The following is a 70,270-nucleotide window of genomic DNA, read 5'->3' as shown; positions in this document are numbered from 1 at the left end:
GCTACGAGCTACATATTTTAAAATACCAGAATATTTTATCCCCAGCAGCTGCATGGTAATGCGCCCTGACGCGAGACTTTCAAAGTACTGCGTGGAAAATCATGACGTCTGATGCGGTTATCTGCGGGATCTCACCGTTTAAATGGCTAAATAATTTATTAAATTGTAAAGCCAGGCCCTCCGCGGGGACTGTGTATCTTAAAAGAACGTTTAAAGGCAGAAGGAGTTAAACGCCTCTGGCGAGCAGCGCTCCCACTGACTCCCGGCTAATTGACGACGACGGCTTTTATCTCCGCCTCTGCTACACTCAACCTGAGGGCGAGGATTTCACCATCAGGTCTGCTCCAACCTGTGATTTCTGCGCATACGTCTTTTCAAACGCGCCACACGGGCCTGGATGTTTGACCCTTGATTGATAGACCTGAAAAAGGAACAGAGGATAATAAATGTGCGGCGCGCGCGTCTGTCTGCTCTAAAAAAATATTAAATTTAGTTTTTTTTTGAATAAAATAAAATAAGTAAAATCACAGCAGACTGAGAATTTAAACATCGTCTAGACAAAATAAAATGCATGATGTTGGTGAGTAGCTGCTTATTTACTACATATATGCGGATCTTTAAATCTCCAGGCAGCTTTCCTCTCCTCTCATCTGCCTCTCCTCTTCCTTGTTTGATATTCGCTTGGCTGAATCTGAGGAATGTGTTGGTGGAATTCATTCTGAGCTCAGAAAAGAGCCAGGAAAAAGGATAAAATCCAATAAAGCCAACTCATATAGAAATGCTGATAATCTGTAATGTAAAGAAACGCTTCTCCTCCTGCTCGGAGACTTTCATTTACACCAGCTTCTGCTTGTTGCCCTGTGCAACAAAACACTCCAACTTACTTCAGGGAGCTTCTTCTCATCCTGTTTTACTTTTGTCAACTTTGTTTTGAGTTCTTTTTCTTGTCTTGAAGACACAGTTTATCAGTAATCTGTAGCCCGAGAACCACTTTACTTCTGTCACCGCTTTTAATAATGTCTGTTTGCAACATTTCCAAATAGAATGTCTGTGACAAACTTTAGGGAAATTAAAATTAAAATGGTTCAGTGTGAGGAGCACAGCATCAACTGATGCTGATAAATTTACAGACCGCACATGCTGTGTTTGGTTGAGTGAGTGAGAGAGAGAGAGAGAGAGAGAGAGGGAGATGAGCTGAAATAGGATAATCATAAGCTGCATTTTAATTAGCCTGGCAGGTTTGATGGATACGTTGCCACCGTTGCTGCTTTGCACAAAAAAAATGCAGGACGTAGTGAGCAAGATGTCTAAACAAAAGGCTTCCTCACACTGGTTCCTTATCACAAAGGAGCTAAACCCTTTGTGTAATGTAACATGTAACTGACCCCAGAGGTCATCAAAACACATTCAGGGATTAACAGGAGAGGAAACCCGTCCAGTGTCCGATGGGCAGCGTTTACTGACTGCAGCCACAAAGATCCACCTCCACAGTTCACTGTACTTTACTTTAAACACCAGTAAAATCATCCCATGATGTGGAGTCTGAATCCGTGTTTCAGGTTCCACCCTACAGTCGACCTCAGCGCGGATGCCGTGAACGTGTGTTTGCCAATTTGCTGTTTCCATTAATATGACATGGCTCCATTTGTGCTGTAATTGTTTGCGTTGTGTTTGCACAGGAGTTTGCCAACAAGACAAACGGGCGCCATTAAACACTCGCTCGCCTTCAGATCGTCGGTGACGAAGCAAAGTCGAGGCTGGTGGAGTTGACAAGGACGGAGATGCGGCGGCCGCTTCAAGGTTAACGCACACTGGAGGGAGTGTGTGGAGTGTGAACAGTGGAGGAAGCGTCGCGACCTGTGTCACGTGTTTGTGTATCAACACTTTTAACATGCACCACATTTTGTATCAGCACCAAAAGATGAAACCAATCTTATAAAATCATTAAATTACATCTTTCCCGTTGTCTTGAAATTTTAATTTGCAAATGAAGTGCTCTTGATCATCCTCTCTGCGAAGCCTGGTCCCCCTCCCTCCCTCCCCCCTCTCCCCCTTCAACCTTCTCCTGGCTGAGGTGTCTGCGTGGCGTGGTAAAACCTGCCCCGCAGAACGGACCTCTCAAGTCTTCAAAGGAGGAAGAACTCAATGTGAGGGATTTGTTCAGGCTTATTTGGTAACCTAGGATTTGAATTGGATTCTGGGAGGCATTCATAACACATTTGAAAACGTTACATTGTGTGATTTTGTGTGTAATCCCCATAATAAATTTTAGAAATGGTCACAGCACTTGCACAACTGTGACTATTCATGATTTATCAAATGGTTTTCTTGTCTTGCCTCTCGGGGCCGAGGTGTGTGCGTCCGTCTGTGCGTTGGCAGAGCTGCACACAGACGACTCGGCCGCTTTAACCTGGGTCTCAGCTCTGCTTTGTTTATCTGACCTTAATGTGTGATGGGGTCAGATCCACTTAGACCCAACAGCACCACCGCGTCAGCGCCTCTGCTGGATGATGCGTCCAATGAAGGAGTCAGTGTGTCACACACTTATTTGATTAATAGTGTTTTCATTTCTGCATAGCTTCTATTAATGTGTAGCAAAAACCCGGTGTTTTATATATACATTTACATTTAACAATTTAATTTCCTCAGTTGGTGGTTTCCTTCAAATTAACTTCACCCATAAACAGAAATATTGTTACTTTCACTTCTTATTCTTTGCTCAGTGAAGGTTTCACATCATGTTTGCGTCACAGACCTTCTGTTTGTATCTGAGACGAGCGCATGAAGCTGAAAACCCTCTAGTGTCGAATCTGCAACGTGAGGCAGAACCGTTTGACTGAAAGAACTGCAGCCATGACTTATTTGAACTAATGTGGACTTTAAACGGAAAAGGAGTTGGTGCCGCCACAAAGTTAGTCAGTGATGAACACACGCCTCAGCAACTGTGTGTGTGTGTGTGTGTGTGTGTGTGTGTGTGTGTGTGTGTGTGTGTGTGTGTATTTGCCCCCTGTCCAAACTCCACTTTGCTTTGAATGACACTTTGGCCGTGCCCCCAGCTTCCCACTCCCACTTCTCCAGTGAACCCCCTGTCAGCGCCAACTCTGCCAGTCCCTCTCATGTCTGTAATATCTCTCTTTCGAGCCCTTCGCCAGCGCCCCCCCCCCCCCCTCCCCCCGGTGACACTTGGACATCGCCGTCGCCTTCGGGCGTTCCCAGCCCCGGGTCTGTGGGGACTCTGTGATGGCTCGCCTGTCAGCCGGCCCCTCCCCTGTAATTAGGAGAGTAAACAGCGCGCCTGGCTCGGCGTGGGGGGAGGCGGGGGAGGAGGGAGCGGCCCGTCCGCGTCCTGTCCTGCTGCTGCTGCTGCTTGAGCCGTGCAGGAGATGAGCAGCCAATCCCATCATACATGAGCGTCGCGTGGTAACATGACATCCATGTGGCCCTGATCACTGAGCTGAGCTCTATGGAATAAAACACCAGCACTCACGCTGATATGAGTTAAGAGTCTGAACTTCTTCTCCACCCCCCCCCCCCCCCCCCCCCCCCCCCCCCCCTACCTCTCTCCTGGTTGCTGGGGGGACTGGTCAGCGGCCGGAGGAATGCGCTGGGCTGGAGCTGCAGCGGTGGCCGGGACCAGGCTTGGAGCGGCGCCGTCCCACCCGGTCCCGCGCGGCCTCGCGCGGCCCAAGCAGCGAATGCCGGGACCGGGAGGGGAGGAATGTGACGACCTGCCAGAGAAATGCCATGCGGGGAGCGATGAAGAGAGAAACCTAGATGGAGGCAGGGGAGCAGCGCTCGGCCAATTGAAACGCAGCCTGTCAGTGTCACTGGGGTCCGCAGGATGCCCACTGATGATGGGCCAGTTGCTGAATGAGCCGGTCGCCACCCAGACACAGTGGCACCGCATCGGACTCGCATCGCTCAGATGGAGCCGGGCTCACGAGTAGCCGAGTCCCGGCCTCTCCCTCACTTCCAGTCGGAACCATCCATCTGTATTAACCACCATCTGTCTCCTCAGACGCCGCCGCGATCGCACGCACTCGTTTTTGCGGAAGTCCATTTTAAATCAGATGGTGCGCATCGGTGTGTGCATGTGGCCGACGGGGGGGCGAGGGGGGTGAGGGGTGGGAAGGCGAGGGGGGGGGGGGGGGGGGGGGGTGCACTGTGGCCCAGCGTTTTTGCCAGAGTCTCTACGGCGCCCAGAGATCCATGCTGCAGCATCATGGTCCACAGCATGGTAAGACATGGGGCAGATGGGTGCAGTGTAGCAGCACAACCCCCCCCCCCCCCCCACACACACACACACACCCCCACACACCCCCACCCGCCTTCTCCTCCCGAACGCCAGGCAGCAGTGGTGGGAATGGCACAGTGTGAGAGGGAGCCTGGGTTCATGGCCGAAACAGAAAAGCGGTTGGAGGGGCATTTGGGGGCTGGGAGTGAGCGGGGGCTGAAAGCGGTTTGAGGGGGGGGGGTTCCCTGCAATGGAGAGGGAACGCCAGTCCCCCCCGTCGCATCCCTTTGAAATCCAAGTGCAGGGGCACGAGCCCAGGGAGGAGTAGCAGCGTGGCCCAGCGCCGGCGCAGACAGGCAGTCACCGCACTGGGCCGGCGTCCAGCTCGCTCGCCCGCCCGCTTGCTCGCTTGGACGGGCCGGAGCCCCGCGCCCGGTCCCCTCCAACGGCCTCCGCCGGGCCGGAACCCGGGGGGGCCCGGGGCCGAGCCGAGGGGGACCTCCGCTGCACCGGCTGCTGGACGCCGGCCCAGCGGCGCCTGCTGCTGACGATAACCCCCGCCTCGGCCCGGAGGCAGCGCCCGCGCGGGTCCGCACGTCCCCATGGCAACGGCGGCCGGGCCGTCCGCTCCACGTGAGCGGGCAGCGCGCCAAGTGCTGCCAAATTGGGACGAGGGAGCGACATTTTGGGGGAACGCTGTACGTGGAGTTTTTCCACCTTTGTTTTGCTTCTGGCTGCGGACGTCTAATATCACACACTTGGACGCTGTCGCTGTTTGCTCGCTGGTCAGCAGCACCTCAGAGACCCGCTCCTCTCTGTGAGGCGCTCCCACCCAGTTCCTCCCGGTTTCTTTAGGCTGGAAAATGTTAATTCCCAGGTTCCTAAGAGCAACGCCGGGCGCTTCTAAAACTGACCCGCTGCATTCAGCAGCAACGCGTGTGTGTTTAAGGAGACCATGTCACGGCAACATTAAGCCGCGTAAACACAAGTAGTTCAATGACATTCACAGCAGCCACGTGAAGTTGATTTCCCACCCACTCTAAGCCACTGGGAAGATACCGTTTAAGTGGCTGGGTGGTGTTTACTGAAAGTAGATATCTGCTGTTTGTTTTGTTGTTCTGCTTTCCGACCGTAAACACTGCACACATTTCCTTGAGTGCTGTTTGAAACGTGTGTGTGTGTGTGTGTGTGTGTGTGTGTGTGTGTGTGTGTGTGTGTGTGTGTGTGTGTGTGTGCCATGTGTTATATTTGCTGATAACAGGATTTACTCAAATTGCAACTCACCAGTTGAGAAAGGTTAATTGTCAGTGCAACTGGTAGAATGGGTACAAGCAATAATTATTAGTCTAAGTTGCTTTATTATTTAGCGATGCTAATTAGGCATTAACTGGAGTCCCCTTTTTGGATCACAACTTCAAATGCATGTCAAATTGCATTAAGTTCACTTTGACGTCCTTTTATCAAACTGAATAAATGCTGTTTTGTAGATGTCCTTAGTGTGTTTATTATTATGAAAGTGATCTGTTCTCGAGGTATTGATCAGTAAATGAGTGGAGGGATTTTCAGAACTTGCTCATTGGAGCGCATCCTCATTTGAATCGCCATGAGGACGGTGCAGTTGCTGGCGGCTGTGTGGGGTTTCTGGGCGGTTGCTGCTGGTTTTAGTGGTTTGTTCACGTCAGCACGCATCAAGCGGGATTTTTGATCCAAGCGCTGGAGCCGGTGTTGGTCAGGCGCTGCAGCTATGAGTTTGTGAGCCACCCATGTGGACATGAAAGGTGAGGTGGGGAGTGACAGGGAGAGAAAGCAGGAGATCAATGCGCGGGTGCCAGTGCATGTCATTGCCCTACACTCCCATCAAATAGCCCCGTGCTGCGTCTGTTGCTGCCCAGACGCAAATTAATTTGGACGCCTGCAAAGACGGCAGAGCCCAGGACTCATCTCTGCCCTTTAAAGACAGAAAAGACACCGGTGGAGAGCACTCTTTCAGCGGGAGGGGGAGGGGGTGCAGGGGGTGCAGGGGCCCAGAGAGGGGTTCTGATGGATTTCAGCAGAGGGCAATACAGTGTGTGGAATAAGATGGGAGGGTACACAGGACACGGTTGAATGTGCTTGTCCTGCTATGATGACAAGATGGCTCAGCCACCACTGTGCGAGCGGCCTCCCCTCGCTGTCTTCCTCCCCAGCCTCCCTTGGTTCTCCCCCTCAGGACACCAGTGAAGTAGCAGGGACAGGGAGGCGGGGGCAGAGGAGGACTGACGGTCAGCTGCCATTTAATCTGCTTCCTGGCTCGCTGCAGATTCTTTGACTACATGCCCCACTCTCTCTTCTCCCTAAATCTGTACCTGCTCATCCCTGGGCCTGCTTTATGGGGGGGGGGGGGGGGCTCTTGATCAGTGAGGTGATGGAGAATGGCCCTCGTCACACACTGCAAATAGGATCGGATTGCCTGGGAGTAAAAGGTGAGAGCTCCATGGAGTCTGGTAAAAATAGAGGAGTTAGTAGCGGTGGTTCTGAGGAGCTCCAGCAGCCGGTCCCCACGAGCAACGAGCGCTGTTCAGAATGCACCTTCTGGGGCTTTAGCGGCGCTGGCGCTGGTGCGGAGCCGCCACAAAACCCCAGCGAGTGTGCGGGTTGGGGGGTGGGCCGAGACAGAGGCCTTGTTCTCCGCTAGCATGTCGTTAACCTCCCAGGGCTCAGGAGAAAAGGCCCAGGCCTCCGTGTGCTTAAAGCTCAGGGTGTTTGTGAGGAGGGACGGACACCGGAGTAAAGGGTTAAATAAAAACACATGCTGGGTCACAGAGCAGCCCCGGCTCCGTATTATACAGTTAAGTGGCTCAGATGGAGTGAAGGCTCCACCATCTACTGCCCCTGTCCTTTAGAGGTGATTCAGGTATAGTTACAATGTTGCCAGTAAATGAATTGGCTGTAAGTCCGACCGGAGGAGTGAACGCGATCCAAGCATTTGGATCTTTGTTCTGACGTCTGACGGCTGCAGCTCCAGGGCTGAAAGGAGGAAAACGGGCAGCGAGAGTCAGAACAAGAAGTTGGTAACTTCTGCTTAGTCTTGTGATCAAACACCGGTGGTGACACTACAAACCTCTATCCCCTCTTTTCAGCACCCCCCCCCCCCCCCCCCCCCCACCTTCCTTTCTACAGTAGTAATGCCCCTCACTATTTTTCTACATCTTATCCCTTTTAATTAGAAAGCAAATTCTGCAGCCTGCAGAGACCTAATCCCCTACAACCCAACAATGCACAGAGTGGCTTTGAACAGCCGACCTGCAGCCCTCAACCCCGGCGACAGCCCCCCCCCACACACACACATACACACACACACAGTGCCGGACCTTCAGCAGTGGGGGCTTCATTTCCCAGAACGTTATTACTAATGGATACATGTGCTGCTGTGTTTGCAGAACCACATATTTGCATTTTAGGAATGTTAACAGTAATTAACAACTAAGTGACACGTGTGACAGAAATGATACAAGTGTGTGCCAACTCGGTCTATCTCCCCTGCAAGAAATGTAGTCTCAGCTGATTTGCATATATATTAATGCCGCTCATTGTATAGATTAGATCCCATTAGTTGTGGTGATTCTGGTAGAAGGTGCAGTCACTAAACTGCTAAAAGTCTTGTTATTATGTTAAAATCATGTTTAAATTGTTGGGGGGTTGTGGCACTGATGCAAGGTTAAGAGTGATTAGACGCCCTGACCATCCGGACAATGGGCCCAGATTAGATTCTGAAAAGCCCAAAAGGAAGAGGCTCCCTCTAAAATGGAACTCCATTAGCAGCCTGTGAACTTACACTGCGAGTATCTGAAATGACCAGCTTTCATTTCTAAATAAAAGTGCACCCGGATGGAGCGTGCGGCGCTGAAATTAAATTCTGGCTTCGTTCCTGGGCCCGAGCGCTTCACACCCAGTCTGGCAATTAGCACAGGGGCAAAGTGATCGTTCACTGAGCTGTTTGTCAGGAGAATTATGGAGCTGTCAGCGGCGGCGAGGTCATCTGATAGCGGCGGCGATGAGAGCGGGGAGGAGAATATCACACGCACACAGATGATGACAATGGCAACAGTTTAATCTACTGATTACTGCTCTGGATTCACGAGGCAACAGAAAACACTGGAAAGCTCAATTTGGAGCCTTTAAACCCCGTTTTAACCACGCGAGGAAGAGGAAGAGGAAGCTTCAATAAGAAGCAGAGCAAAGAGTGTGATTTAAGAGCGGTTGGTGTCACGCGACATCATCCAGGTAAACAGCAGTCATCAGCTGTGACGAAGGACTTCAATTTATCAAAGGTCATTTACAGACACATGAGGAACGCGGTGGAGTTAGAAGAAGGTTGACTTTGTCTCCATAATCGGTAGCTGCTTGTTCTCCGCTCTCACTGCAGCATTGTTGTCTTAGAGGAATTCAAGCCGAGTGTTATTGACACAATGAATGAACTTTCACAGGAAACACAGATTACATGAAATAACCTCATTTAGCCTCCATTTTCATCATTGCTCGGCTAATTAACGTTGATAGAGATGCCCTAAGCAGGGATAGTGTGTGTGTGCGTTTGTGTGTGTGTGTGTGTGTGTGTGTGTGTGTGTGTGTGTGTGTGTGTGTGTGTGTGTGTTTGCAGCATTCTCCCACTTCCATTGACTTAAGAGGCCGTCTCCTGCGTCCTGTCGGAGCCCGTTACTCGCGCTGTCACTCCGTCTGTCACGTCCCGGTGTGTCACGTCCCGTTGTGTCGCGCTGGAGCCGCGTGCGGCACCGCCAGGATGAACAAACAAGTCTTAGCGCGAGCAGTCGCAGCAGCGCGTGGGTCACACTCTCGCCCGAGGCCAACGTATTCCTTTCCTACTCAGGAGTTCAATTTTCAGAAAGCTACTTAGCTATTATTCTAATCCCTCCCCACTTCCTCCCTAGGCCACAAACTCAGGTTACCATTTAGACCCTTGATCAGGCGCAGCGCTGGAGTTTAAAGCTGCACTTCATGCTTTTTGTTTGTTCTGACACTCCAAGGGTCTGGAGGAGCCCACGACGGCTGATGGGAGGCGTCTATGTCTAGAGTAGGAGAATGTGCCTGATCCGTCACGTCACGGCGCCGAGTCTGCCTCTAGACTGGCGTCGGCACCGGCCTCTCGCCCGGTGACAGCTGGACCGGCTCCACATCGCAGCCCTGAGCGGCGGAGGTTATGAATGGATGGCTGTTTAGCAGAGGGCCGCGCTGCCAGCCTCGGGCACCGCCTTATTAATAAAAGATCATCTCTTAATTTGCTATAACAACACATTAGCATGACAAAATCAGCATCAGCGGCTTTGAAGGGGCATTTCTGCATTTCTGCGAGCATGTTTGCTGCTCTCTGGGGCCCCGGCTCGCTCTGAGGTGGTGTTTCCCGAGCGGGGGGGCTGTGACTGCGGCTGGGAGGTGTGGGGACGTGCGTCTCTATGGGATGCGTTTCCCTTGTACAGTTTTGTTGTCTAAATGTTTTACAAACTTAATTGGCATCCCCGGGGGACGGCTGCCAGCTGTCTGCCTGATGGCCGACTTTCTAATTTGGTGCATGGCGTAGAGCTAGCTGCTGGGGTAGCTAGCGGAGCGGAGCTAGCGTAGCGGAGCTAGCGTAGCGGAGCTAGCGTAGCGTAGCGGGCGCAGCACGCCGCGCGCTGCTCACGCTCTCATCAGCCCGCGCTCTGTTTGTTTCCCCCTTGTTTGCTCAACTGCAATGAGGCTAGCAGCTGCTATCTAACAAGCAGCGCTGGGCTGAGCTTTAGTAAATCATGGCCTGACGCCTTACTTGTACCAGCATGTACATTTTCCTTTATGAAGCGTTTTGTCTCCTTTCACTGTTGGTGTGGGATTAAAGGTTTACTGACTTGAAGTTCCTCTGAGGTCTTTGCTCCTTTACTCACACATACTGTACTGTATCGCAGCTGATTTTACCTTGAGCTCCGTGATCTTCTTTAACAATCTGATGCTACCGAGGGATTTCAAAGGTCAAGATACCAATTTAAAAAGTCGATTTGAGCTTGGGTTCTACTTTAAGCACTGATTCATATAACAGACTGGAATAAAGAGATTGGAGTATTTAAAGGTTTAGCCGGCGACTGAAGGTGGATAAGAAAGTGCTGATGCTGGATTGTGCTTTAAACAGACTTTTATTTACAGTGTTGATGATGTCATCTGTTTTCCGTAGAGTTCATTGTGCCGTGATTGTTTTAAAGGCCTGGCCTCAGCTCCAGCCTCCTCTGTGGTGTGCTGGGTGGCCCGGGCCAACCCGTGGCAGCAGGCTCCATCTGTAGGACGTGTTGACTCTGAAATGCATGACGCTGCATAGCCGCACAGGATAATTGGCCTGCGCTCGGCGCGAGCAGCTGGAAACGTACAAGTTGCTGGTTTTTCAAGAGTAAACAGGATTCGGCTCGCTTACAAGGGATGTGCACACATGTTCAGGAGGAGAAGGTGGACGTTGGTGACGGGACGTCCACACTCAAAGCGCTGCCTTTGCATTGACTTACACTATATGTTTCTAATGTTTCTAATGGTTCTAATGGTTCTAATGGGCGTTCACCACAAGAGGAATGTTGCATTAGTGGCTTTAAAGGTGCTCCTGCGTTGGGAAAGTGCACCTTGGATTCCCTGCTGTGCTCGTCTGTGTGCGTATTCAGTTGCTGCAGGTAAGCAGGCCAGCTTTCACTGGTGCTTCATGAGGAGACGGCAAACAGCTGCAGCCTCTCCACATACAGTCGATGGGCTGCTCCACGAGGATTCTGACTTCTTTTCTTTTTCAACAAGTGGCCGGATGTGGAGGATACAGAGGATCAGGGGATCTAAAGCTTAGTGGAAGTGCTGCATTCATGATGCGAGTGGCTGGCGCTGGGTCTGTGGGGAGCATATGCTAAAGCCTTTATTGGCCTTCTAGAGCAAAACGAAGGGGAAATCAATTAACGACCAAGGTGTTGCTCCCCGGGGGCGTTTAGTGGCCATACACACCATGAGGCTAATTGACTGGGCCCAGTGTTTATAACTGCTGCACTGACGGTTCATGGACTGGGTGAAGTGTATTTAAGGTCAGGTGGTCCACCAGAACCTGCCCTCAGTGCAATAGTCTAATTGATAAGTGTGTGGAGCCGGACAGGGAGAGGGCAGGAGGTTGCGGTGCAGCTCCAGCTGTGGTGAGACTTGGGAGGAACATGCGGGGGCACTCCTGATTATTCAACATGTTTCTCTAATCCCAGCCCTTGTGCTAGGAACCTGTGAAAGAGCCTGGTCTTTGTGCTGGGGGGCTAATCGTGTTTTGGAAATGCCGATGGAGGCTAATCTTCTGGCCTGCCTCTAATGTGGAGCCGCTGATATCCTCTGCTGAGATAAATTAAGCTACTTATTAATCTAATTATGGTACATTCATCCCCACAAACTTTCATGTGACTTGGAAAGCCCCCTTCACCATTAACGCCCCCCCTTTCTCTAAACCCAGATCTTGAGACTGACTCCCCTCTCTCTCTCTTGCTCGGCCCTGGTTTACCCAATTAGGAGGCTCGTACCACTAACGACCCTCCGGGTTCCAGGCCTCTTCAGACTGGGGTCCAGCTCACTTGCTGCTTATTTCCCCTCTATCACCTCCCCACCTCCAACTGTACTGTACGTCCAGTTTTGCATCACGTTTTGCCCTGATTTTGCTCCTGCTGCGCTGCTCAGCTCCTCTGCGTTTGTTGGGTGGGAACTTTGAACAGCTGGGGAGGTGAGAGCAGGATGACAGGACCCTTCGCTCCACGGTCGCTGACCCTGAAGGGAGATGAAAGTACTTCACGTCTGCACTTTAGCATCCAAACTTGAGCAGCAGTCATTCGTGAAGGCCCTCCTTCCCCTCCACCCCTGCTGTGTCTCCACCATACAAGTGCACCCGCTTTAGTTCCTATTCCTAGCAGCTTCCACAGGTAAAATCTGTGCAACGCTCACCTTCTAGTGTTCTTACTCTCAAACGATGATGCAGATGTGTTGATTCCTCAAAGACAAGTGGACGGGCGAGATGCTCGCTGTCATTTGTTGTCAGAAACAAAGGTTCTGCTGCTATCAAACTCCCATTAGATACGGAGAATTGAGTGCTCGGTCTGCACCGCGTAGCAAACAGCGAGGTGATAACACAACGCAGAGGCAGGCCAGGATGCTAATTGCATGCCGAATATTTATAGTCCAGACAATTAGCCGTTGCCTTTTATATGCAAAATAACAACAGCAGCAGTGGCAACAGAGAGATGGATGGGGGGGTGGGGGGTAAGCAATTAAGATGCTCAAAACAGGACAGGGACATGCAGTCTGTTGTGCTCTGATTTGTTGCTAACAAACACAATAATTACCCTGTTGTTGTGGGATAATGAAGTTGCGAGCGTCCTTTTCCCTTTGCCAACTGCCGTCCTGAGCGAGCGCGTTCCCGGCCGTGCTGCCGTCGCGGCGGCGCCGAGGCAGCGGGGGTCAGGCAGGATGTGAGGTCCAGGTGCAAACGGCGGGCGCTCAGGACGCGAGCGCCGCGGCTTTGGCTAATGGAAGCTAACCGGCCCGCCGCCACCTGGGTGGACGGCCGCGCGTCTCTGGCTGCAGGTTCGGGGAATCAACAATGAATCAACGTCTGGCAGGATTAGGTGCAGCTTGAGCTGATTTGATATTTGTGGCTGATAGTGCTTGTAAGCGCACCTTTGTTCTGTCCCATTGTGGCCCAGATTAAGCCAAGCCTCCTCTTCATCATTCTACCTCGGTGCAGTAATAACCCAGATAAAGCGACTCTTTGATTGAATCATTGCTGCCCGGGTTCAAGACCTGTCAGCTGTCACTCATGCATCAGCCACTTCATCTCTATTCTGTCTATACCGTCACCTTCTCTTTTCCCATTTATTTCTAATACCTGAGTCACAATCAGATACTAATGAGAATGTTTGCCTGTCTGTTTCTACTAATGATGACTTGATAAGTTTGAATCTTAATCTTACTTTTTATTTCTTGGTTCAAACAAAAACTGGAGCTAGAATAGAACTTTGAAGAGTCTAATCGTTGCATCAGACTCGAACAGATTTCAGCAGCTCCGCTCCAGAATCAGCACATGCAGCATAATGGAGTTGCTGGGCGCTGAGTGTAGGTGCGCTGTCGTGAGGAGGCGTTAGCCGTGTTTATTGTCGCGTGGGATTCTAGCGATGATTCTGTTGGGGTGCTGTGGGTTCACAGCGGCGGTTGTATTGATAGGTGCCAACCACATAAATGACATATCCACTCTCACACACTCATATTCAAATCAGACAGCCAGGACATTGTGATCACAGTCTTTTAGATTTCGGGGCTTTTGACATCTGTATTGGACTCAAGTATGAATACTAATTTGAAATTTCATTACATCATTTCATGTAAATGCCATGTTTTGAAGAAGAAATGAATTCAAGCAGCCGATAAAACATTAACAATCCTTCCCCATGGAAGGAAAGAAGAGCTTCATTATGCGTGATTGAACAAACTCCTGATAAATCTGTTTGAGACCAACTTAAAACACTTAGAATATTAATATTTAGACTTAAAACACTTTGAATATCAGTCAAAATGATTGAAGCACCCATTGAACTCTTACTGTGGCTCTCACCTGACCAGGTGCAGCTGCAGACCGTATATAACGTGTGTGCGCTGTATTCCCAAACACAGCCTTCGTGTTTGCGTCCCTGTCGAGGGTCATCACGCGACAAAAGGCGTCCAGCGTCACCTCTGTGGATGTGCATCCTCCCTCCCTCCCTCCCTTCCTCCCTCTCTCCCTCTCACATCACACTAATCTCTACAGGTATTTCTCCTCGGCTGCTGCTATTAGAATGCATCAAATGCTCTCTATTGATGCATGTCAGAGCGTTCTTCTTTCATCTCCAACATTTAATTTACCGTCCTGTTGTGCCGCTAATCCTGTGTCGTGCCATTTCCTCCGCTCCTCAGATTGCTCTCTCAAAGCCCCCCTCTCCCCCAGATAAAGAGGAAGGTAATCACCATTGTCTGCCACCGATACACCAGCGCTGACCCCCCTTCTCACGGCAGCCCCAAATTAAAGGGCTGTCCTGCCCTCACGCCCCCTTAATCACTGGCCTCGTCTCTCTGTGCGAGTGGACCCCAGGGCTGCTGCACTTTCATCCACAAATAGGCTTTCAGTGAAAGCACCCAGGGCTGGCGTCCTCGCAGGCGAGCCGCTCAGCGCCGCTCTGCGCCGGCTTCCCTGCAGCGGGCCGACTTCCAGCCTCACGCACTTGCTCTTCCTCAGGCCCCCTCTGGTGATTAGGCATGAAGAGTATTCGACTTTCACTCCTATTGCACCCCGATGAATTGAGTCTTTCTCTCTCCTCAGGAGGTCTGACCCACAAGTCTGTAAAGAAACTTCAAAGTGGGGGAGCGCAGTCATTTGCGCTGTTTCAACTCTGTGGAGCCTGTACCAGCATCCGCCACCAGCGCCACAGACACTGGAGGACCATCATTGATATAAAGCGTGTGCTCAGGGTGACGTGTGATAAGGCATAAGCAAACTAACACAGATTATCATCAGCTATTCACATAATTCACTAAATGATTTGTAATTGATTGGCAGCGGTGGAGAGTCGTCAGGGTCAACACTCTGCCTTAAAACACGCAGAACCACTCAATAGAGTTTAGCTAATTTCTGTTAATTGCGGCTCTTACTTCCCTCCACTGAATTGACATAACGCCGGAGGGCTCAGCCAAATCATCACCATTATGACATTAGCAAGGGCTTATCCAGCGCTAAGAGCTTGAGCTGATACTAACACTAAGGAGTTTAGGATGCTAAGATGAGACCAAGCAATTGCAGAGGCTGCCGTAAGACTGACGGACAACAATGAAAGTTTACAATAAGGATCAAAGATGCTCGCAGGGTTAAGGGAGCGATCCAATTAAGAAAGCCCGCTCTCAATGCATCCGCACAAAGTAGGTGCCACAGCCGGTGGAGCCCGAGCTAATGCAGGAGGACGACACCCCCATCTACTGATATGGGAGCGTTTAGCATGACGGTCGGCCTCTCTGCCCTGCACTTATTAACGCTCCTGTTAGAGCGAATCTTCTCTTTGACTTGGGTGAAGAGGCTGGTTAAAGCACACGCAGCAAATTAGTGGGGAAACAGCATTGTGCCTTTCATGAAACACGCATGGGGGGGGCGGGCAAAGGTTTTAAGGCTGTGGGGGACCATGATTGCTTGTGATGTGTCCCAGGTTGTAATCCTCGGACAAGAGACTGCGGCTTCCCTTTTAGCCAGCAGAGGGGCTCAGGCTGGGCGAGCGCCGGCCTTAATTACACTTGTCTGGGGACGAGATGGGCTTTAGGTGTAGCTAATTAAGATCATAGCTCTGGCTGAAATGGCTTAAACTGCAGCGCAATACAAGCGGCGTCCCTGAGGAGCAGAACAATGCCGGCGAGTCCCAGTCTTCCTGCAGCCCATGAATGCTCGTATTGATGATAACTAACCCGTTAGAGGAAGCTGAGGGCATCTGCTTTATGTAGTTCTTTACATTTAGGAAGTAACCTGCTCCAAACGAATCACTGTTACTTTTTCATTTATACAGCTTCGCACCACAGTGGGTAAATCTCCAGATCTGCCTGCCTGCTAGTGGCTGCGCCTGTTACTGCCAGAGATACTTGACAATAAGAGTGGAACTGAATCAAACCTCAGCCCTCTTGTGTCTTCTGGCCGGCGAAATGGTGAGAGGCCAAACAGCCGGTCCCATAATCCTCACTATTGACAGGGCCGCCTCTGTTTTCTGCCTGATCTGTTTGGTCTGTCAAGTTAAGGGAGCCCCTCCAGTGCTCCTGGGAACCAAATCTATAAACAAACCCTCAGCTCGTCTCCAAGCTCTTCCTATGCACTGTCCTTGGCCTACAGTTCCATCATCCATGCCCCATCAAAGGGAATCATTATTTAATTAGCTGCCACAATAAAATGCTCACGCTCAATGCCCATGTTTTTTGTTTCATGTTGAAGTGGAGAGATTTGGGCGCTTGCAGATTTAAGGCGGTAGCGCTGTAATGAAGTCTGAGGCTCCTGCCACGTTATGAGAATGGGATTCAGACTAGAATACGGCTGTGAATGAACAAAGCATTAGAGAAATACATTCGATATTTCCCTGGAGCTTCTCTTGCCTTTCATGGTTTCATTCATCTTTGTTAGGACCAGACCTTTCTCGCTGTGACTTTGTTAAATTTCAACATTTCCTCTCTGGTTGGTTTCAGCGCGGGGTGAAGAGGGGAGGGAGCTTTCGAAATGCAGCCGCATAGCGGTGATATCCAGGGCCTCTCCCTCCGTCCCCCTCTGACCAGCCGTCACCTTTAAATCTGCCTTTTCATATTCTTCTCAAAGCGCCTTGTCCTTAGAAAAGGCGCCTGCCAAACCGGATCTCTGGACAAACAAGCGATGTGGAGAAAGACAGACATGAGAAACCTACTGGAGGCAAATTATTTAACCACTGGTGAAGAAGGAAAAAATCTTTCTTTGTGCGTTTAATGAGAAAAAAATAAAACAGCTTAGAGTAATTCTGACAAACTTAAATATTATAAGCCTGGTGTCAAAAAGCTGTCATTGATCAATACCTACTTTGACCAAATGCTCATTTTAAATTCTTAAGCATCCATCACACCGAGAATTTAAATCTCTGGGAAACGGCCACTGATGCACGTTTAACAGTTTGTCCTGACGCCTGGAGCTTCAATAGCGTGTGAGTGACAGACCCACAGCAGCAGTGGTGCAAAGAGAGCGGCCGCCCCACCTGGGTGGTGGTCCGGGGATGGGGGGACACCGGTGCCTTGACCGACAGGCCTGCGACGGGCGACGACAGCCCGGCCTCGCGATGCCTGAAAGGCTTCAGCCACGTCTGCCAGGACCCTTAAAAGGGGAAATATTCACATGGTAATCGGAAGGCCATGAATCATAAGCCCAAGGTAAGCTATGTAATGCTGGTAAGACAGTGAGTCGCGCTTTATGGGTGGAGAGGGAAATCCTTTTTGCCATTCAGGCGAAGAATCGCAACCGTAATACCATTAACTTCCAGCCTGAATCGCCAAATGCCATTTAATTGCCAGAAGCAGCCCATTGTTTGCAGTGGGTGAATTTAGGCTTCAGTGTGGCTCTGTTTATACACATGAGCGTGAGAGGGGGTCGAGATGGAAGGGTTTGTGTTCCGGGGGGGGGGGGGGGGGGGTGCAGGGTGTCATAGTGTAAGATGCCTGAAGAATGATGGTCCCTCACACATACACAATCACACACAAGCGACCGACGCCCAACCAAAGCTCCGCAGTAACTAGCTTAACTAAAGTCTTTAGGGAAAGTAAATTCGGACAAACTCCTCTCTCCTTAATACCTGATTTGTTCAACAACATGATTTGGGGCACGTCTATTGAAGGCCCTTTTGGGCCAAGCTGAGGTCTTAAGGCTCAAGGCTTGTACCTCGTGGTTATTGTGGGCTGTTTAGGGTTTGTCTCAAATCTCCTTGTGCGGGTGTGTGGACGCTCCTAATGCTGGCTAATGGGCTTCGGCAGAGTAACAGTCTCCCAGCTCCCATTGAGGACCCCATGGAAAGCAGCATAAGCTCCATTCAATTGAGGCTCTGGCCAGACCTTTCTTTGGGAGTTTTTTATTATTGGGTAGAGGCCACCCTCCATCACCCCCATTTTCACCCCAAATCTCCTGTCTATTCTCCTTGGATCTTCTGTCCCTGCTGACCTCCCTCCAACCTGACCAACACCAGCGCCCCTTCTCTGGACTGCGGGCCCGGACCCGTCAGCATTGTCATCGCACCCCTCCCTCGCCCGAAACCTGCCACAGTGCACCACGTTGGCCTCCACCCCCAGCCCGGTCTCATGCAGCTGATGCTGACCCTGACAGCCATGTCCCAGGGAGGGCTAAATTGAATGTGAAATGCATAGTGGGCCTTCGCAGACTGCTTTGTGCAGAGGGGGAGTCTGGGAGGCGAGTAGCGTCACTGCTCCTCAGCGCTGATCGAGTTTGACAGCACGACGGGAGGAGGCAAGAAAAACGTTCTCTTGCTCTCATTCAGAGCTGAAAGAGGGCCTTTTCAGTCCCCCCCCCCCACCCCCCCAGCACCACCAGCACCAGCACCAGCACCAGCACCAACCAGCTCTGTCTTTCCTCTGTTTCCCTCCATCATCTCACCTCTTCTTATTTCCACCATGCAATGGAACCGGCAGTGGGTTTTTGGACCGGCAGTTTCCCTGAGACCACACTATTGTGTGTGTTTATCCATCACAACTGAGCAGTTGGGGTCCAAACCTTCACCGACCTCCGCTTATGATTTAACACATTGTTTTACAAAGTCGTTTTCATTGCATTTAACCCGTTTCATGCGCCTTGTCCGACATCATTAGCGGTTTTGTGGTACATCAAAGCCAGGGTGCATGCTCACATGTTTGTGTGTGCACTTACGCCTGAAGGTGTGTGTTGCCCCCTGTGCATTATGGGAAGCACTGTTCAGTCTCTTCCGCTCGGTCAAGCAGCCCCTCTCCCCTGGATGCGGCAAACCCCTTATTTAATGCAAATGACAGTCATCTAGATTCCGATGCAATTCTTATGGCTGCACATTGCCTAATCAATGTGAAGTGCTGTGTAAAAAAATACATTGGCTGCCTATAATAGTTGTTTTTGACCGAGTCAAGTGCAGCTTGTAGAATTAATCCCAACCTGAGATTCAATTATGGGCGCCTGGCTAGGCAGACGAGGGACGGCTGGTGAACAGGCGTGAGGGGACTTTGACTGTATGGCTGAGGTTATTTGTATGTGTGAAGTGTACGTCTGTGTGATCATACATCTCTTGACCTGGGATAAAGAGACCCTGCGATCCCCTCCTCCCGGAGCCTCGTTGTGATTTGAAGGCAGCCCACGTTAGTCTCGCCTGCCGCGTCCTGGGCAGCCGGGGGGAGATGTGCGAAATTGGCTGGTGGAAATTCCGAGTCGCGAAACCTCATTGTCACCTTTTTCTAATGAGTTCCCCCCCGACCGTCGAACGCGCTCCCGGTTCTGACTTTGTGCGTGGAGAGCGAGGAGGTGTGGACGCGCGGCTGGCTGTGGGAGGCGAATGCGAGCTACACAGAGACTTCATCAGTGTGCATGAAAGTCAGGCTTCCGGAAATTCATTTGCGCTGCCTGTGCCAGATAAGCATGTTTCAGGTCAGTGTTTGCACGGAGCCTTTCTGAGGAGACGCAGGGCTCATTACAAGGTGTTAGAGTGGCTCTTGGCATTTTCATTCACATTTACATACTGTTGTTGTTTAGATCCATCAACACCTCAATTGTGTTAATGACCAATTTGAAGATATTACATTTGCCCACACAGCTTCTCCTCACAGAAGACAGGTGGGAAGTTAATTCATAGGCAGAAGGTAAGATTAGGTTTTTTTCTGTGAATCCCTCAATATCTAATGGCAGAAGGTTGAATGTGTGCACACAAGTAAACACACCCCAATAATAAAATTCATGTTACGCAAATATTTATCGTGAAAGCATTTACTGTACAATAAAAGTTGATCTTCCATCCAGCCCAAGGACATTGCTGCTTCTTCCATCCTCCCCCTCCTCTACCCTTCCCAACAGTGGGCCAATGACAACATAGACGCAGAAAAGGCAATTTAGCTCCCTCTTTTAGAACTACTTTGAAAATAAAGGAATTTTAATTATGGACACAATGAAAAAGAAAAAAGGACTAAAAAGGGAGAAAACATTCACGCACAGTAAACAAAGCTGAAACAATTATCTTCTGGTGACCAGTCGGTGTTTTTAGAACAGTCATTTTAATCTTTTATTTACTGCAAAGAGAGAGAGGCGGAGCGAGCGAGCAAGAGACAGACAGAAGGGAAGAGTGAGGGAGGGAGAGAGAGTAGGAAGGGGGCGAGAGAGGGTGAAAGAGAGAAAGATAATATGCATATAGTTAAAATATCGCTTCCCTCACAATCAAAAGATGCATTTTTTTTTATTAGAGAAACAATTTAGCCACACACCCGCGTGGAGGAGGGGTAGTTTGTTGTTGGAAATTGCTCGCTGTCAACCCCCCAAAGACAACATTGCATTTTTCTATTCATCAGAAAAGAGTACGAAGTGACATTGTGAGTTTGCGCTGGTGGGATAAAGCCAAGCGACGGCAACAATGCAGCGCCACCAAGTCGGAGTTATTTCAGGGCCAGGCCATAATTGAACCTAGAAGTAGCCTTTTGTTGACTTGTGATGGGTTCTAATAGTCAGGTGACTGACATGCAGATGCTTTGTGTGGCTACCTGCTATTCACTATAAATAACATTACATTTAATGGTCCATTTCAGATGACAAGCGCCTCCTCTCCCCCCGTGCACAGAATTACAGCCCTGCAAAGTGAAGTAATGAGGAAGGAATCCAGGCTGCAAAGGAGCAGTGGGGTGAAATATAATTAATCTATCACATCTATGGCAAATGAGCCATTGACACCTTGCCTTTGAAGCCCCGCTGCTGCGTGGATGTAGATGCGTATCGGCTCCGTCTGGCCCCTGGGCGCCTCTGATATAAACATTCACTCCACCGGATGCTGTTATCCTCTATTGAGTGACACTGATGCGTTATGTGGGATTGACCACGATAGCAAGGCAAAAGCTACAAATCTCCATTTGCAATGAGGAGAAAATTCCATAGGATTAATTTTCTGTATAAGACCCCCGCCCAGCCCCCCGGCCCCCACCCCGTCCTCAACTTCAGCTGTGCAGCCCGGTGTTAAAAGACCCAGAGGAATACTGTCTTTGTCATCCTGCCGTTTGGGGCTGAAGAATAAGAGAAGTTTTAATCCCTATTGTCCACGAGTCTGGGGAGGGGGGGGGTCGGCGGCTGTAAGATGATCCAACCGGTCACACTAATCCCTCCATACCACTTTCGCCTTCACATCAAAAACACCCCCACCCTCCCACAAAGCAGCGGTCTTGTGTGTTGGACCTCAATGTGCAAATTCTGAAAAAGAAAATAGAGCAAAGAAAAAGTTGCAACAACGGAGCAGAATAGACTTAAAGACAGTTGCACAGAAGACGGGTGGAGCTGTGGGGTGAGGGCGGGGGCACTCCCTCCGCCGCCGCGCTCCCCTTCAGGTCAGACCCCGGTGCTGCTGCAGTTGCTCTTTTAGAGGTCGCCCTGGCAACCAAACAATTTTCCGAATCCTGTGTATTTTCCGTCTTCTGGGGGACGAGGAGCCGGAGGAGGGGACAGGTGCGCACGGGCCGCTCTTCTGCACAAACACTGCTGTGATGCAGCACGTCGGTCCTCTTCACTGCTGCTGGATTAGCCGGCGGAACACAAACGCAGCCAAATGCGGACAATTTCAAAAAAGTGGGGACTAGTGCTTTGGAGGAGCGTCTTTGCTGCTGGATCAAAAGTTAAAATCCACAAAGGTACTTGAGGAGATTCCTAATTTTTTTCATTCCTTGCATGCTGTTCTGTCAGAATGTGAGATTATGAGACTTAAATGTTAAAAAACAAATAAATGGAAACACCTCAATGACGCGAGCACGTCACCGAGGCAGGAGGAGCGAGAACGTGGAAGAACTGAGGTCTGAGGCTCAAGGCCAACGATGTCATGGAGTGGATGGTGGCGCGGCCTCTGGGGGCACACACACAAACACCAGAGCTGCTCTGATGAAGTTCACTGTAATATAGAGTGTGAGGAGTCAGAGTGGGGGCAGGGAGGTGTGTGTGTGTGTGTGTGTGTGTGTGTGTGTGTGTGTGTGTGTGTGTGTGTGTGTGTGTGTGTGTGTGTGTGTCTGTGTGAGGCAGCCAGGAGACAGCCGTTTAAAATTCTGTTTCCTGCAAGTGAGGAGGCTAATCCTGCCCCCATAATTCCCTGCAGCCAAAGCACCCCTCCTTCCTCAACATCACCACTCCCTTTCTCTCTATCTCGCTCGTTCCCTCTCTCTCTCCCTCTCTTAGTGCACACTCCATGAGTGACAGCACAATGCCCAGGCCCTCGCACGCTTATCTAACTCTAGCAGATGGTCGACTTGGATCAATGCACACACGCCACGATCAATGGCTGCGATAAAGAGCGGCGGGGATGGAACCCTCTCCCTCTCTCCCTCTCTCCTTCTATCTGCCTCCCCTCATGCCCGGCCCGCTGCCCCCTGCCCGATTGTCTCTCCCGTCCGCCCGCGTGGGCGCTGGCGGCGGCGGCTCTTCTGCCGAGGACGGTCCCGCTGGCGGTGGGAGGCCCGGTGGGCCGTCAGCCGCGCCCGTGCAGCCGCCCCCGTGCAGCCGCCTCCCTTGACCTGCTCCCTGGGAACCTCTGAGCCCTCTTTCTATCAGGCTTATCATGAGATCACTGCTTCATCTCCTCCTCCACTTATCTCGCTCTGTCTTTCTCTCTTACACGGGCTCTGGCTGTATCTCCCTTGTTAATCTCCCGTGGATGTACTCATTCTCTCCAGCCGCACAGAGCGCTGTCTGCCTCTGACCTTCTACGCTCCCCTTGAATGCACCGTTTACCGTGCGGCTGCCGTCGTCTGATGATGCAGCCTCCAGGCTCGTCTCTGTTCCCTCGTGGGACATCACTTCAGGACATTTCCACTCATGTCGCCACAGTTCTGTTTTATCCCGTGTCACTATTCTGATGTGTCTCTCGTGGGACTGAGGTGGAATCAAAGTAGGTCAAAGACAGAACAGTGGGAGAAGTGGAGCAGAGGTCTGACTGAGTGGATCCCCAACAGGAACTATGGGTGGAAGTGGGACAGGGTGCACGCTGCTAAACAAATTTCAGCCCCGTAAGCAAAGACTCTATTCAGAAACACACAGGGGTCCGATTTAAAAATCATAAACTCTTTGTGATGGCTGCAATGCTGCACTCGTGGCCTGAACTTTGCCTTGAAACTTGTGAGGTTCTGATCAAGAGGTTCTAGTAAGTGATGCAGATGCTAATTGGTTTCCGCAGTGATTGCAGGGTGCACATCGTTGCAGCCACTGTTCTTAGGTGAACACAACCACCACTTCATCCAAAACATGGGGCCATTTAATTTGTCAGCTGCATAAACTTTGCCCAACTCTCCCTTTCCTCCCCCCTTAAGGAATTTGTAATTGGCCGTTGGTGATGTAATGCGCTTCATAATAAGCCCATTAAAGCCTTTCTCTGTGCTGATGGAAAACGCAGTGGCAATATGGACACCTCTGCTATTTATACCTCTCAAATCCTCATGCATATTCACACCGTGCAGAGATGGGGAGAGAGCAGGCAGACACCCTGACAAATAAGTGCCTGGATCTCATTTCTTTTGGAGCCTAAGCTATTTCAGCACACTCGGGCCTCCTCCACTCCTCACACTATGGCCGCAGCCTCAGCTATTCTCTTGGTCTGCCTGCTTTCATTTGCTCTCAGTTCACATGAGCAGCGGACGTGTGTTTGTGTGTGTGTAGTGGAACTGGAGTTGTAAGAAGCACAACTTGCTTCTTACTGCGTTGTTCTTGGGTTGCACTGACCAGACAAACTGGAGAACCTCTAGAGACAACCAGTCACATGTTACTGGTCTGGTCCTCGGAATCTAGTGAAGCCTTTAATTCTTCAGGCAAAACGTCGACTCTGCACATTGGAGTTTGTAGGTGGTGCGATGGAGGCGGCGCCTTCTCAGACGTCTCTTTGAAAACTACTGAAAAGGGCGACAGTGCTGAAAAGTTGAGTCCACTTCCCGACACGAGGTGCGGTTCCGTGCACTGACGCGGGGCGACTTCCTGCCCCCACGGCCGCCCGCAGCTGGACCGCTGGTCTGGCTGACCACACTCTGCCATTGTCACATGAGCCATAGTCTGAAGAGGCTGGTGCTCTCCCCCCCCCCCCCCCCCCCCCCCCCGTGCCCCCCCTCCCCGTACTCCCTAATCCTGCTTAATTTGAGTGCAAAGAAATTCACATGTGCCAGTAAGAACATTTGCAGAGTACACTGCCTCCATTTTCCTCCCTAAAATAAAATAGAGCTTAAGCACTAAGCTTTATAGATCTTACAACTTGATAGCGCGATTAAGGGGGAAGATGGTGACTCTAAAAAGTGCACACTTTCAAATTACAAGCTACGCTACATCGGTTTTAATTGGGGAGTCATTAGCAGGGATGCAGGACTTTGGATGTCTCTAGATTTCTACGCGGACACCTCACTGTTTGACACTTTACATTACATTTTTATTGTGAGGAGGAGGAAAAGAAAGCTAAAGAGTTGCGTGTCGCTTTGTTTACCCCCTTAAAACAGCTCCTTAAAGGGATAAGCTGGGGCTAACTCGGGCCGCCACCACTGCCACTTTCCAGCCGCCGTATCTTTGTGTGTGAGAGAATGAAGCGGAGCGAGACGGAAAAGAGGGAGAGATGCAGATTTGAACACCTCCATACTGTGGGTGGCATGAGACACGGAGGGACAAAGAGCAGCTAAGGGGCTGCGCGGCCACCCGGGAGGAGAACCCTCGAACCCGGGCGATGCTGCCGCTCGCACACGCTGACAGAGGCAGAGGCTTTAATCACTGAATCACTGGGACTAAAGGCGTGAACGTACCTACCAGTTTCATTTAACCCACTTTCACTAAGTCAAAAAACTCAGCATCGTTTTTTTTTTTTTTTTCTCGCTCAACATCAAAGTGGTTTAAACAGCACATGAATATTTGGTCCAGCGAGTTTGATCTCGTCTGAAAAGGACCCAGTGCCGTCCAATCCAGCGCCTCGCTCTATAAATGTCATCTTGGAGATGAAACTTCACATATTAGATGTTCTGACAAATCAAACAAAAGCAAAAAGGAAAAAAAAAATCTAAAAGTGTTCCATGTTTCCCTCAGATTTTGTACACATTAAGCCAAAAGGTAAGAAACACAAGACGAGAAATCCTCAGCTGACAATGGCACCATCGCATTGTTTGTGCCACTGAATGTAACGTCTCAGATCTCGCTGGCATCTTCCTCTGGCAGCAGAACTCGCTCGCCTTTTTGTGTTTTCATTGTGGATTGTTGTTTACTGGCTTCAGCGTGTTCTATCGCTGCCTCTCTTTCCTCAAAACACCTACTCATTTGAGGACTGATTCATTCTGGGCTAATTCATATTCCCGAGGGATTAGAGACATCTAATTTGGTGATATTTCTGTCATGCACACTTTGGATGTAGTATTCAAACAGTCTTCCCCTCCCCCTTTGCCACAAGCACAAAAACACAAAAAACAAATACACTGCAACACATCATGTAGTTATCTTGCTTGCCAAGCTAAGTATCTTCTCCGTGGCAGGAGGAATCTGTGTGTATGTCTCTATTGGACATCTACATTGTGGCTCGATAGCTAGATAAGAGTTCAACACACGCAGGAGAAAACAGTCTGAGCAACAGAGAGATAAGTGAGTCCAGAAAGCAATCATAGTGTATGTGCAGAGTGAAGCACAAGGGAGAAACAGGAGATCTGGACAGCGCCTCAAGCTGTGTGATAAATAGATTTTCTTCAGATTAGATGAAGTTAGTGAACATGTGAACAGAAGTGAGTTAAAGGTGAAAATCAGGGAACTTAGGTAATGGAATATATAATTTATGTATATTGGAATGTTCGTTGATGCCTCCTGCTGTTTGAGACGTGCAGAAACCTCGGACGTTTTAATTTAAGTGAAAATAAGAAGATCAGAGCAGAATATTTTAAGAAATGAAATGAGGCAAGGTCAAAAATCTAAAGTTCATGTGCTGAAAAGAAGTATTTACATTTATGTTACAGTTACTCGTTTTTTGGGGTGTTCTTAATCTGTGGCTCTAGAATCAGCCATCATGAGTTTACTGGGGTAAAAGCTCCAACTCCACAGCCCCTAGGGTGTAAATGTGTATCAACAAATCCAGTGTTTGTTCCGTCAATGGAGCAGCTCCGGGCGATGCATCAAAGTAACATCACAAATCAGAGCCATATTTCTCTCCCATAATTGTTTATTTTTACAGTTGTGCAGCGCGGTGCCGTTCGCGCGGCGTCCCGGGGTTTAAAGCTCCCAGCCTGCAGACGCGACTCCTTGATTGCTCGACCCGCCAAGTGTTGAGTGGCTCTAAAGAACCAGCGGTTCTCCGTGTGTGCCCTGCTTTCGGAGGGTGGAGTGACAGTGATGGATAGCAGCAAGCTGGGGACCAATAAGAGCCTCCGAGTGGTCGCTTTAGGGCCCTGGGCTCCATCGATGGACCCTCCAGGAGACCCACTCTAAATTAAATCCTGGAGGCGGCCGGGCTGCGCCCCACGCCCGCTCTCCACTGCTGCTTCCAGCCAGCCTCACTTTTGTTCCCAGCAGAACAACTTTTTCCTCCTTAATTAATTCAACAAAAAGTAATTAAACCTTTGCATTTTGCCGACATGCTCCGTCGGCCCCCACCCTCACGAGATACAAAGGAAAGGTAAAATGGAAGGAGGGGGCGCGAGAAATTAAGAGCGCTCGGTGCCAAATGACCGTCGGAAGCAAAACAATATTAGCCCCCTGAGTTAGTGGCCGGGACTGTTAATAAAGGAATAACAGGAGCGGCGTAGAGCTGAGGTGGATGCTGGGCGCTGGAGGTGCAGGCTCATTGTTCTGGGGAGGTGGTGCTGCTCTGTGGACGACCACAGACCCGCTCTTATTTTGGAGGGTGATGCAGGTCCTCGGGGTGCGCGCCGTTCGGCCGTGAGGGGAAATAATGCACTTAGCAACTTTTCCTAATCTCTCTTGCATTCAGCACATGTTTTTCACTACACGTCGTAATTATTCAGAAACATGTTTGACTTGTTCCACCTCCAGTACGACACAAGCTAATGTCGTTAGCTCACAGCTATTCACAGCATAAAACATGTGAATTCATGCAGTAACGAGCTCAGTTTTAACACGTCCCAGTCTGATTGTTTGGAAGTGTTTGGGCTCAGAACGAGACGGGAGCTCTGTTCTCTTCCTGAGCCATGAATGATTCATGGGCCGTGTTCTGGGTGTGGTCTGCCGACGTCGTGGCGGTTTGTCAAGTCAAGAGAAAAGTTGCTTAAAGCCTTGTCTTTGAACTGTGATGTCGGGTCAGGCAGATATTTGCCCAGCAAATATTTTAATCCCCAACTAATCACTTGGTGAGTCCGGGGGGGGGGGGGGGGGGGGGTGAGCGAGGGGGGCCGCCGCGGTGGCCCGCACATTCTTCCTGTCAGGGACACGCCCTCTTTTCCAGGGGGATTGTGGGTAGAGTGGAGCAGGGCGACCTCCGCAGCGAGCCGCTGGACGGCGGGAGGCCGTCGACTCGGGTCCCGGAGACGAGGCCACGTGGGCCACTTCCATCAGACGCCTGCAATGGATCCGGGACGCGACTGGGTCTGTCGGCGGCCTGAATGTGAAGTCGGAGGTGTAAATGAACATTGCGAGCGTGCATCTCTTTCATCTTCGCATAAAGCAGCTGCCCTCCAGAAGCCCCTCGCCTGCTGCAGTTTGGATTACGTCTCTTTGAGGGGAAAGTGCTGCGCACGCACTGCTCGCCCTCAACGCTTTTTCCACTGATGCAGGGGAACGCGCGCCCTCTCTCACGCTGTGGCGCTCCAGATCCCTCCGCCGTTCAGTGACTCTTGGCATTTGCTTATTATCAGAATATTCTTAATCATAGTGGAGACAGTGCCAATGGAGAGAGCGAGCCGAGAGAGACACGTCAAAACATCTTCAACCGTAAAGGACCAGACAGCAAGCGTGATGGGCAAATTAGTCAGAGGCGCTGCCTAAATGGATGGCGAGGGCACAGGGGGAGAGATAGGGAGCATGAGTGTGTGTGGAAATCAGCGAGGGAGCAGAATACAGAGCGAGAGAAAGAGAGGAACCTTCTCCGTTTCACCATTCAGCGGTGCCTCCTATTCCCGAAGCACTTCGCCAGATCACAACCCACTAACTGATAGAAAAATAAATTAAGGAAAGGCTGCTCAAATAGATATGATTCTGAAGGAGATTTAAGGAGTGGAACTGATTGTGCATGTCTGATTCCTGCGCTTCAGAGTCCTCACCCGGGGGGCTTGGCTTTCAAAGCTGAGTGACTTGCACGGAGAAACACTCCATTAACAAAGTTCAGCTCTCCTCTGAGCCCCCCCCCCTCTCCCACCACTGAAGACCTCTCCCAGGCAGCACAGCCCTTTTTCTAATGATGTTTCAGGGTGCCGGGCCTTAATAAATGTACAGAAGACAGCAAAGAGTTGAATGAGCGAGCTCCAGGCCCGGTGGGAGCATTAAAGGATAAATCCACTTTATTACAACTTGGGTTGCATTTTGATGGTTTTAGCCATTATTTTTATCCCTTTCGATAACATTGTACGCAGCGAGTTAATTGCAGAGATCTGGAAACATGCCAACATAATCATAAAACAACGTTTTTAGGGCAAGTAACATGAGCTATCAGATGATTAGAAAGACAGTGGAGAAGCTAATAGTTCAGACAGATTACCTAAACTAGGGGGCACTGATATCATACACTGGAACAGTATGTCTGTAGATACTGACTTGACTGAGTTTAAATGAAATGATGCACGTGGTGGTTTTGCCTTTGTGAGGTTTTCACAGCATCAGTGATGGGACTGATATCCGTGCTGTCGTAACAGTCGCCTCTAAGTGGAGGCAGACTCAAATTGACACCTTCCATGCTGCTCTTTGAAAAGTCAAGGCCCAAACCACAACAACAACTTGTTAAAGTGCGTTGGTGCAGCATGAGGTTGAGCTCGTCTAGTTTTATCGATGCAAAAGCGTGATTTGCATTGTTCCACTGTGCTAAAGGGCTCAGGCCGAGGCGGTTTCACAGAGGAACAGAGGTGTATTGAGCAGCAGCATGGAGGAGAGCAGTAGCTCAGGTCCCGAGTTCCAGGATTAGAGTCATGGGACTGGGCAGAGGCAGGACCATTACCTCTGATTGGAAAGGCTCAAACCCAGTGACTCCTTCAGATCCGATGAAGAAAAGAGTCCGAAAAATGAAAGAGAGTGCGAAGAAGGAGGAAGCGGAGATCGGGAACGCGTCGGGGAGGATTATTGAAGTGCAGAGCAATTAGGTGTGGTGGGATGGGGAAGATCTGTTTTTATGGTCAGAGAGGAGCCGCCTCTGCATAATCTCTGTGGAGGGTTACTGTAGTGAGAGCGATGGTGGTAATGGAGGTCAACTAGTGGATGAGAAGCCTGGAGCCGCAGTTGGCACCAAACTTCACTCTTCTCAGTCCTGAATCCATCTGATAGCAGTCCCCTAAAGCCCACTCATGAATCTCTGTGTTACTGCACCTGTGACTCCATCACTCGGCTCATGTCCACTAAGCCCTCCACCGTTAACCCCTTCCACTCGTCAATACGTCGCTGGAAACATTAGCTTTTATTTCCTTTTGCATGGGTGAGGAGGAGTCGGCGCAAGGTGAGTGTGGATAATTGAGCAGTCTGCAGGCATGCAGCCCGCAGTGGAGTGGAGGAGTAAAAAACTGAGTGTGATGCTGAGGCGAGGGCCGAGCCCTTTATTTGATGGAGAAAAGAGGAAACGCGGAAAAAGGAGAGGAGGATGTCTCTGAGGAGGAGAGATAGACAGCAGCAGAGCGAGGGACTCGGAGACAGAGAAGGGGAAAGATATGGATGGCAGGCAGCAATTACTGAGACTGAGGCACTGTGTGAACACAGCCGTGTGTGTGTGTGTGTGTGTGTGTGTGTGTGTGTGTGTGTGTGTGTGTGTGTGTGTGTGTGTGTGTGTGTGTGTGTGTGAGAGAGAGAGGCAGAGAGCGAGGGTGGGTGGGGTGGGGGGGGGCAGAGGGAGGATTGAGATCTCTGCCTGCTTGGGCCCCTGCTGACTCTCATACAGGCAGATCACAGGCTCATCATGTCAGCTCTGTTTGTGGAAATCCTTCCTCATCAAATGACAAATTTGCTACACGTTTACCTTTATCAGATCTGGGAAGAGAGGCAGAGAAGACGAGGGAGGGTGTGCGTGTGTGTGTGTGTGTGTGTGTGTGTGTCTGCATGTCGCTGCTACCGTCAAGGGGCCAATTACTTGCTCCTCCGAGAGCAATGCTACCATCTCAGGCCTTTCATTCCTCCTCCTCCTCCTCCTCCTCCTCGGAAACATCTGTCTCTGAATATGCAATGAGTGTCAAAGAGAATACACTCACACACAAAGCTAATATTTGCTAACATTCAACCTGTCTGTTGTGGCTCTAGTGCCGCGGTGCTGCTGGGAACCTCTCCCCCTCCTGCTGTAAGATTACTGGCCTTGTTACTGACACCATGCCTCGCTGCCCTCCTCCTCCTCCTCCTTCTCCTTCTCCTTCTCCTCCTTCTCTTCTTCTTCTTTGACTTTCTTCTGCCCATCCATCTCTTATCGCTCGGCCTGGACTCTTCTTCTTAATTAAGACTTAATTAACTGGACTCCGGCCTCATCAGCCTTCAGTCTTCTTAAATAAACATCAATATTGACCATAGTTTGCATGCCAACTTGGCCTGTGAGGAGCTTTATGGATCGCGGAGGATGAGAATTCAACCCGTCTCTACTAGATCTTCTTCTTTCAGTGTTGGTCCATTCTCCATCACAGTTCTTCTACAGGTACCTCTTCTATTCTCCAGCTTTCCTTAGTTCCAAGTGTTCAAACTACACAAAAAATCATTTTCACATAGCCTATAAGTAACACACAACACAAATAAAAAGTGATTTACATTTATAGTAACAATATAACCGCTAACCGCTAATTAGACCTTTATTTGTAAAATCTGTTTGAGTTCCACTTCCGTCTAGTTTCTAGCATCTTTCCAAAACCTCCTCTTTGTGTCTAGGATCCCTCTTCCTGACCATTAATTTTGCATTTGGAGATTTAAGGAACTAGGACTTCCTGAATGAGGAGAATAGCGCGCTGGAGAGAAGCTGTTTTGACAGGAAACACTCTCTGAGCACTGTCTCTGTCTCCGCTGACTGATGAAGATTAAAGAGACAGAGAGAGAGAGAAAGATTATAGGAGAGCAGAGATTGACTGCTAGAGAGAGAAAGGGTGAACATACGGAGGGAGGGAGGGAGGAAGACAGAATGGATAATAGCAGGCAGTGAGAGAGTGAGGGGGAGCATTTGCATAATGTCCTCCACCACAGTAAGTCCCTGAGGCTAACTGTGCTGGATAACAGAGGACCAATACTCTTAATTCAATCTCTTTATTTTTCTAATACTTTACAAATTAATAATTCGTCCCTATTCCACCCCCAGCCACCCTCTCTCGTCCGCAAACCACCCTGAGCGTCGAGCTGAGCTGCCTAAGTTTGTAACTTTAACCCAAGAAATTGATGTTAGCAGGCCTTGAGGCAGACCTGCTAATGAATGGATAGAGAGAGAAAGAAGAAAGTTAAAAGATGGTCTTTTATAAAGTAATTTAAGAAAATCCTGTTAGCTGGATCAAGTACAAGAGTATAATTTCTCAAAATAGGAAGAAGAGGAGCTTCCGCGCCTCTCCCGCACACTTAATAACAAAATTAAGGAGGTAAAAAGATAAAGAGAGGGAATCAATTAGGCCGGGCTGGTAAACAGCGCTGTAGAGCGGGTGGGATGCTGGGTGCCGCGCTGAGGGGCTCGCCCTCAGGTGACCTCATCAGTCCAGACCCGGCTGGGTGAGACCGCAGGGGGCCGGGCTCAGCCCAGGTCGACTCAGGTGTGGGAGCCCAGACGTTCAGTGAACAGACATGAGCGCGTCAACTAGGCGGCCTGTTAACCAGGCACTAAACACACTGAAGATAAGAAGAGATTATCAGACTGCTATTGTTCCAAAAGGGAGTCCCCTGTCACAGAGACCTGGCCAGGCTCAGTCAGTCAGAGAGGATGGAAAGAGGAAAGGATGGTACAGTGAGACTCCTCCTCTCCATATGAGAACACATTTAATCATTTTAATCACATCCAACAACAGACAAGCACCCAATTATAAATTGTATGATGAAAAAATATATAAAAATATATATTTCTCAACAAATTTTTACAGTGTATTTGTAACATTTATAACAACAATTTAACAATTTGGAGAAGTTCCTATTGCTAGTAAATAACTCCCATATACCCCTATATAAGTTGTGTGTGTGTGTGTATATATATATATACATATATATACATATATATGATATATATATATACTATATATAATATATATATATAGTATATATATATATATAATAGTATATAATAATATATATATCACTCTATATCATCTACTAGATCTTACTTCTCTCTATATTATATCTCTAATCTATATCTATATATATATATACTATACTTATAGTTCTATAACTCTATATTATATCGTGTCAAACTGAGTTTGCCTTGTGTTTGGATGTGACCCCTTTGACCCTTATCCAGCGTCTTACTGTTCCACTTCCTCACTAGATAAAAGCTTGGATGAACGGTCTCTATGGACGTAACCAAACACTAAGCATCATTTGATTCTGACTCCCCTGGGTGTTATGACTGGGAAATAATTGTACATATTTGTATTTGTTTCTTTTTCACTGTGCTGTGCTCTGGGTAATTCTTAATACCTTCTAGAGATTATACTGTAACTCCCAAACTCCCATGATTATAATTAAGCCTGACTTGGTTATAAAATGAGCAAATAGCAATTTAGTTTTGCATCGTGTGAGGGAGCATCCCTGCCTTTTCCTCTGAGTTCCCACACGCCTCTACGTTCGTTTCTGAATATTCTTGATTGTGATATTCTGCAGCGATTGTGACTGAGAGTCTAAATATGCACATGCATTGTGTGTATGTGTGACTATGTGTCAGGGGAAAGTGCTGCAGTAGAAAAGCAGATACACAAGTGTGTTTGGAAAGGCATGGAGGCTGCTATCATCTTCCTGCTGGCAAAGAAAGAAGAAAAAAACACAAACATTTCCCCCCATCCATTCTCCTTCCCTTCCTTATTCTCTATCTTGTACTCGCGCTCCTCAGCTTTCTCCCTCCCTCTCTTTCTGTATCACTTACAAAGGCAGCCGTTTCCTCCAAAATGAGGCCACGTACGGAAGGTATGCAAATGAAATCATTGCTCGTGGATTAGAATGGGACACCATATACCCTAAATCATGATTGTCAATCATGACTGGGGATTAAGGGATATGGGCTCACAGACCTAAAAAAGCAACATTTCCCCCTCAGGCAGATCCCCATTGTAAAGAGCTCTGAGGAAGAGAGGCTCCACAGGGGAGGAAGGCAACACTGGAGCACTAGTGCCCCCTTCTGTCTGATGTTCTCTGCCGCGTTTCATCATCAAACAGCAGCCAGAGTGAATAGAAACGCAGGCTGGCACAAACCGGGCTTTGCATTTACATTCATTGTAGCCGCAGGCAAAAGCTTGATTAGACAAATGCACATGCTTTGGTGATGCGGTGTTTCATCTTCAGTGGAGGAGAGAGAGACCTCATTTGTGTCTCTGGCATGTGTGCCTACTTGGTTCAACATCAGTGGGTTAGGAGGGCCATGGGCCTTACAAACGTAACAGATGTTTGTTTGCCCTGTGAGTAAATGCATTTAGCACCGAAGTCCCTTAACCCTCAGAATCAATTTGTTTTTACACTGTCGCTGTTTGGCTCTAATATGTAGTGTGGTCTCTGCATTTTTGTGTGTGTTGTACTATGAGCTGCCAATAATGCTGCATCAACTAGTAATAGTGCAAATATTATTAATAAAACAACACAGTGTTAGCAAATTACCAAACATCATAAAATGTTTGCTTCATATTTCTGAATATGCGCAGCTCCTCACACAGAGACATGTTTAGTGGATTGTGTGTGCAGACCCTGGAGCCCTCAGCTAGAGTGCCAGTCTGTTCCTGTGGTGCAGTCAACCAGACAAACCAAGCCAAGAGAGAGCAAGGCACCGGCACCGGGCCAGGAACGAGCACTGGAAAACACTCCACTGCAGCGGAGAATTAATATTGTTTTTTTACAGGAGAGAAGTCATGGGGGAGGGTGGAATAAAATGGGCAGGGGGGTGGGGGGGTGCAAGCACAGCATCAGCGGGAGGATAGTTGTGTATGATTGCAGGAATCCAGGGAGAGTTCGTTCAAAGCCCCTCAGACTGGATCTTGACGTGAAAAGGAGTGAGCAAAGGAGGAGAGTTGGCAGCGCTCACATCCTGCACAGTGCAGCTCCAGGCTGCCCAAGACTGAAGGTGGCGCCGCACCTGTGCTATTTTGGCCCCGGCATCGTACGGGCAGGAGGTCAAGGCCGGGGCAACATCTGCATCGCATCAGAGAGCCTGGCTGCGCGCCCACACCCCCGAGCCGCGCGCTGAGAAACGCTGAAGAATGGATCTGACAATAATTACAAAGCGCTTTCTGTGCTAGCGACGCTTCAGTCACTTACTAGTATTTCTGCTGCTCTGCGGTTTTGGATTTCTAATTCTGATTGTTTACGGTGATCACAGGTGTTGCATCAGGCAAATGCAGGGTTGTGTTTGTTTTATGTGAAACATTTAAATTCTAAGACCTAACTTCAAATGGGGGGGGGGTGTTTGCTACAGTGAGACCACCTACAGTAGGTCCGTTTCTGACGCTGCGTAAAATAAAGCACAGAAATTGATACGAGCCACTAGCAAACTAAAGAGCAAATCATTATGCATCATTAGGTGAAGATTTAGTTTAAACGTGTTTAGCAGGAATTAAGCAAAGCTGTTGTTGACATGGATTGACTGCTGTAATGCTTTATTGTCAGTGCTCCAGGAGGCAGAGGGAGGGCCGGCCTAGTTGGGAAGCAGCAATGTGCCGAAAGCAAGGATTTATGGGAGGTTGGGAGGAGGTGAAAGCGTCAGGTGAGCGGCTGAGGAGGCGAAGGTTTGGCCGGTAGCAGACGATGGGAGGAGAGGGCGAGGTTTAAAATGGAGCATTCACGTACAGATGGTACAGGGACCATACATATATGTGGTGTAAGATAGGCTGTGGGCTTCTAGATGGATGGGATGAGCAGCATCCTCATCAGGAAGTAGAACCAAAGGTAGAACAAGAACGCGAACAAGAACGAACTGTCCGCAGCCAGTGGAAGCACACGCGGCCTCCGCATCGCGCCCCGACGCCCGTGTTTGCATGTGTCTGAATGTGTGCGCACGAGCTGCTCAAACTGACGCGTAAGAGAGGACAGTCTTATCCAGCTCTCCAGTGTTGACAGTATTACTAATCCCCTCCACCTGCTCAAACACTCACCCCAAAAACACATCCCCGCCCCTCCTCCGTGCGCCGGCGCCGGCGTCCCTGGGGCCGGGCTGCGCCTCTGCCTCCGTCTCCACACCAGTTATCGTCTCTGGCCCGGCTCCGCTCCCCAACCCCTTCCTGCGCCGCACACATTAATCGCCGCAAAAACAAATAGTTTTCAAATGTTTGGAAGAGACCCACTGTTTGCATCAGGGCCTAACAAAATAATTTTTACAAGCTATCCAGTTGTGATTAGGGCTGAGAGAATTGAATTTATGTGGCATTGATAATATTAATATTAGCCTAATTAATTATGTTGTTTGAACTTGCACAGCACCATGTGTACCCTCTACACAACACTAACCAGCCGGAGCTGGAACTGAGCTCTCAGGCGTCTCTATCTCCCAGGCTCTCCCTCAGTCCATGACTACTGCACACAATTCATCAACTCATAGATATCTAATCCCCTCTGCTTCGCTCACTTCCTGAAGTCGAAGAAAGAACTTTACTCTGGTGGCAAGAATTCCCATGAATACTTGATGACTTCTATAGAAAGAAAGGCTGTTTCATCTCACTTTGAAAGTGACATTCGCAGAGAGCAACTTTTGATTCACAGCTCTGTTTATGAACAACATTGAGTGACATCATAAAATGCAGTATCTTTTTAATGAGTCACTAATTAAGGTAAACAGCAGTACAGTGGGAGCAGCTTTGTGTAGAAGACAATGTTTAGGCATCAGGGACATGACCTTTAGTGCAGAAGACACACAATAAGTCCTGTGTTAAGAGCCCTCTAGTTTGTTTCCCTAATCAGCAGAGGTTAACCTTCAATACCTCCTGACCCAGAAACACTTCAGATCCAACCAACAATGTCTTTGGACTGTGCAAACCCCCGGATGAGCAAGTGTTGATCTGTGCAATTACAGTGACACATACTCAGTGACCCATCGCACCCGCCATCTGAGCTTGAGAGCAGACCACCCAAACCTCCAGAGAGATTCTCAGACCTGCTCTTGCTTCTACACGACGCCCCCTCTTCAGGGGTCAAAGAGGTGGTCATGTGTCTCTGTTAACCAGACAGAGTCTGTCTCATGCTTGGTCAGGCTGACTCTGTCACTAGAGTTCATTAAAGAAAGGAGAGGCTCGATGTCTGACCTCACAACGTGACTGGTGACAGTCTCCCTTTACAGCAGTGTTAGAGTTTATTCCTGTGCACAAGTGCAACCACAGATTTATATTTTTGGCACAATGAAAACAATTTTATAATAAGTACAGAAATCTGTGTTCTCTGTGTACTTGTGTCAGGGTTTAAGGGATTGGTGATGAATTAGTATTTAAAAACAAATGAAATCAGAAGTCAATATACACTTAAATTGCTTCAGATTGTGAAATTAACAATGAAAAATAGGTAAAATGCACATTTCCCACATTCAAAGGGCATCTCTACGATGCACGGCGCAGTCCCAGTATAAAGTCTGTATGCAGAGGTCGAGCTGACGCTTTTTCCGAAGCAGGGATGGGTCTCTTCCAGGTGCATCACCCCATCAGAGCACAGGCTGCTGCCTGGAGGGTAGTGAGGTGTCCATTCAGTCATTAACTGAAGTGCCGGCCCAGCCTGGCTGAACGGTAGTCTGCTCTGAGCTGGACGAAGGCGTGCAGCAGGTTCCGGTCCAGATTGGTGAGTTGTTCACCTGAACAGACCTGCTTCAGGTTGTCAGGAGCAACCACCAGCAGGTTACAGAGCGCGTGGAGTGTGTCGAAGAGCTGCAGCACCAGAGGGACCTAGAGGACAGACAGAGAAAATAAACTAATACATAAATAAAGATCTATTATGGCTCGTAAACCGCAACATATGTACTGCTAATCCCTTTATACATGCAAGCGAAAAAAAAATGATGAAACCTAGATTTCTAAGTTACAACTTGAGTTTGTTAAGGATGCAAAACACTGGGATCTAATGTTTTTTTGCATACATCATTTTATCTAAATAAAGCATTCTCAAATGAGATAATTTACCTACACAACCACTATGGTCTAATTACCATAAATAATATAAAATATGCACCTGGACAGTGACGTTTTAGACTAAACATCTAATAATAAAACCCCCAAACAAATTCCTAGCAGGTAGGTCTGTGCTTTGCCCCGTCACCGGTGTCTCCTGGACCTATGCCCCCCCACTCACCCTGAAATCCTTGGCGCAGCGTCGATATTCAGCCACGTCGCAGATGGCCAGCATGCCTCCCATGGAGCTGTAACTGTACTGCTGTAGATGCTCGTGGATGAGTCGGTGGAAACGAACACCCAACTCCGTCAGCACCGTGTCCACATTTTTCCCATCCATGGACTTCCGCACGTGCTCCACCTGCCGACTGACGTAGGCGCATACCTTGGAGCAGGCCTGCCAGGCAGGAGAACACACAGGGAAACAAGGGAAGCATGCTGACAGAACAACTGACTAACCCATGTTCAGAAGCTGTCAATGAGTAGTGAGAACAGGACTAAAGAGCGCTCAGAGGTCGTGTATGTCTTACTGTAGTGTACTGGATCATAACATTGTTCTCATCCTCGGGTCTGAAGTCAGTCTTCTTCTGCTCTGTGGCCAAGATGTGCTTCATTTGTCCCACCATGCAGTTCAGTGTTCTGTGAGCAGCAGAAAGATATCAGAACAAAGTGTATAACAGGACATTTGATGATCTGTTTTAGATTTTAAATACAGCAGTTACTAAAACACTGACCTGTCAATTCCTGTGTCCAGTTTGACTTCCATCTGTTCAATCACCTCTTTCTTCTTGTGCAGACACTCTGCCAACTTAGGAGAGGAGCTGGAGAAGGATTTTAAAGGGTTAATAGCTTTTCATTTCCATATGATAAAATCTAATGTAATAACTTGTGGTCGTCCCATTTAAACCTTTGCTGACCTTATTAATGGCATTAGTTGGTCATTAAACTGCTTGTCAAACAAGTGAAAGATGGAGTTCGCCTGTTGAACCACATCCAGGAAGTACAGGTTGGCATTCTTGGCGTCTGCTGAGGGAATCGCTATAAATCAAAGTGAGAAGGAGAGAATAAGTCCAGGCAGTAAACCAAGAGGTTTGCTTCTCATTTATGGGTTTACTGAAATATATAAACAGAAAGATTCTCATTCACAGTGACGCTTCAACATCACAGAGTGAGGAGGAATAATCAAACCATAGGACCATCAGTGATGCATTTAATGCAGAACGCACCTCGGCCTGAATAGAACACACAATATACATTTGGTTCCACTGTAGCTGCCTGAAAATGATAAGCTGCCTCCTTACAGAAACGCCAAATGCAAGAGCTACTTCAAAATGAGGTAACTTGGATTTTATAGCTTTTTTGTATTTTACAATTATCGTGTAACCTTCATCAATAAACAGAAACATTGTGCATTCATTAATACTTCAGTGAGCACAGTGAGACAGTGTGCCATGATCAGTCTGTTTTCCTCCAATGTACCTGTCACAGATTCAGGTGTGGACAGACTTTGTTTTTAAAAAATGACTGGCCTTAAAATCTGTTAGTTATAGAAATGAATAGTGACCATGGCAACCAGTTTCATCTTGTCGCTGGCAAACTGAAAGTACAAGCTTTTCTTTTCCAGCGTCTTTTCCAAACTAACTGCAACAAGTGATGTGACGGCAGCTGTATCCAAGCCAGTTTTAGCATCCGTAGGCTGGAGTGTATGGAAGCAAGAGAGAATTGAGGTGTTTATGTTGCAACAACATCAGATCAGCACAGAAGTAGAAATAATGAGCACGGTATTAGACGTACCTGAGAGGCCAATCTCCAGAGCGTAGTCAATGTGATCCACGCACAGATGTTCAACCAGCAGCAGGAAGATTGAGAAGGCGTTCTTAGGCAGGTCAGAGGGATCCGAAAGCTGCAAAGTATAGAAAGAAAGAATGATGACATTAGATAAACATGACCCTGTATGAGCATTTCTTTAACTTCCCTCCAGTCATTCCAAGTTCGAGTCTTCTCACTTTGTGGCATCTCTCAAAGGCGTGGCGAGTCTCCTGCAGCAGGTTGACAACCAGCTCTGGGGACAGGAAGGTCTCCCCATGAGTATCAATGCTAGGACCAAGGGGAAGGTTGGTGCGCTGCCTGATACGCTCCTTCAGCTCTTGAATACTATAAAAGAGAAATAATGCAACCAGTTTGAGCCACTTATCTCATGACGTGTGGGGAAAGAAAGAAGCAAAGGTTTACCTGCCGGTGCCAATGGGGCGTTTGTGGTGGTTCTTGGAGTCATAGTAGCGCTGAAGAATCACGGCACCACGGTTGCGAAGGTAATCTCTCTCCATGTCAATGTAACTTTCAAGGTATGTGGAGAAAATGCTCTTTATCAGCTTGGAGAGGAAGGTGTGCTTGTCGGAACCCAGGTTGAATTCTGTCAGCCTAGTGGCTAACGCTGTGGTCCTGGAGTATACGGAAAGAAGAGCGTGAAAAAAGGAGTCGAAAAGTTTAGATCTGTAAACAGGAAGACGATAAAACAATGAACAAAATACCTGGTGTAAAGGTCATAGAGGTTCTTGAGGTACTGTTCCACATCAGAGTGACGAGTCTCATCAAGCTTTTCCTTAACATGTGCCTGTAAAGGCAGTGCCAGTCAGATATAAAGCGCCAGATGAGGCAATGCCACAAAGCAGATCAGATGTAGTAGAAATACCTGCAATTTGTTCTCAAAGATGTTCTGGATGAGTTTGGCCATAACAGTCTCTGGGCTGCTGAACACGTCGCCCACCTGCTTGTTGACCCTCTGGCAGAGCACAGACGTGTCCTCAAACACATCATTTCTTAAGTAAGCACCCTGGGGAGTCAAAAATAGCGTTAACCAGGAGTCTGTGGATAATATTCTCCCACAAAATCACTGGGGAAAAAAAAACCCTCACCTCCTGACACTGCTTGATATAGACGTCCACACAATGTGCATAGCCCTGTAATAAACAGACACGAGTGTTACTTACTCCACAGCAGTGAAAAGTAAAGTCCAAACTACTACTTTATAATGCTCAAAGCATTAACATAGACATACATAGACAAAGGATTTGGGCCACACGTGCATTTCTTTTTTGATACCTTGAAATGTAATAGAACAGCTGCCACCTCCCGCATGCGCCCAATCTCACCCCTGCGCTGGGCAGCGGTAAACTCCTGGATTAACTGTCGCTCCAGGTCATGATATTTACCTTCACGGAAACAAGCAAACATAAGAATACTTTAACACTGTTATTCATTTTAAATGTAAAAATTCTCGCGGTGTGGAATGTAGAAATTCTCATCATTTGCTACAGACATACTTGCAATTTTTGCCTTGACATCAGCAAATCTGTGAGAGAAAACATTTATTAGGGAAACTGTTAATACTTAACTATTAATTAAATGTAAAAGTGTCTAAAAAATTATACAAATTTGAATGCTTAAAAATCTGATATGTTCTGCATTGGGTTTACATTTTGAAAAAAAAAAAAAAAAAATAGTTGACACCATTAATACACCACCTTCCTCTTGTTGGACATGCTACTGTCTTAAGCTGCCTGCAGGATGCCTGACTCACCTGTCGAATGGCAGCTCCTGGGCAATGAGATGCAGCTTCTGAATGATATCAGCAGCCTCCTTAATCTGAAGGAGAGGAACAGGAAGTGTGTGTGTGTGTAAGAGAGAGAGAGAGAGGGGGAGGGGTGTCAGGTGAGGTAAAAGAGAGAGAGCAGACATGACCACGAGAGGTGGACATCCAAATAGAAAGTGGGCAGGCCGCCGGCAGTGTCTCCACTTGGGGGATCATCATCTTTGAGCAGCCCTCCTTCACCTCCCATGTTGAACAAGAGGCTGATAACAGAGTGGTGGCGCTCACCTGGGCATCGACAGCAGCAGTCCTGACTTAGCAGCACATCCAACTCTTTATTGGCATGCCTTTTCTGAATGGGCTGTAATCCCACAGGAGTCTAAATCGCCTTCAATAATCTGTCCGGCCAGGGATATCTGTCTCAAAAAAAGGGGGCCCTGTTGAGAACCCCCTCCCTCCCTGCTCCTCCTGACATACACTCTGGCTGAAAAAGACTCAGACCTACGAAAGGCCCGCCATCCGCAACTCCTCTGTTCCCGCAGATGCCTGCCTCAGCTAACATCATTACTCTGCTCCCGTGAGGAGGATCCAGCCTTTCTGCTCGGCAAAGGTTTTCTAAGTATCTGTCCCCCAGCTAAGATTAGCTAAATCCCATGTAAGTAATGTAGCCGTCTCCCTGCAGTCAGGGTTTAGCAGCACTTGTCTCCGCGCTGGCGGCCCAGCCCTCCCTTTCAGAAGGATTAGCAAAGCCATCCCCCTTCAGCTATTCACTTGCAGCTTTCCTCTTTCCCCCTCGTCTGGAGGTATGCTCAGGAAAAGGAATCTGGCCAGATATTTCTGCATGCCTTTCCAGAAAACTAGCTTCATCTCCAGCTCTCGTCTCTCGGATTGACCCCCAGACTCACCTCCCTGCATCCACTAATGATGTTTCTACTCAAAAGAATTAAATCGAAAGCATCCCGATCTCTGCTGTAATTTACAGAACTGCATGATAAAACTTTCAGGGGTCACCTGTCTATCAACAACTTTTCTTCTGTAGGCAGGAACTGAATTTATATATGGATCCTACTATGCATATTATCACCGCATGTACATATAATGCCACAAGTTTTCTGCTGGTGCAATACAACACAAAGCTGAGGACCAGACAATCTACTGTAAATGCAGTTAGACTTGACATGAACATGTTGGCATCTATGTCCGTCAATCATTCAGCTATTGTCAGCCAGCAAATGACAGTTTATTAATCCAAATTAGACAAGGGATCCAACTAAAGGGATAAACCTGACAAATTAATATGGACGGTTTACGTCATAATCCTGTTCACTCTTACCTCCAGCGGTATCACAGTGGGGGTCCTTGTCAGGGCCCTCACAAACCTCCAGTGATGGTGTAGCATACTCACCTTGTCTGGGTTATTGAAGACATCACTGCGAAGGTCTCCGTCTAGGAACTCGTTGAAGTAGGTCATCAGACGCTGAGCTTCTACAGCCCTCTGTCGAGGTGTGTTCACTCCCTCCAGTTGGTCACCAAGGTGACAAACCTTAGTGGCGACATAGCTGATGTGCTCATCAAGCTCCTGGAAATGCTGAAAGGCCACCTGAATTGACACAGAACAAAAAAAATGTAAATACATTCTCTGTGACATGAAAGCTCCAGAGGTTGTAATTTCAGCACAAATCACCTGATTGCTTCTTTGCAAGTCTTGCACTTTGTGGGCAAATTCTTTGGCCTCACGATGACACTGATGCTCGAGCTTCTCTACGCGTCGCTGAATCTTCTCATCCAGTTGCTTTAGCTCCTCTATGTGATTCTCAAATTCTTCCAATAGCCTGTGACAAAGGAGAGACGGCACATAGGTCCATAAACCTGCAGTGGTCTAATAACACGCTGTAAATGCTCCACCGATAAAAGCTCAACCACAGAAATATCACTCCTCCTAGAGTATTTTAATTGGGGACCACAAAGTTAAAACTGTTCCACTGACCTCATACTTGAAGTTAATAGTTACTGAATAGTGCCAGATACTTAATTCCAGGGTCCCCGGACTTAAGCAGTGAAAACTACCAGCTTCGTCAGCTGCATTTTAAGTGTCATCAGGACTACGGAGCAAATGTTCTAAATCAGCACCACATTTCACAGAGTAGGAAACATCCCAAAATGATGAGTGTATAATCTCTCGACTAATTCCTTCAGCACTGGCTACAGCTTAAAGACATCTCCCATCCCTTCCCAATAGACACCCATTCCCTGGCTGGTGACTCACTGTGGTGGCCTTCACAAATATGTTGTCTCTGACTCCTCGCTAAGAGCTGGTGGTGGAGGAGGTGGTGGCAACAATTTTGTGAAGGAAGTAGATAAGGCAGGATGGATCTACTGCAGAGTTAAAGCGGCATTTTTGCTAACAGGACATAACTTAGTCCCCAAGTGTAAACACAACAGCCAAGAAATGAAAGAAAAATTTAAAAAATTAAAAACACTGAACAAATGTTCAAATGAACAAATAAACCATATCCTGGTTTAAAAGATAAGCATAAAAAATGATTTACAGCAATAAACACAAAGTCGACGTATCTACTAGGCATTATTTACTGGTCAAATTTACTGGTCATGTATCTTGATGTCAGCATCGGATAAATCTTTTAAATTTTATTTTAAAATGTATCATTAGATCACAGATTACATTGGAGAGCTCAAAAGCTGTGTTGCACATTTAAAAAGCGATCTGTGGTTTATCTTTTATGGCTTACACAATATATTATTAGTGTGAAATAGCTCCTTTACAGTATAATTTATATTTAAAAGCACATTTAGAAGGTACATTGTGCCTTGATTGCACATTACAAAACTGACACCAATGCTGCTACTGACTCTCTCTGACATGACATTCAGAGAAATGCAATGGATCCTGTAAATGGGACCGATAGCTGTCGTCAGTACCTTTTTGGGTCAAATGCCTCAGCTCCCCCTTTGGAGCCTCCTCCAGGAGTTCTCCACGCCAACCTTTCAATGTACTCATCTGCATCAAAAGGCTCCTGAGGAAGGTGACGAGTGTTTAGATAAGTCCACACCAACTAAACACAGACTAATAAGACAACGCTACAGGAAATAGCACTTTGGTTTAACTGCAATGCTGGTGTAGCAAAAGACACTTGTGTTGATTTCATAGCAAACAGTGAATAACATAACGTTGGCTATTTCCCGAAGCAATAAAACCACAACGATTGCAGCTATTTTCATATTCATGTCGTGTGATACAACATGAACCCAGTCGTAACTTTAAGCAGCATTTAATTTAATATTGTCTACATGGCAAGAATCTATAAGAACATCACCGTTAGGTCACCGTTAGTTATAGTTAGCAAGCCAGCTAGCCTGCTAGTTTTTTTGATGCAGCAGCGGTTATACCTCGAACAGCTGAGCAGTTGTCGCCATGTTCCAGTTCCAACTGTCGACGCAATGAAATGAAGTTTAGGAAAAGGAACGCGGAATCGCAGATACCGCCAGCCTCCACATTTGCTGATTTAATACAGTTTTGCCCTTTGTTGACAGCTAGCTCGTTGGCAATCCAGCTTCCTGTATGGGAGAAGGGTGGGGATAGCTGCTAGCATCTGCGCATGCGCATATGTCAGCCGGTGTCTGGAAGATGTCACGTGAAGCAACAACGGGAAGTACGTCTCTGTGTTAGTGAAAAATACGAGGAATGGTTGAAATGCGTAAATGAACGTCAAGATGCAAACGTTAATATTGAGTTTGACAAATTTCCTGTAAAGTGCGGACTTCGGTGCAGATGAAAACATGAGTGCCCGTGCTTTGTGGGTTATTTCCCACGATAAGGGAGAAAGAGTGTCAGTACGCTTCTCAAGGTTTGTGATGCATTTCAGATCTAACTTCCTGCTTATGATAATAACGTAACGTCTTACAAACTCTAAATCTCGCCGTTTCTGTGTGCTTTGTAATTCTCCCTTCTTAGAAGGTTCTCCACTGTGGAGCACCGTGCGAAGAGGCTGGCGGGTTCCTCATATGTGGCCATTCCCGATGACAACACTGTGCTGCAGCTTCTGCTCACCGAGCTGGGGATTTCAGAGCCAGACAAACCCTATGCAGCTCTCAGAGACGACTGCCTCGACCGACAGCGATCTCCAGCCCTGGAGCTGCGTGTGGATGCTGGAAACAGAGTGCTGTGGCCGGTGCTGGCCATGTCGCGGGGGCCGCTGATCCTGGCCTGCCTGCCGTTAGTGGACGTCCCTCCGGGGCCGCGGCCGCCTCTGGCCCACCTGCTGTCTGTCTCACAAGGCCTCACGCTCCTGGCAGGTCTGCACGCTTTCCTCCTTGGCTCTGGCAGCAGGCCTGACAGTGAGGGGCTGGCCTCCCGCCTGGCCGCGCTGCCGTCCGTGCTCCTGCAGGCGTGTCCGCTCGGCACGCCGCTGGACGTCCCGGCACTGGGGGCATCTGCACCCACAGCGCACATGCCCGCTGGGAACCAAAAGCAGCCAGCCTGGAAGACGGGGCTCCACCGCGGGCGACCGGTGGTCAATCTTGCCCTGATAGAAACGGTCCGCTCCATGCAGTACGGCAGCCGGGCCAGACAGGACCTCTGGGATGTTTATGGAACAGTGACGTGCAAAGTAAGATGAAAGGTGAACTCTGTGTAACAATTTGCTTCTTTTTTATTACTTAACATGTTCTCCTCTCCGGCCGTTCCATCTACAGTGTGAAGTTGAGGGTGTGCTGCCAAACGTAACTGTGACCCTCACGCTGCCACCAAATGGGTCTCCACTGCAGGACGTCCTGGTCCACCCCTGCGTCACCTCATTGGATTCTAGTATTCTGACTGCAAGTAGTGTGGACAACTGTGATGGCTCTGCTTTCTCTGGTCCATATAAATTCCCCTTCTCCCCACCGCTGGAGCCATTCAGACTATGCAGCTACACCTCTCAGGTAAAGCACAATACTGTACACTTACTTTAAAAATGCACTGTATTAATCCTTAGTGATTGGCACTGACTCCTCGATTTTTCAACAGGTCCCGGTCCCCCCCATCCTCGGATCTTATCAGCTGAAGGAGGAAGAGAAGCAGCTGCATGTATCTGTAAACCTCAAACTTCATGAAAGTGTAAAGAATAGCTTTGAGTACTGTGAAGCACACCTGCCTTTCTTTAACAGGTAAACAACCTGATCTGAGAGCGCCTGCTGCCACGCGATGCAGGTTAACGCGGAGAGTAGCCTGTGATTTTACCAGCTGATTAAGAATAAAGGCCTCTTAAATGAGAGCACTTTTAAAAAGCTTAGTTCTATGAGATCTGAGCAGGTACAGCTATTATTGTGCTGTAGGGCATCATTTCAATCACAATTATAAATCAGTTAAGCAGAAATAAACAAAAGATGCTAGTTTGAAAGCACAGGATTCTTTTTATAATATATATGGTTTAAAGTATACAGATCTCGTCTACATCCTTAAACTTCTCCATTATAAACCCTAAACTCTGACACTGTTAATTAAAGCAGGGTATACCCTTTAAATCATCTCTTATCTTCTGCAGGGGTCAGATTGGTGTTGCTGACGTGAAGGTGAGCTCTGGACAGCTGGATGTTTCAAAGGAGAAGAGCCTGCTGGTCTGGGCCCTTGGTAGGCACGATCCAAAGAAAAGAAATGCATACTGTATGCATGTACTGCTCCTGTATTATATTTCACAATAACCTATTGCCATGCTTTTTCTGATATTAAGGACAAAAGTTCCCAAAATCACGTGAGGTCACAATGGAGGGCAAAATTGTATTTTGGGGGCCGACGGCAGGACCCACTGACCCCCTCTGCACAGACCTTACAGCCTACATCAAAGTAAGTTCCCTTATGATCACCAGAAAGTCAATACATGCATCTGTAACAAGGTGCTTCTAATTGTGATCTACCACCTCTGTCTTCATTTTCACAGCTGTATTTCAAAGTGCCCGATATGACGCTCTCAGGATGCTGTGTGGACCAGCACTCGGTGCAGGTTTATTCCTCTACTAAACCACGGATCACAACATGTAAGCTAACAGTGTTTCTCATCTTACATATGCTCGTTATAGGTTTCCTGTCAGTAACACAAAGTCTGTCTTTATTTTTAGCACGAGAACTTCAGTCCAAAGAGTATTTCATATGGAATTCAACAGGCACCGCTCCGGTTTCCTCTGGACACATGATTCTCTAGCACTGAACCAGAACAATAACTTGCTGTAAAGATGGTTCGTTCTAGAGGGAAAACTGTGCTGAGTGTATTCAAGCGAATGACCTGGGAATTCATTTATTTCCCGTCTACTGGTGCCGTTGCAGGCTGTGGCTGGAACTACAGTAGGTAGAAAACTGAAATAACCACAGAGCAGCTCAACACCAGTGTGAACACCTGTGACTGGCAGAAGTGCTGATCCTGTTCCTCTACTCTACTTTATCATGCTGTCCTCACCCTCCCTCAGATTTATCCCATTTCAGACACAATAGCCCCCCCCTCGCTCTGACAGTCCCACTTCAGTGACTCTCCATCGGCCGGATAATTAGCAGCTGGGGCCTTGTCATCAGCTGTTGTGGACCTGGAGGAGTGGGACTTGTGGGCTGTGAAAGCCGGGCTGCTCTGGGCAGTGTACTGGCGACAAAAGGCTCCTCTTTTGGAGTTGGCAGGGATCCTCGCCCCCACCAGTCCCCCCCATCCCGCCCTGTCAACTAGTGGTTAGCTCAAACACACAACCTCTCCAACTGGACTGTGATTGAGCGCTGACCCCCTGATCCCCGGAGAGTTTTTAAAGCAACCACCCCTTTCATCGGACAGGAGCTGCTTAATTGGTGAAAAAGTCACATGGAGGGTAATACCGTAGCTGGGTTGTCTTTGAGGTTGCAGGGTTAATGGAGAACGTAAATTAATATGATTTTGATCTTATTGTGAAACATTCTAGATGTTTATTTCTACTTTATTTCTGCTGTAACAACTCCACCTCGGCGTGTAAAGTCTAATGAGCGACTACCCAATGAAGGGTTAAATCAGAGGCGATGGTGCCCCCTATTGCACAGCAGCCAGACTCCTCTGAGTGTCAGTATTGTCTGCTGTTGGCCTCCTGTGCCCCTTGCTAGTCCAAATGCTACATTCTCACGTGGATTTCCACTCAGAAGGCTGACCATGACCAATCCTCTGTCAATTGGAACCAATTGCTCACACGGCATCCTTCACCTTCTTTTTATGTGGCAGCGCAGAGTGGCAGACACCAGGACCTCTCGGCATTCCTCCTTCATGATGATTTGGCTTTAAGGTCTAGTGTGTGTGGCTAGTGAAGTGGAAAAGGAGAACCTTTTGACGGGCTGGGCCGCTCTAAATCTCCCCAGTGTCCCAATATGTGGTCAGTCTGGCTCCTGAAGTCTGCAGCCACTGGCCCCTCACTGGCAAGCTTTGCTTTGTTGATTGAATGGCTAAGTAGATGGATTGTTTTAATGTGTGCTTTACTCCGGTGCTTTCAGCCTTCCAGACATACATTTATTCTCCCTTGCTTATTCTGCTTGTGAAGGATTCTGTCTAGCAAAAATCACAGGTGCTGGAATAAAATAAAGCAAAAGTCGTGCTATAAATTTAGAATAACAACTTACATGTTAAAACACTTATTACACTATGATGAACTCTTCTTTCACTGTGTCCCTCAGCCCAATAATGACACCCAGTGGTTAGTTCATGTCACACAGTTCTTCTATTCTTTGTGCATCTCCCTCTGACCACTGCTGCATTGTTTGCTCATTTATTTGCTGTCAACCCCATGTTGAGTCATTTGATCTCAGCCACAATCATCGTGTTTCAGGATCAGGTTGTTGCAGCCTCAGGTGTTTTTGGTTCACTCCAGCTTCTCCCGTCCTCTTTAGCGCCTCTAAGAGCCAGAGACAGGCCACTTGTAGAATGGTGGTCCGTTTATCTGGTTTCCTAATTATTTACAGGTCCAGGTTTGATACTGAAAGGTTCTTCTTTGCTCTTTGTTGGAGCAGATATCAGATAAAAGACTGTAGTTGATTTGATTTTGTCTCTTAGTATCAAATAAATATCATTTGTTTTATTTAAATATGAATGTTGAATGGAAGCCGAAGCAAAGCTCAGACTCACTCTCACCAATAGATGGCACCATAGTCTCAGCTATAAGAGAAGAATATTTGATTGTGGTGAATGTGTGGATGAGTTTTAAAATGCACATATTGATTGGCTGCAGGTGAGGGAGCTATTTTAGTAATTTATTTGTGTTATGTGACCTTTTACATTTTCTGTCCTCCCTCTCTGACCGCTTTGACAGACTCATCCCATGTGTCTGTGTCATACACTCATACTTACAGTACACTGGGACCTTATTCTACATCATCTTGGACCTTGATCATGCTCTGAAGAGGACTTTTCACAAAATAAAGCTTGTCAGTCCAACCACTCACTGTGTAGATGATCTCTCAGTCCTCTCCTCTCTGCCTTGTTGTTGCTGTTGATTGTGTTGACTGAGAACTGTCTGGGCCTCTAGAACCGATCCCTGGAAAGTCCACAGGCACCCAGAAGTGGAGTGAAAACAGTACTGGTTTACTTCTCCCAGTTTACTACCTGAGGTAAATACTTCTACTCTTAACCCTAGTACTAATTACTTTTTCCAATGCTGGAGACAAATTTACACCTTAAAATAGAACCACTTATGACCTGACTGTCAAGATTCTTCTCCTTCTGCTTTTGAGGTTGTATCTACTAGTTGGAGCTTCTCCGTTCTCCCTACTGAGAGGCGGTCATGGCTGTAGACCACCCCACTATCCTCTCCAGAGACACTTTAATCAGATCCAGTGGGACACGCATCTCACGGCTGCCTCTGCTTCTCTGTCTCATCATTTCTATCTTCCCTCTGTCTCACTCTGCAACACTTTAATTTTGCCTCCAGTCAAAAATATATCATCTGAATTATTGATGCCATAAATGCACCAACCTCCGTTGCTTTACCTGGACTGTTCTGCTGGTGCCAGCGTGTCCTTTCCGGCCGTCTGTAGAAAACTGCTGGACAGCCCCATCTCTGCAGCCCTTGGCCTGGAACAAAGATCAACATTATGCAAATTCAAGTGAGTGAAGACAGTCCCATTTCTCTTTATTTAACATTACCATGGCAATGAGACCGGCAGTGCTTGTGTGACCAATGTGAAGTACCTGTGGTTGCAGCACCTGAGGAGAGATAATGATGGGATGTCTGGGTAAACACTCATTAACTGTAATGCTAAATGTTGTGTCCTAGAGTCCCAGCATGGGACTGAACAGATAACTTCTCTTATCAGTCACTGAGACAACGTGATTATCGCCTGCTTGGCAGCGGATTCTGCTGTGCTAACCTCGAGTCTCAGGATGAGTGTGAGTGATATGAATGAAGCTTCCTGGAGAGCACGGTTTGTAGGCACACACGTAAACACATACGCATATATAACAGGAGAGCTGCTAACCTGAGAGGGCTGAGAGACTGAGTTCCTGCTTCAGTGGAGGCAAAGCTGTCGTCTTGTGTCCCTGGGACCCTGACGGCTGCTCCGTGGTGACCGGCAGAGCCGGGAGGCTCCACCGGGGCTTTGGCTCCTTTCCTTCTTCCTGCAGGCTTCTACATGGAGCTACTTTACCCAGCCTGGGTCTGGAGACTGCGGAACCCATTGTCCTGCTCGCTGTCCCAGAGGCAAACCTACTAAGATGCTACTGGTGTAACTACGTTACAGCGGTGTGTAACACAGGTCCATCACGTTGGGCAGCATTCCCAGTCTACATCTCTCCAGAGGAATGTTGTCCCATCCCATAAAAGAACGCTTCACCTACAGGATCGGTTTATTCTTTGCCCCATTTGTTCCATCTGCTCCAGAGCTTCACCTCTCACCTGCTGGAGAACTTAACATTTGTCCTAAAGCAGCTCCGCCTGTTGCCAAAGTACAAACGAATGCGCTAAACACTTGACTGTCATTAAAGGAGCCTGCACATCGTCCCTGCTTTTACTTGACTTTTTCATTATAATGAGCTTTGTTTCTATGGCAACTCTCCCTACAGGTTAATTTGTAACTCGTAGGTTAACGCTTGAGAGAACCTCCACCTTCCTAATAGACGCACGTTCTTTGAAAGACGAGACCCCACAAATGTTTGGATGAGACCAGAAGGCAGAGTCATTTTAATCGTGTTGAAACTAAACCTGGGAAACAAAAGTTGAATTATGTGGCACATGTCAATATGTACAATATACTGTATGTAGTTGACTTTTTGTTTTTACAGTGTTATTGCAGCTGAATCAGTACTTTACATGCTGATCAACGTCCTATATCAGTGAAGCTTGGGCTGTGAATTAAGGCTATTATCGGCTTCTTCTGGATCATTTATTTTATGATGTTAAATGCCACAACAGCTAATTTAGTGAAATCTCAGCAAATGCTTCATTTCAGGCCTCGACTCACTGACTGCACCCTGGGAGCCGAAACCAACCGGGAGGATGTTTGTGAGTGTGTGACAAAAAGCCACACTGAATGATTCTACCTATCTACTATTTTACCAACCTGTTTCAAATCTAGTAAGACGCTGTCACAGTATTTACATGGGTTTTCAATCTTTTATTATTTTTTTTATAAAACCAAAAGGGCCTGTACATCACGCATAGTATAATAGTCATTCTTGTATATAATACTATCCTGTAAGACTTGAAATGAATACTCTGATGATACAGTTCTAAATAAATACCATAAATACATAAGATTGGGCCAAACTGGCCCCGCCCATATTTATATTCACAGAATATGGTTTGCAGAGCAGGTCAGGACAGGTCGGTCGGCTCCTGGCTTGGGTGCGTGCGAGGGACAGACTGGTCTGAGCGTGGCGACTATTTCAAGAAAGTAAATAACACTTTCTAACCAGTCAGTTAGCAAAATCTGTGAATGATGTCTTTCTCCCTCCTGTGGTGAAGAGATGCTTCTTCAGAGCGTCTGTCTTCCTGATGGAGAGCTAGTGTGGCCCGAGCATCCTGCCTCAGCGTCTGAGTGGAGGAACACGAGCAGAAAGGCCTGGAGACGAGCCACGAGCCGACTTCATGCTAAGGGAATGGAGACGGCGCCGTTGGCCCGACTGCGGCTCCGAGTGTGGACGCTGGACTCCGTGAGCTCCTCTCCGTGTTCCTCCGGCTTCTTGTCCGCGATGGTGGCGAGGAAGCGCAGCGTGACCGAGTCCCACTCCTCCGGCAGCAGCAGCAGCAAGAAGCCCAGGCAGATGATGCACGTGGCCGCCAGACGCACCACGCTGAAGATCACCTCGTGCTTCAAAACATCCACGGCTACGGGGGAAAAACAAGGACCAAGTCAGGGGTCCGGTGAGCAAGGCAGTAAACGCAGCTTCCAATTAGCAAACTTCATCCTCTGTCTGTCAGTGCAGGGCACGATGCCGTAACCCGCCGACCTTTGTACAGTCCATTGGCTAAAGAAAAGAACTCGTCTGCAGGCATTCAGTGTCGCCTTTGCAACCTGATCCTCCCTCAGTGAGCGAGGAGGCGCAGGAGGCACATTGATGATTGGGTTTCCAGGATAAGAGACCTGCTGCGTAATCTGTTTGCTCCACTGGCCCCAAGTGCTGACCTCTCAGTACTCAACCATGTCATGTGTGGACACTCATACTATCCATTATGATAAGTAATAAGTAAAGAAATATGCTCTTATTAGTAGTACTACTCAGCCTACCTGCATTTCCTGGCACACTGAGCAGTGTCCCTATAGAGATGAGAATGGGGTAGGTCAGCACCACGCCAACATGGACCAGGATGTTGAACACTAAAAGGTGTTGAAGAAAAGCAAGTTTCATATACTCCAGAAAAGGTTTATAGAAACTGGTGTAAGCATGGTCATGATCTTCCTCTCTCACCCAACCACAGCCCGGCCAGTCCACACAGGTAGCCCCAGGGCAGGGAGGACAGTGAGCCCCAGTGCTCCACCCTGGTGAAGTAGAGGATGAGGGGCACGCAGGAGATGAAGATCAGGTTAAAGAAGCCTATGGTGGAGAGGAAATGCGCCACCTCGCCAAGGTTGGCGCTTCCCAGGAACATCTTGAAAAGCACCTGCGTGATGAGGTTTACAGTGACTATACAGGTGATTCAGACCACACAAGCATGAGGCTGTTAAAGGTGAGGAAGCCTGACCTTGTAGAGAGCGGAAGTTGAGGCTGAACCCACAGCCAATGCCACGCCCACGAAGGAGTCGCCATGGAAACCGTCCGCATACGCCATCATGACAATGCCTGTGATGGCCATTATGGCTGCCACGATCTGTAGGCAGACATCCACAGGTTCAGTGGAACATTACACACGATAACTGCCTTTTCTATCAGAATGTGCTGTTTAAACACAGACCCGGACGCCCATGAACCGATCCTTCAGGACGATCCAGGACAGAAGAAAGACGAAGGCCTTGTGGCAGCAGTAGAGAGCGGAGACGTCAGTGGCGGTCAGTTTCTTCAAGGCCAGGAGGTACAGGTAGTTAGTCAGAGTCCACAGGATGGAGAAGGGCGCCGTCCTCTTAACAAACAGCTTCAGAGTCATCCCGTCCTCTCCAAAGAGCTTGCTGCATTCCCTGGAAGGGAGAGGAAGTTGTGTCATCCGGGCCTTTCCATCGGGACGTTGTTTTTGTTTGGCCCATAGTCTAGATACACTATCAGGAGGCTTTGAGGATGGAAATGTTGGCAGGTTGCTGAGTTGCCAGGTTCCTCAAGGACAGTTAGTAACAGTTAATTGTTTAGAGCAGCGGGACCTCTAGGGACCACTGGAGAAGCGGTTAGCTTCTCTTTGTATCTAATTAGGTAATTTAACAGGCTAAACAGAGAACAGCATATTTCCAAATGTCATTTTCCAGCCGACCGAGTTACCTGAATTTCTGTATGGGCGTCTGCTTCTCCCGTGTGGTGACCACGTGTCCAGAGTAGTAGATGGGGAAGAAGAGGATGTTCCAGTTGCTGCTGAACCAGGAGATGAAGAAGGGGCAGGAGAAGGACTGGTAGGTGAGCTTGACCACCTGAGTGGTGCCCACCCAGGAGGAGGAGACGCACAGCACCATCAGCAGGCCCCCCAGCACCTTGAGAAGCGCGTTGGTGCACGAGTGGTAGGACCGGCTCTCTCTGCTGGTCTCGCTGCCCGGCGTGTCGGTGTGCGACTCGGAGCCATCCTCTCCTTATGGACACAAGCAGAGGCAGAGTCAGTGAGAGGACGCGAGACACAGCCGCGTACGCCAGCTGTGTCCAGGTGTGCAGAGACCTGACGCAATGATGGGAAAAAGCGGCGTCGATCTGACGCCGGTGATGGATTGAGCGGCTCCTGGGCCTTAACTGGGCTGCACTGTCTGAGACTGGGGGTGTGAGCGTTTACAGACTACACTTCCGTTCTAACCTCTCAACGCCGTGATCAATTTACACCAGGGCAGGAATAAAGGATGGCATGTGCCGCTCGCTTGCTCGTTTGCTACCTTTGCAAAGCTCAGCACATGAAGCGCTACAGACACTCGTTCGCTGTCGGTGCAGGAGCTGGTACCAGAAGTGTCCACATCATGCTTTACTGAAAATCTGAAGTTTATAATGTCAGTTTACAACGAAGAAGGAAATGAATAGTTCTAAAAAAAACTTTCTTTGCAGTATTTGAAGTATTCTGATAATCGGACTAAAGTTTCCAGTTAATTAGAAAAACTTATTTCAAACTAATTGAGTTCCATTAAATCATATTTTGAAATGATTACTGGGTTATGTAACTCAACTACAGGTTTGATTCTTGTGAAAAGCTCAAGCGACTGCACTACGACAGATCTTGCACACTGTGACCATCATTTTAATACATTTTAATTCATCTTGGACTAGATCCCAGCTGGAAGCCAATCTTCAATATGTGCTGAAGGCTAAATGACACAGTTTTGTTTCTGCGTGGTCATCAAGGGATTTGGTCTAATTACATTCTGTCACAGCAAGCTCCTTAATCAACCTAGCTGCAAAACTGAGATCTGATAGTGGTGCAAGCAAGAAGCCGCATTTTACTCCCTGTTCAGCGGAGCAGGATGGTTTGTGTTTCACAGCACCGACAGAAGCCACAGCTTTTAAGGCGGGATAAGGTTCTTCTGCCACTACAGGCTGGTCTGGTGCCAAGACGCAGTAATGTAATAACTCCACTATTCCCCCGCCTCATAAAAGCAGCTCTCGCTGCTGAAAAAAAAAGCTGCAACGGACACAATAACACGGGCAAAGCAGCACATCGCTCGGCAGAACAAGCTCTATTTGAGGTTAACTTCAGTCAACAGGAGTGGAGTTGTTTGGAACACACCTCAAACAACAGATTAGTGGCACCGGCTGTCACAGATAATTTGTTGCATAATGACGAGCCTGGGGAAGGCTTTTCCTTTTTTTAAACAACGATGATTGGTTTTGTAGGTAACACTCACATTGCAAAGCGTTTTGTGTTTAAAATGCGATTACGCAAAAGTGCCGGCGAATGGAAAACGTTGCGTAACATCATCCACTAAAGCGCTTCACAGGAACGAGCAGCGGAGTCAGAACATCGGCTCAGAATATGAACTCTGTCACGCTCCCGTTCAACCATCAGATGTGACTCAGTGTATGAACGCGCAGGACGTCTCGACGCCGTTTGAGCCTCACACTTCAATGTGACGGAGCTCTGGAGCGACAGTGACGGACGGAGCCTTTAAGACGTCCTAAGTTCAGAGACTTTATGGAGGTTATGACTGACGTGATGCCGAGCAGCTCTTCATCACAGTGGATGAGGAGGCTTTAGCTGCGAGGAACGTCTGGAGACAGGTGAACGCAGACGATGAAGCCGATGATGTTCAGAGGTCACAGAGGGACAAGCAGGAAACTCAGATCACAACTTTGATCCTAGACAAAAACTTCCTACAAGTCGTGGAAAACAGTGTAACTCAGAAGCAAAAGCCGTTCAAGCTAATGCTGCCGTTCAAGCTAACGCGCGTAAGCACATTCAGGCCTCTGGAGTTTACCTTCAGAGACAGGGCAGGTCAGGACCTGAGAGCTGTACGAGCCGAGAGGAGCCACGCGGGCTGAGTGCTTCTTCATCCTCCGCTGGGGCCCAACACACTGTCCCTGTGTGTGTGTGTGTGTGTGTGTGTGTGTGTGTGTGTGTGTGTGTGTGTGTGTGTGTGCGCCTCAGCAGCTCCTCCTGCCAGCTCCGCTCATCCTCGGACTCCTCGCTCCCCCGCTTCGTCCTCCCACTCCTCCTCGGTCTCGTCCGACTCCTCGCTCGTCCTCCGCTCCCGCCCTGAGCCCCGGGCGCTCTCTCTCTCTCTCTCTCTCTCTCTCTCTCTCTCCCTCGCTCGTCCTCGGCCCGTCTGGGCTGCGGCGGCGGCGGCTCAGCGGCGGCGGCGGCTCGCTGGAAGTGCGCTGGAGTGGAGACTGTACTGTTGCACTGTCATGCCGTGATCCAGCGCCGCTACTGTCTCCAAGGGAGACTGAGCTTCAAGTGTGTGTGGCACGGCGCAATCACTCCCCTCATCTCTTTCCATCCTCCCCCTCCTCGTGCACTCTCCTGCTTTTCTCCTCCTCTTCTTCGCCTCCACAAATCAGCAGCTTTGTTTAGAAAGTAACCAAGCAGCCGGGCTGATTGTGCCGCGTCCGCTGCTGCCGTCCTCTCCCCTCCCCTCGCTGTCTACCTGACCGGGCTCCTCCCTCTACCTTCCACTGGTGCATCTCCTGCTCCTCACTGCTGCTGGAGCCTTCGATCATTAGCCGAGGTCTCTGCCGCTGCAACCTCTCCCACTCTCACAGGAGACATGAAGACTCCACGCTCCCATAGATAGAACATATTTATATCAGTATGGAGATGAGGGTCCTCCTCCCACACGATCCTCACACCACAACCACACACTAATAACAAACGGTCACACTGTAGCAGGAGATCAATGAATCCAAACTGCTGAAAGGCAGTAGTTGGTGAATATAAAAAGCAAATCAATCTTATTTTAACCTGCAACAACACATACAAGTGTATAAGTATGACACAGTAATGTGTGTGAACTGCTTTAAGCCGTCATACTGACTGTAAACACTCCGTCTAGTGCGATGATGCTTTCCTATCAATTATTCACATGTGCATGATGTCCTAGTCATAAGAAGGACTCCAGCACTTTACTGCTGCACGCTTGCAGTGAGCCGTCAGACTCTGAGTGAATGGGTCCGTTCGGACCATCAGCCTCTCGCGTGTGGTCTGGAGTTTCCATCTTACGGAAACCCCTCCGGCCTCTCGGCCTCGAGCTGCGGTTCCGTTTAATGGACCTGATCATTGCTCCAGCTTTCACATCAGCGACATATCAGTGTCTGGTGCATGCGGCCGTGCAGCGAGTGATGAAAGCTTAATACATCTACGCTCGCACCAGTGCTGTGACTTAAACAGAAGTAAACAGTGAGTGCGAAGGCGCTTCGTCAACAACCCCAAATTAGTGCAGGGTTCCTGCCATCATATCAGCATCGCCCGGAGACCCTCCCCTTCCCGCTTCTACTCGCCAGTGCTCATCAGCCAGAACCTGGCACGTCTACACAAAGACCGGCAGATCTGAGTATTTCTCAGCATCCTTCAGGCTGCGAGTGAGCAGGAAACTGCCCACTTTTATTACAAAGCCCCAAACAAGCCCAGTTACGCTCTGGCAGACCACTGCAATTTAATTATTGGGATGCAGGATTTAACATCGCTGTTGTTCCGCGTGATGTCGAGGCTTTAGGTGATGCTGAGGGAATGAGGCTCTGTGCATTAAGCATTGGCATTAGGGCGTGAGGATGGGAGCATTGATCCTCTGGGACAAGCGGGGTTAAAATTAAAAATAGCTCTGCTGAGTGGTGGTTCCAGCAGCTAGACGGGGAAGGGACAGAAAAACGATCCAGTCAGCAGAGCCCAGAACAGTAATCGCTATCAGATTAAGAGGAATACCTGGGGGACGGATGCTGAAGGAGGCCGCGGCTCAGTCGCTTTTTAATGCTGCTTTTGTTCACTAACTTATCTCAGCTAATCACATCTTCTTCATCTGGACCTCGTTTGACCTCAGGGTGATTGCTCTTCACTGCAGCAGAACACGAGGACTTCACGCGTTTCATTGGTTTTGCCCGGTAAAGCGGGTCCTGATTAACTGGAACCTGTGTTTACGTAACACAATGGCACTACTGCATTACAGATCAAAGCACAAAATACTACAACGTTCTCTCTCTTTACCTCCATAGCAACACTGCTGTGCTCGACCCATTCAGGCCCCTTTATCATTCAAATGAACAAATGCTCCTCAGTTTAAAGCACAAGGCTCTTTGTCCTCACTGTTACTCATCACATCTCACCGATGAGAGCGACCAGGACGACGCATCGTGCTGGTTCTGAGCAGAAGCTACAATGAAGTTCGTCTGGGTTTCTTATCTTCAGCTAAACGCGAAAGTCGTTGGAGGAGCGGAAAACGAGGACACCTGGTGGTGAATGTTGTGTACTGCACCACAGATGCATAGTCACGTGGGGACAGGTGCTTCAATAACAAACCATCCACTCAGCGGTTCACCAGGTTATTGTGATGCACATAGTTTTAGTGTGATGGGCTGCAAATGACTAAACACCAGTTTTACACATGTTATTAAACCAATTTTAATAGACCGCAGTCTATTATTAAAACTGGTCTTTAGGTTTTTAGATTTTCTCCAGTCAGAGTGACATAATTGGAAAGAACATGGGAGGATTTTCCTGTAGGCAGCCCACAGGGCAAACCACCTTCCACATAATAGGTGCAGTATTTATGCATGCGAGACGTCCTGCCACCGAGCTACATCTGGTACGACTGTTATGTAAATGTCAATGCAACCAGTCACACCCTCATCACACTGTGGCTAAAAAATGGACAAGTGCACAGCTTCCGCGGCTGCTTTATGCGATGGGAGAAACTCGATGGGCACATAACAGATACGATGCATTATTCTGTGGTGCAGTAGTGGTAGAAGGTCAACGTGAGTATTCTGGAAGTGAAACAGCTGCATTTAAATGTATTTTCTTGTGTGTGATTTTTCACAGCAAAGAACTGAGTTGTGCTCTAACATAATCTGTGTGTGACTGCTTGGAGGTAGCGATTAATAGCTGCAGGCTGAGAGCAGGTATTGGGCTGTGATCGTCATTGTCAGGACGTGGAAGGTCACTTTACAGTTGTTATTAGACGTTCTGGCCACATGGGGGCAGTGTTGGCCCGCAGGTAAGACCTTCACTGTGGCTGCATGATAGAAAGGCCATCACAAGTCACAGCATATTGCTCTCATGTATCATGCAACATCGCATTGAGATCACATGATGTTCCTCAAGGGCGGAATGTTCAACCACGAAGCTAATTCCTGTGGCCAAAGACAACACGTACGACGCCACGCCACCGCTTCAGCGGAGGCGCCGGCGACTGTGGAGGAATATTGCAGCCATTACTTGCGGGGGTTTCTGCTCATTTCCCAGGAGCATGTGAGACATAACAGCACTCCAGGAGTTGCTCAGGCAAAGCTCATATCCCATTCGGCGCTGAGCGGGTTATAAATAGCACTAAGTGAGCGGGCATGGGAACGGGATGGTCCAAAATAAGTAAGTGCATGCACACACTGTGCAGGACGCCTGAGTAACAAAGTCAGGATCCAGCCGCTGTTGCCTTAGCAACCAATAATTACACAGTTGCCCACCAGGACACGGGTTCAGAACCATGTCTGGTGTGTTTGTGTACCTCTCAGAACTTTGTCTGTGGACGTGTTAAGTGGCTGCTGCTCCTGCTCTCTGTCTGACTGCGATGCCAGCGGTGAACAAGTGGCGGCGCTGCCACCACGAAGCCTGTCACCTCCCGTCTACGCAGCAGCCGTCGCCATCGCTGCAGAGACGCACTTTCCTGAAGTATGCAAAACAGGAGGCGCAGCAGGCGGCAGTCACGGCTTAAGAGATGCTGAGAGAGCATGAACTCCAACACCATCGTCCACCGGCTGCTAAATCCCATTTATTCGAATTTTCCATTACAGGTTTTTCCCCCAGGTTTATATTTGTGTAGTTGCACAGATCCACAAATATTCTATCATAACTGTTAAACCCTGTCACTAAATGTAGTTTAAAATGCCCCCCAGAGGCATCTCCTAATTCAACACAGATGGCAAATGGCAATAATCAGCAACTGGCAAAAGGACCTTCCTAAATATCCCATCAGGCCGTCGCTGGCAGCAGGACGGCTCCACTGGAAAACCACGACCAGGAAGCAGGGTGCAAACGGCGCAAAGTCATCACAGTGGAAGTGAATGGCGACTGCGCGGAGACGAGCCGTTCAGAGGCACCGGCCACAGCCGGTCTGATAGCTGTGCAGGCAGCTCCGCCCGGAGGAAGACCTTCTGCTGTCTCTGCAGGCGCCAGCGTCGCTCACAGCATATTTCATTAGAGGAATGCTTAGTTTTAAATCACACATTTATTGTTTGCATCGAATGGAGCCGCATCACTGACTGCAGCCAACCTTGCACTTTCCTTTACTATACTGTACAGGGCTCTATGTCGGAATAAGGTTCAATATAATATAATCTCTGTTAACTAGCCTAGAAATAATTCATTTTGAATAGAAATTAATTTGTTTTTCTTAGTTAATGCTTTTCTTTATGCATTAACCTGTGCACAAATGCTAAATGAATTCACCCTATGTTTGTATGTTTAAGTGCATCATTCCATCTAACTACAGCTAACTTGGTCTAATTTCCACTTTCAGGATGTGAATTCCTGCTCCGGTTGCTCAGTGCTTCTGTTTCTGATTAAAGCTGTCGTCTCCGTTTCCAGTTTAGAGTTTCGGGCGTCCTCTGCCTAATCAGATCCCTTCTTTCCCGTAGATTAATCTGGGCGAGTGGGTATGTTCTCAAATAAAAGTGCGTGATTGCATTCACGGTTAATCTACCACAACTGACACCCTTGATAAACAGGAGCCAGTTAATGGGCGACAGGCTCATTTCCTGCTCGTGCTCAGAGATGCTCCGAGCGGGTCCCAGAGGACCTCAGCTGGAGCTGCTCGTGACTGAAGGGGGCGCCTCCGTGGACATTTAAAACAGCTTCATCAGAGTAACGCATCACGTCACAGAGCCACACTGAGTGTGAGGATATAATAGAGCGGCCTCCTCTTCTTCTCCTTCAGTACGTGAAGCCTGCGTGACCTGTCCAGTGTATCGACATCCACATCACAGATGGATGATTGCGTTTAAATAATTCATCCCCAGTGAACAATGAAGCGAAGCGCCGAGTCCAGGAACCCTGCACTGGAGGCGCGAGGCTGCTTCCACACGCTGATTTATTAGCAGACAAACCTACGCGCTGGCCGCGTGAGGTGTTATAGTGCCATTACTGCTCGAGATCATGCCCGGGCAAAGTGCATCCTCAGCTCCCTCCTCCGACACCCGCCACTGTGTGCGTGTCAGCACAATCCCCCGGCATTGCTCCACCAATCAAAACAAGCTCGACAAATGGAAGCTACAGAGGCCCCACGCGCTGGAGCGGCGCCGTACGTCAGGGTGTCAGGAGGCGCCGAGACCCACACACCCCAGTGTCACGCTGCAAACGGATGGCTTTAATGCAGCAGCTCCAGGACGCGTGCAAGTGGGCGCTGCTGGACTCAGAAGTGGGAGATGCTGTTCAAACCATCCACTTCCACAGTGTGTGTGTGTGTGTGTGTGTGTGTGTGTGTGTGTGTGTGTGTGTGTGTGTGTGTGTGTGTGTGTGTGTGTGTGTGTGTGTGTGTGCTGCTCGTGGCACTGACTGACATTGTGCTGCTCCATAACAGATACAGTTAAAACCCCGTTACTGCAAAAGCCCAATTACGCAGAGAACTACTGTAAGTGATGAGAGAATTAGACTGAAGCTTTTTTTCTATCAGGATCTCACAAACTTGCTCTTTCCAGCCTGATCTGTCGCATCCGTTCTCACTCACTTCTGTGACTGGAGTATCCCGGGTTGTAGCCGTAGAAGCCGGTGATCCTCAGGATCCGGTCCTCTATGTCGTGCACGCCGTTGGCTGTGACTTTGGGGCTGCCGCCGGTCGGCGTCGCTTTGCCCGGTAGGTGCGTGCTCCTCGGCGGCTCCAGGCGGATGCACGGCTGCTCGCCGCTCTCCGGGACGCTGTCGGCGGTCGTCATCGCGGATGCTCGGCGGGCAGAGATCGGACGGGGGGGAGCCCTGGTCACCTGCAGCCACAGTTAGCGCGCGGGGGGAGGAGGACGCGTCCAACGCCGCTTCCACATTCCTCCAGTGATGCTCCCGGACGCAGCGAGGTTAGCGCGCGCTCAACACCAGGGGGCGTGTCACTACTGTCACATGCTGCGTGTCTGACTCCAATTAAGCTGTGGAAAGATCGTTACTGCGTGGACTGGTTCGTATAGAGATGACACTGGTGGCACTTTAGCGCATCTCTGAACAGGTTACACGGTTAAGATGTACTTGGGGCTTTTATTTTGACACTTTTAGCCTCTGCCTGCCGTTTATTGGTTTATGACGGAGCACCTCAAGCCCCAGTTGCTCATTTTCCGTTTATTATTGTTTATAGAAACTAACGTGGCATAAGGTTGTGGATCTCAGCTTCTGACTGTCCTCATTCACAGTAAGTGTCCGTTTTGGCCCCTTCCACCGTCTTGTTTGCAGCTTACAGATTATGAAGCTGTTATTATTGCCGTTCCGCCGGCTGGCCGCCGGTTCCAGAGCTGGAACCCGTCCGCCGGATCCCCCAGCGCGCTGCAGACGCGGCACAAAAGAAAATGCGCAGAAGAAGAGCTTCCAAACCCAACGAGGCCAAGATGCGGCGTCTGCGCGCGCCTTCCTCCAAGTCCTCCACCGATGGCGTGAAATCGATTCCCGGCGCGTGGAGAATGCGCGCTCGTGTCGGCATTGTTGTGCAGATGCACGCTGGGTTTTGTGATGCCCTTGGCGAGTGCGGCCTCCCCCTCGCTTACTGACTGCGCCAACACGCACCTCGCGTTCCTTTGTTTCGCTTTGTTTGTGCTCCAAAGCACTTATCGCACACTCCCAGTTCAGAGGGAGCTTTGTGGCTGCAACAATGCAAAGGCAGCGCCCAGAAACTTCCTCCACACCTTTGGAAAATGCTCATTTATTACAAGTCCGCGGGGCGATCGGCCAGGAAAGTTTTCCTCCCTCGCCTGCTGTTGTTGTGATGCTGTGCAGTTCTGAACAGTTTATGCATTACTGATTTGTAAACTGCACGGATTGGCTGCGTTTCTAATGCCGGCTGATATCATTTCCTATCTATTCCATTAAGAGGAATTCAGCTCAAGTAGAAAATTGCTCTCTGGCAGCCGCGCATTAAAAGTCATCGCCGCCTCGGCCCACAGCAAGACGAGCACCGGTGCTGGATTTGAACTGTCCGGCTCCTCTACGGACGCGTTTACAGGTGCTGGCATTAAAGCGACCTCCGCGGGGGCTTCTCCATTATTGAACTCTTGGTATTCCAAGCAATTATGGATCACCGTTTCTAGCTGTGAGGCTGATTTACATTCGGTCGTCCACAGCAGATGAATTCTCCAGGCATTAACACAGCCTCACCTCCGTCCTCTCATATTTCTTCCATTTCAGGAGAATAAATCAAAGGGCCTCGGTGATAAACTCCCACCGCCGTCTTCATTACGTGCGCAGATGTTTCCAGCGTGTGTTTCTCCCTGGTTTCACTCTTACTGTACGGCGGCTTGTTCTCTGCAGCGAGTACAGTTAGTGGGAGCGAGGAGTGTGAGGGCTATTTTTAGACACCACATCTGATTTTAGATGCCGCCAGATGATGTATTTTTAGAGGATAATCACATCACAGTTTGACCACTACTGACTCACTGCAACGGTCCATCGACTATTGTCCTTAACCATAAAACACAATCCTCTGCCTAAGTGGAATAAAAGGACACTGAGGAGACAATATGTCCCATGTGATTCCATCCCTAGGCCAAACCCACTGCACCAGCACCCCCCACGGAGGATCAGCGAGTCACCTTAGAGATCAGTGACCGACTCCCCAGCCACTCGCTGTATAAATATTCAATGTGCACTAAAGATAACCTGACTCGTGCAGCGGAGAGGAAGAGGTCCGTTTGACAGGAGGCGTGATTGTCATTTGAAGATTATGAGCCTGAATGTGGCTTCTTGCATGTTGGCCCACGAAGGTCACACTTAGAACCTTGCTCAAGGGGGAAACCAGTGTGATGAGCTGCAGCACAGAGTGGGTAATTACATAGTGTAGTGCGTGATTACACAGAAAAAAAGAACAGACTTCTGCCTTTATTTATTCTGGCTGTGCAGACGATAAAATGTCATGATGTCCTTTGATGTCTCAGTTGACCTTTCTTTGTTGTCGGTGCACTGTCTCTGTACGAAGCCTCAGAGCACCGGGCGGCTCCGCCATCTTCAGCAACAAAAGTTGCTTTGCCTCGAGGAAGGAGTCTGCGCTCCTCAACGGATGGCAGGCCGTGTATAAATAAAATATACAATGACCAGACTGCGTTTTTAAAAATAGACGATACACAGAGCTCAGTCTGTCCGTCATGTAACTACACCCTGTTGTTCCATGGGTTTGTGCCACAGATTGTTACTAATACAAACAGTATATGCAAATGACCCTTTATTAGCATCCACATCAGCATCTTTACAATGTGAAAGGACACAGCTGCAATTAGTAAAATGTGTGCTTGTGAGTGAAAGGGCGCCTGGCCTTTGACCTTTGACCCTTACACAATCAATACACCAATGCAGAGGAGCGTGACTTCCACAGTAAGACTTTCCATCTCATCAGTGGGAGGTCAATAGGAATCATGTTTATACTGTATGAGCTCTTTGGGTTATTTACTACAGTACATGAGCCTGACACAGAAAGCAGGTGGCGCATTTAGACCCATGGAGATGTTCCACACTTCAGCCCTTTTTTTATCTGTTACAGTAAATATGTCAGGAGTGAAGAGTTTGTGACTCTGTGTGAAATTTGACTTTATTCGCGCCGCACAAAGGCAGATGACGGCTGGAGGTTTCTAACCCCTGGAGGTAGCAAAGTTAAGCCCTGCGAGGCTGTTCTGCATGCTGCATCCCTCCTCGCTGCAGGCAGGATGATGGATGGGCTGCTCTCAGGGCGGAGGAGCCAGGTCTGGATGACAGCGCAGACAGGACGCTGGGCCTGATTGAGCCGGCGGGATTGTGAGTAATGCTCATATCGATATTAGCTCCGGGTCTGCCTCGCTCTCACCCGCCGTGAATTTAGATCATTTGGGGTTCGTGTCTAAGGTTTGCAGCTCATTTATTTCTGTTTCCCCACTGCTGACAGGGGCATCGCATGTGGCCTGTTGTTTAGCATGTGAGTGAATCAAATGATGCTAACGCTCCACAGACAGATGAACTCAGCCTTAGGCTCATTAAGTACAATCTAACCGGGGGGAGCGCGGCCAGCAGGTTCAATCCAACCTCGTTGAACTCCGAGCGGGAAGCTGACACTGGGAATTCAAGGTCGCGATGGCTATTGACTGGAAGATCCATCATTGGATTTGGGAATTCACCAGAGACGCCTCTGTGTCAGCTGCCGTCGTGGACGCTCTAATGACGAACGGAGCGGGAGGCCGTCGTCGTTGGCGTATTCAGGTCAAGGTGCTGGTTTCGAACCAGCACCGGCCTCAATCACTGCGCTGCAGATTGTGTCTTTGCTATCAGAAATCAGTTGTTCGCACACGTGCTGCTTCCTTAGAGTGAGTAAGAGGCTGCTGCCTTCTTGTTACAAGTTCTGATGCTGTTGGCCGGCATTTTACAGCTGTTGCCAGAGTGCCACCGTCTGGTCAGCCTGTTAATCACAGCATCAGCAGGCAGAGAGCGAAGCAGAAGCTTAATATAATGGGCAGATCTCCCCATACATACAGAGGACTGGCCTGTTAATGAGTTTGCTCCATAGTTCTGCGAGTAATTAAGTTTTAAATGTCCGTGTGACAGACCTCATCGGCGACGCTGCCTTATTTAAATTGGGAATTTCAATTTGTCAACACCTTGTGTATCATAAATATGTTTCTTTCCATCGAAATGAATCTCGTGCTTTAAATGACTCTCCATGCACAATCCTCTATAAGTGTTTGAGGCTTTGCTCCAAACCATCTGTGGTGATTCATTGCAAAAATAATTCATGTGTACAGTTCTCCCATTTTGTTGTGTTTTCCACTTATATTTCCTGTTCTCGGGCTCGACCGCGTCTCTTTGCTGCCGCGCACGCACAAACCCCCTGGAGACACGACAGACAGAACACGAACATACAGTACAAACCACAGCACCAGAACCAAAAGATGGTTTCAACATAGGGAGAAAATTAAGGGTAATCTGAAACATATATGTACTGTAACAGGCTGCCAGGCATGCAAGGAGATGCCTTCTGAATGTAATGCTGGTAACCTAAAGCAGGCCTCCTCCAGCCCAACATCTGCACATCAAAACAATATATGAAGTAAATACTCAATAAAGACTCTACACCCTGATGGTACGGCCTCAGAGCAGGAGGATGGATGGATGGATGGATGGATGGATGGATGGATGGATGGATGGATGGATGGATGGATGGATGATGGATGGATGGATGGACGGACGGACGGATGGACGGATGGATGGATGAACGGACAGATGGACAGACTGATGGACGGACGGACAAACGGACGGATGGATGGACAAACAGATGGACGGACGCATTCATTCATAGCATGAGGTGAAAGCAGCAGCCGTGAACTTCTCCCCCCGTTCGCAGATCGTAGATAAACCGCACAATGCTACAGTGTTTCATGCTACACAAACACAAATTACACAAGACCCCCTTTCAGCGCCCGTGCTCTGACCCTCCCCCATCACATGACTGGTCAACTTCACATAGAAAATTATTGGCTGGTGAAATTTGACTGGGTCGTGTGAGTTCATTCATCAAATCTGGGGCCCAGCAGCAGCAGCCTGGGTTCAAGGAGAAGTCTGGCCCAAACATTGCATTACGTTTATTCATCATACACTGAGGTGTATTTTTATTTTTATTATCATTTATCAGGCTGCACCAATAAAACAAGCTGGAGAAAAACTCAAACACTGTGTGAGACTGAGAAGACCGTGTTTATATATGGAATTTAGATTTAGAGCCATGAAGACACATCCAGAACGCGTGTAGGTTTCGTGTAGGTCGACTTCAGCTCCTTCACATTAACGTGCTGAAATGCAAATTAGCCACACTCGCAGACAGATGAACTAAAACCCTGAGACGCTGAGTTCAAGGGCAGATGAACATCAGTCATCCAGAAGACACGCGCGGCATCAGGTGAACCCTGAACGCACCAGGCTTCCACACGCAGCTCCTGAAAGCGCTGTTTACTGCTCGTATTCGAACGCTTGGATGTGAGTTTCCCAACAACTCTCTGGGAAACAACCGTACGAGTGATTTCAGATGTTCCAGCGATTGCCAGGTCTCCACTAACCTCATATGGTGCAGTATGCAGTCACGCTGAGTGAGGTCTAATCTGCTGATCGCAGCACATGGAGCTGGCTGATCGGTTCAACGCGGCTTGAGACGGGACGGAAGCGCCTCCGAGCGCACACGTTCATCCAATGTGTCCACTCTGTGTCGTCTTTGAGTCGCGGTTGGACCCTCCGACCTGCCGGGGGCGCTGTTGTGTTGATTGTGTCCTGTCTTCTTTGTTGTGTGATGTCATTTCCTGTCAGCGTGTGTCTGTAATTAGTGTCATTAGTTCCACCTGTGGTGTTTAAGTTCCCTGTTTCCTTTGGTTCTTGTGGGATGTTACTGTTGATGCGCCTGTTGTGTCGTGTGTTTCCTCCCTGTCTTAGTGTTTCACACTTACATTCTAGTTAGTGAGAATGTAACTTAAACATTACTGTGGGTTTGAGTTTTCTTAATCCTACATGCAATTAACAGACTCTGGGTTTTCGTCCGGGTTCTTCTGTTGCTTCAGGGCCTGGAGTTTGGTACTGAGGGTGTTTGGAGTCACAAGAATCCGAATGCTTTGCGAAACGTCCGCTCTTCCAGATGCTTCATTGTTAACTGTGTTAGAAACATTTTTTGTGATCATCGCTTTTATTAATGTGGAGAGAAATGCAGCACTGATGCGATAAGCCTGAGCTTTGATGACTTCACAGCTGCTGCTTTTCAAAGGCTTTGAAGCTGCTGGTTTGTTTAAATGCATGAGACAGATGTTTGAGTGATACTTCTTTCTTAGGGAATTATAAGTAAATTTAAGTATTTCCACATTTATTAAATTTAAGATGCAAAACAACAGTATTGCTTCACACAGGAATTCTGAGTTGTCTCCACATGTTGCATTTTCTTCAAAGAAAATGAAATAAAAACAAATAAATCTGATTCACTTCATTTTACAGCATTCCTCATATTTCTGTGTTTCATTAAAAGTGTACTGTATAAATTCTCTGTTAAACTGCAAATTATAATTGTTGCTCCTGACCAAGACAAGCACAGAGTTGCATAATAAATTGTGGTCTGAGGCCGTTCATGGGAATGACCACTTGTTGTTACTCGCAGCTCTTTCACCGTTTCCCCTTCTCTCCAGAGACTCGCTCTTGGCTCGCACGCATCGCATCATCTCAGATACCATCTGCTCGGGACTGGACAATGACTGTAGTATTTTAGCTTCTATCTGCCTGCATCTTTGAAATTACAACCGCTCTCATCTCTGCTCTTGCTCCAGTTTCCTCATCTTCCATCTCGTGTCCACGGCAGGACAGAAAAATGCAACACATCAAATAGTGACCTTTTCTTGTGTAGAGATTAAAAATCAGGATTTCCCATAAACAGGTAAAAATCAACATAATATTCAGTCAAAACCAATTACTGGAGTTAATTTCCACTGTGTCTATTCACGCACTAGTCCCAGATGTTAAACACAGCAATGTAGTAATATATAGTATTTTTCCCGAGTACTTATTTCCCATGTTGTAGTTTCTGATTTCCTCCAGCTGTTCAACATCTGCAAATCTGTGTAAAAGCGTGCGTGTGTTTCCCATGCTTGCATGCTGAGTGCGATTCTGTTGCTTCCATTATCTGTGCCCTGTCTCCTGGATCTGACAGGGTGGCCAACGCTGGATCGTACACAGCAAATGCCACAGGACACGCGGCGCAACGAGCTACGAGACGCGCTGACCCCGTCTCGCTTCTGCAAATCCCCTGTCACTGCAGACGGAAGACGAACGGCAGCAGCAGGCTGCTCCAGTTAAGCTGGCATTTCCTTTAGTGACTTCTTCACATTGATAAGGGCCACTCCGGGGAGCAGGGAGGACGCGGAGGGAGAACCCGCTCTAATTACTGTGGTCACGTGAGTGTGTAAAACCCACTTGCCAGAAACCCATTTGTCAGAGTTTATCAGTGGAAGTGCGCTCGGGGGTGGGAGGGCCCTTCCCCTCAAACCTCGCCTCTGGTACAGCCATAAAGCTGCTGGACGTCCCTGCAGCGAGAGTGGACGAGTCACGAGAAAGAGGAACCAGATTCTCCCTGGTCATGGTCTGGGAACACGTCCTCTCAGGAAGACGCAGGAACTAAAGGAGGAGGAAGACCTCCACCATGGGGGGAGAGCGGGGGAAGGGGGTCGCTTCCAAATGCACCATCAAAGGCTGCATGTGTGAGACTGCTCCCTCTGGTTCGAGTGCTCGCTCAGAATCCCAGATAATGGCCCGCGTTTAGTCTCCTGCTGCGCCATTTAGCATCGAGACCAGTGTTGTGACCGCGCTGCCACATAAATCACCAGCATTCGTCTGGTGCCTGATTCATCTTTTCATCCCAAGCGTGCGGGCCGCACAGGTGCCCGTGGGCCGGCGTTCCTTTACAGCCAGGTGTAGCGCAGTGCGAATGGGGAGAGCCCAGAGGTGACACGGTGGAACATTAGAGCCGAGTGGCAATTGTTCTGTTCCAAAATATGTCAAAATGATCGATGGGTTCAGCGCTAAGTGCTTGCGTTTGTATGCTGGGAGCAGGATCAGGTGTAAAGAAAAGACTGGGGTTCAAAGGCTCCTGATTAAAACTCTGCTGGCTCAGAATTTCTCTAGGAAGTGTTGTTATTTGTGGCTGGCTTTGGTTCAGATCTTCATCATCCACGTAGCTCCATCTGCAGCCAGTCGCTGTGTATTTAATGTAGTGTGCACATATGCTGTGGAATAAACCCAATGAATTCTATCTAATGTCAACATACCAGCGGCTGATAGGTTTGTGCCTGGTGCCTCCTGAAGCCGTCAGACCCACA

General features: G+C 48.5%; 3 protein-coding genes and 1 long non-coding RNA gene across 5 annotated transcripts in view; 2 read left to right on the top strand and 2 right to left on the bottom strand.

Moving 5' to 3' along the window:
- LOC114848217 (uncharacterized) overlaps positions 1 to 1,965 on the top strand; it is a 3,174-nt gene extending 1,209 nt beyond the window's left edge. The window contains exon 3 of the long non-coding RNA XR_005897188.2: positions 1,680 to 1,965. This is a non-coding gene — a long non-coding RNA (uncharacterized LOC114848217). The remainder of the gene's footprint in view (positions 1 to 1,679) is intronic.
- A 34,074-nt stretch (positions 1,966 to 36,039) lies between these two features.
- exoc5 (exocyst complex component 5) lies at positions 36,040 to 44,569 on the bottom strand. The gene is made up of 18 exons (XM_029138635.3): positions 44,394 to 44,569; positions 43,926 to 44,020; positions 42,670 to 42,817; positions 42,391 to 42,585; positions 40,977 to 41,041; positions 40,720 to 40,748; positions 40,499 to 40,608; positions 40,312 to 40,356; positions 40,089 to 40,229; positions 39,928 to 40,010; positions 39,629 to 39,838; positions 39,403 to 39,550; positions 39,191 to 39,299; positions 38,314 to 38,434; positions 38,131 to 38,217; positions 37,927 to 38,035; positions 37,578 to 37,793; positions 36,040 to 37,174 (listed from the first exon to the last, which is right to left on the bottom strand). The coding sequence occupies exons 1-18, from the start codon at positions 44,418 to 44,420 to the stop codon at positions 36,986 to 36,988; spliced, it is 2,127 nt and encodes a 708-aa protein (XP_028994468.1). The 5' UTR covers positions 44,421 to 44,569; the 3' UTR covers positions 36,040 to 36,985.
- Positions 44,570 to 44,638: 69 nt separating this feature from the next.
- On the top strand, positions 44,639 to 49,415 carry ap5m1 (adaptor related protein complex 5 subunit mu 1). Its single transcript, XM_029138636.3, has 8 exons — positions 44,639 to 44,851; positions 44,959 to 45,613; positions 45,699 to 45,926; positions 46,012 to 46,151; positions 46,529 to 46,614; positions 46,715 to 46,827; positions 46,922 to 47,018; positions 47,100 to 49,415. The coding sequence occupies exons 1-8, from the start codon at positions 44,784 to 44,786 to the stop codon at positions 47,180 to 47,182; spliced, it is 1,470 nt and encodes a 489-aa protein (XP_028994469.1). The 5' UTR covers positions 44,639 to 44,783; the 3' UTR covers positions 47,183 to 49,415.
- A 1,615-nt stretch (positions 49,416 to 51,030) lies between these two features.
- Positions 51,031 to 62,368, bottom strand: slc35f4 (solute carrier family 35 member F4). Of its 2 annotated transcripts, none has more exons than XM_029138637.3 (7): positions 61,951 to 62,368; positions 53,876 to 54,176; positions 53,364 to 53,583; positions 53,154 to 53,279; positions 52,880 to 53,072; positions 52,699 to 52,788; positions 51,031 to 52,298 (listed from the first exon to the last, which is right to left on the bottom strand). In XM_029138637.3, exons 1-7 carry the CDS (start codon positions 62,153 to 62,155, stop codon positions 52,057 to 52,059), a joined length of 1,377 nt encoding a protein of 458 aa, XP_028994470.1. In that variant the 5' UTR covers positions 62,156 to 62,368; the 3' UTR covers positions 51,031 to 52,056. The 2 variants fall into 2 exon arrangements, with proteins under 2 accessions (XP_028994470.1, XP_028994471.1); XM_029138638.3 differs by lacking the exon at positions 61,951 to 62,368 and adding an exon at positions 55,999 to 56,531.
- Positions 62,369 to 70,270: the final 7,902 nt, after the last annotated feature.

Source organism: Betta splendens, chromosome 22 (assembly GCF_900634795.4).
Source record: "Betta splendens chromosome 22, fBetSpl5.4, whole genome shotgun sequence".
NCBI classification, from domain to species: Eukaryota; Metazoa; Chordata; class Actinopteri; order Anabantiformes; family Osphronemidae; genus Betta; species Betta splendens.
This window is presented reverse-complemented; position numbering and strand designations above follow the sequence as displayed.

Coding starts and splice junctions, on each gene's coding strand:
- slc35f4 (XM_029138637.3), bottom strand. CDS start 62,155: ATGACGACCGCCGACAGCGTCCCGGAGAGCGGCGAGCAGCCGTGCATC. Junction 54,177..61,950: donor GGGATACTCCAGTCACAGAA/GTGAGTGAGAAC, acceptor TGTGTCCATAAG/GAGAGGATGGCTCCGAGTCG. Junction 52,299..52,698: donor CAGTGTGCCAGGAAATGCAG/GTAGGCTGAGTA, acceptor TTTCCCCCGTAG/CCGTGGATGTTTTGAAGCAC.
- exoc5 (XM_029138635.3), bottom strand. CDS start 44,420: ATGGCGACAACTGCTCAGCTGTTCGAG. Junction 44,021..44,393: donor CAACTGCTCAGCTGTTCGAG/GTATAACCGCTG, acceptor CACCTTCCTCAG/GAGCCTTTTGATGCAGATGA. Junction 41,042..42,390: donor TCTTCAATAACCCAGACAAG/GTGAGTATGCTA, acceptor CCTCTCCTTCAG/ATTAAGGAGGCTGCTGATAT.
- ap5m1 (XM_029138636.3), top strand. CDS start 44,784: ATGAGTGCCCGTGCTTTGTGGGTTATTTCCCACGATAAGGGAGAAAGA. Junction 46,152..46,528: donor CACCTGCCTTTCTTTAACAG/GTAAACAACCTG, acceptor TATCTTCTGCAG/GGGTCAGATTGGTGTTGCTG. Junction 46,615..46,714: donor CCTGCTGGTCTGGGCCCTTG/GTAGGCACGATC, acceptor TCTGATATTAAG/GACAAAAGTTCCCAAAATCA.